The 72,089-nt window shown below is 36.6% G+C and overlaps 4 protein-coding genes across 5 annotated transcripts; 1 reads left to right on the top strand and 3 right to left on the bottom strand.

The window, feature by feature from the left end:
- Positions 1 to 11,575: 11,575 nt before the first annotated feature.
- LOC100371112 (stAR-related lipid transfer protein 5-like) lies at positions 11,576 to 17,450 on the bottom strand. Its single transcript, XM_002735932.4, has 6 exons — positions 17,263 to 17,450; positions 13,520 to 13,569; positions 13,122 to 13,251; positions 12,817 to 12,937; positions 12,572 to 12,668; positions 11,576 to 11,914 (listed from the first exon to the last, which is right to left on the bottom strand). Exons 1-6 carry the CDS (start codon positions 17,350 to 17,352, stop codon positions 11,785 to 11,787), a joined length of 618 nt encoding a protein of 205 aa, XP_002735978.1. The 5' UTR covers positions 17,353 to 17,450; the 3' UTR covers positions 11,576 to 11,784.
- Positions 17,451 to 20,153: 2,703 nt separating this feature from the next.
- On the bottom strand, positions 20,154 to 24,180 carry LOC100372024 (stAR-related lipid transfer protein 6-like). The gene is made up of 6 exons (XM_002735938.4): positions 24,029 to 24,180; positions 22,813 to 22,862; positions 22,350 to 22,476; positions 21,601 to 21,721; positions 21,234 to 21,330; positions 20,154 to 20,614 (listed from the first exon to the last, which is right to left on the bottom strand). The coding sequence occupies exons 1-6, from the start codon at positions 24,134 to 24,136 to the stop codon at positions 20,455 to 20,457; spliced, it is 663 nt and encodes a 220-aa protein (XP_002735984.1). The 5' UTR covers positions 24,137 to 24,180; the 3' UTR covers positions 20,154 to 20,454.
- LOC100377127 (uncharacterized) lies at positions 23,481 to 66,678 on the top strand. Of its 2 annotated transcripts, none has more exons than XM_085491169.1 (21): positions 23,481 to 23,539; positions 37,270 to 37,326; positions 37,917 to 38,068; positions 39,420 to 39,501; positions 39,928 to 40,748; positions 42,673 to 42,874; positions 43,476 to 43,565; positions 50,550 to 50,669; positions 51,568 to 51,702; positions 52,942 to 53,034; positions 53,293 to 53,509; positions 54,202 to 54,412; positions 54,999 to 55,152; positions 55,964 to 56,151; positions 57,511 to 57,682; positions 58,184 to 58,542; positions 58,840 to 59,074; positions 60,526 to 60,705; positions 61,066 to 61,140; positions 64,445 to 64,525; positions 66,345 to 66,678. In XM_085491169.1, the coding sequence occupies exons 2-21, from the start codon at positions 37,291 to 37,293 to the stop codon at positions 66,426 to 66,428; spliced, it is 3,687 nt and encodes a 1,228-aa protein (XP_085347295.1). In that variant the 5' UTR covers positions 23,481 to 23,539; positions 37,270 to 37,290; the 3' UTR covers positions 66,429 to 66,678. The 2 variants fall into 2 exon arrangements, with proteins under 2 accessions (XP_085347295.1, XP_085347294.1); XM_085491168.1 differs by lacking the exon at positions 23,481 to 23,539 and adding an exon at positions 35,049 to 35,151.
- Positions 28,472 to 30,162, bottom strand: LOC146733732 (uncharacterized). Its single transcript, XM_085491537.1, has 2 exons — positions 29,964 to 30,162; positions 28,472 to 28,887 (listed from the first exon to the last, which is right to left on the bottom strand). Exons 1-2 carry the CDS (start codon positions 30,156 to 30,158, stop codon positions 28,762 to 28,764), a joined length of 321 nt encoding a protein of 106 aa, XP_085347663.1. The 5' UTR covers positions 30,159 to 30,162; the 3' UTR covers positions 28,472 to 28,761.
- Positions 66,679 to 72,089: the final 5,411 nt, after the last annotated feature.

Genomic DNA, 72,089 nt, shown 5'->3' with positions numbered 1-72,089 from the left:
AATCTGCAGTCACACACATGAGTTACTTTAAAATATCATATAAGTGATATTACGTATAACAAACCATACCATGGTACTCGTGTATTATAATCAATGATCTAACAGTTTTATTAAACTAAGCACGGAACTTTGTTTTACAATCGATATCTGCTGGAAAGAACTTGGCTTGGTTCACTCTAACACCAAACGTTGCCGAAGGAAGCACAGTATCCAGTAAGTTACCCGCCGCGTTCGCCCACTCAAAACACAGCATTTGTTGGCATAATTAAATAAAAAGTAGAATTAATCAACTCAAACTGGCTTAGTTCCAGAACCTGGATAACAGAAATTCCCGAGAATTGCCATCCATAAAACACCATAAACCTCAGCCGTATGTATGTATCTACTACAAGAAACGACCTGGGTTATGGTACATGCAAATAACTTCACCATAAATATAAACTCTCCCGCGCATTTATTTTTATTACGTGCATGGTTCATAGTTTGTAAAGAAAACTACATAACTTTACTCTGTGGCATTATAAATGATGTGTGTCAACTCATAGTAATGTTCTTGTGGAGAATGACTACAAATTTTGACTAATGAGGTCGTGTGTTGATACAGCCTACCCTGAATGTGCGTCTCGTGCGGGTGAATCCAGTAAAAGCACTAGCGTCAACTACATAATAACTTTAGGCACACCCTCAAGCAAATTATACTGATTATTATACATGTATGACCTGCCTATCAAGTTCGAACAATATTGCTCAGCCCCCCAAAAAATCACAAAAAAGTTAAAAAGCCGTTTTGGGCGAAAAATTACTCCAACTTCGAGGTAAAATTTCTCAGCAATAAAAAGAATATAAAAACAGTTACCAATTTTGGGCTCACACTCAAGAAGAGTGGAACAAGATGTGTCCGAGGTTTTCTCAGGATTTGGTCGTTGCCATGGCCACTGTAATAATATGTGAAGACGACACACACAGACACACACACACACATGCACACATACGTGTCTTACCGTCGTTGTAACTACACACATTAGATTAATGTTTAATATAGGTGCGATATGAACTCGATTAAAATGTGTTCCTATTTAGGGTTGCTCAATTACAGTACATTTCAACGTAGAATTGCGTTTTAATTAAGTTTAATTGAAGCATACCTCCCCCTTTACTAAAACTAAGCTACGCAAACTTGACTTAAATTCGACTGAATATTATTATAAATTGTGAAAATTGTGAGGGTCGTCACAATTCGCTGTAAAGTTGAAAATTGAAGTCGTCACAACGTTGGTGCCACACACGCACAATTCATAAACTAATAAACCATCAGTCGTCTGTGTTTACCTACTTCACAAAAAACGATCTGGGCTTTGGTACATGTAAATACCTTCACCATAATCATAGACTCACAAATCGTTCCGTGCTCACACTCAATTAATAGCCGGTTTAGTTTATGGAAACGACCACAGAAAATTATTATGCACTATTGTACGTGTTTATCAACTACGAATAATCAACACTTAAAAATAACATCGCTGCACTGTATTGTGGGAAATATTTTATGAATACGGGTATTTATATATGCCTTTAACCATATCTAATTCTCACCAACACACGTTCTACCGTTACTATGTAAAGTATAACCTGCATCACATGTACAATAGTAACTACCAATTGTGTTGTGACATGTATGTAGGCATGAATTACCAGCAGTACATTCGTTTATATCTGAAAAGAAAGTAAGTCAAAGCACGCCCTGTGCAGATAATCAGAAAAAAATGTCAACGAATAACCCTACATTAAAGCGGGAAGGTCGTCATCTGCGCACGCGTGGGAATTGAGTCCCAGGCGACGATAACAACACACGCTAAAAACGCAGAGGCTCTTGGGTAGACGCATGTTTATAAACAATGACACGCTATGGCCATCTGACGCAGGTGACGACTCCCCCGCTTTAAATATCCCTGTTATAATTCGCTCATTCTTTTTTAGTTGTTATTATTATAATGGAAGTACGCAGTAGTAGTCTTCACGAAGCACGGATAGACCCCGCTGTGTTCACGCACGAGAAGAATCAGTGGTTAGCACGGGCTAAGGAACTTGTTAAGAATACACAAATAGTTCATACATGTTAGTTCTACGGTCATAAAACAATACCAAAGCAGAAAGTGCAGATTGCAAAAATAACGGTAAATCTAAGCACATCTCAGCGTCATTTTATTTTTTTCTCAAGAACAATATCTCTGTGCTTGAGTTGATTGTCATGTCGGAAATAAATAGTTATTACTATAATAGTAAATCTTCCAAAAGAAGATTGAATGCATCGGCGTTTTGGGTGCTTAACCCGGGTTAAGCGTTCACGCATACTTCATTACCCCGAGCTAAGAGTCTGGAACGGGTCTTAATAACGGGCCAGATATAATGCATACTTAGCCCGAGCTAAGCGTTCACGCATGTTCTAGGGTGTTTGGCCTCTTAACCCGTGCTTAGAAGATATGCATGAACGATACTAATAATAATTCGTGACTGTAGGTGTTAGGTAATCAATAGTGCTTGCCTTCACAAGTCCTTTTGTCACTGGTTAGACTATAACCTTGGTCGCATGCACAGTAGTAGCTTCCCATTGTGTTATGGCAGCTGTGGCTGCAGGCTTCTCCAATCCTACATTCGTTAATGTCTAGTTAAAGCAAATGAAACAACGATAATGTCATAACAATATTTCATATCACACTATTAATCGTCACAGTGTTTCTCAAAGACAAACAAAAATCACATTAGTGATACCAGTGATAGTGTTTTTAATTTCTTAACAACTAAGAGTAAATACCGTTACAGGTTGTGCCATCGCTGTCTAAAATATACCCTGGGTCGCATGTACAGTAATAACTTCCCATTGTGTTGAGGCAGTTATGACTGCATGCTCCTGGGTTATTGCATTCGTTTATGTCTGAAAAATATAAAATTAAAGTTACAATGTTGGTATTATGTTTGTATTATGTTGGAAGTCTTAAACTATTTGTAAAGATGGCAGGGAATGATTTTTTCAGATTGTTGTATTGATGGTGTACTAAGATACCGGAAATATGCTCATAATTAAATCTTATGAACAAACTTATGAACGACTTGTGATCGCGTCCATTCTGGGCGAGCCTATATTGCAGCCTGGTACATGTCTGGATTCCCTTGAGTAATTTGAGCCCCCGGTTTGAGCCTGGAAATAACGACAGTCAGCTGGCGTACAAGTGATAATATGCGATTATTTCACCGATATTATATGGGGGTAGCCATCTTGAACACTGCTTAAAACTACAAAATGTAAATAGTCAAGTTGAAAAACATTTTCCTACAAATCAGGGAGAAAATAACAAACTTTCCCATACAAAAGATCCGTTGGGGTAAAATTAAGCCGACCGCTAAAAAAGTCATTCGTCATTTTTACGTAGATACGAAAGAAATAGAACACTTTCTCTAGTATATTTGAAAGCGAAATCGCCACCCAACAGTAAAACCATCGCTTATTAGCTCCTCAAGTATGACGATCGTCCCCTACTGTTATATAGATTCGCCGTAAGTAGGCGTGATCAAAAGACGGCGCCAGCGAGATTCGAAAGCCAACCGTTCAGTCAAAACCCAAGCAGTTAACCAATTCGCAAGCAAGTTTGCAAATTACTCCAGACCATTCGTGCCGGTGTTATCGCTATCGCCACACGAGACTCCAGCTTGTATCCTATACAATTTTCCTTCCGCCCACTTAATTTTAATATTCATATGACCTTTGCACTGACATCGATAGCCAATCGCATTCGACCGCGGACGTCACTCTAAATAAACAACTGAATAAATTAATATACCATATTTGGAAGATAGCGGGTAAATTCAACGTTGTTGGTGTGTTCCTTCGGGTTCCAAAGTCGCACGAAACGAGTTCATGTTCCGTTATCTTTCGCAAGTAAAACAGGTCGATATGTATTAAACATGGCATTTGTTTTCTTGTTTTAACCCCCTTATTACGCAAGCTTCCGTCGAAGTGGTGTTTTTTTCAACGATTTGTGGCATGTTGCAAAACGAACGAAACATTGCGGCATTCTTAGCGGTGGATAAGGGATCGACTATGTCGTCACATTTATGTCTCGTTTGAAAGAGAATAAACAACCGCTCAGAAAAATATGTTGCTAATATTTAAGTGCGGTGCCTTGAAATCGCCTGCCCGACGTCCAAATTTCAAAAGGATGTTCGATTTGCAATGACGACCGTTCATAGATAGATAGAATTTTTTTTATTTGGAACGTACCAATGAAAACTTGAGTAAAGTCCAAAAATAACAATAACAAAACAAAACATTCAGAACAACACAAACTTTCAGTATTAATACATATCAAGAATATAGAAAATAAATTTTGCAAAAATGCTAAGAATGAAAAAATCATTACTTGAAACAATAATAGGAAATAATTCATCCATGCTAAAATCTTCCAGCTTTGGGGCATAGATGTATAAAGCTGCAAGGAATCTAGATCTTTGTTCTTTGATTTGACAATTATTACAATATAAAATGTAATGTTTCTCATCCCCTACTTCATTGCATTCATGGAGATTACATAGCCTGTTTTCCTTCAAAATGCCTTTATGTCTACCGGATTCAATGGGAAGAAAATGTGCAGAAGTTCTAAATTTAGTATAAGCTATTCTATGATTTTTATTTTTAATTTTTTCCAAATAATGTTCAAATTCAAAATTTTCTTTAGCACACCTGTAAAAGTCAAGCTTACAATTGTTCAACAAATTGTTTTTCCACTTCATACGGTACAAACATTTGAGCTTCTCTTTAAAAATATCACAAAAATTGTTCTGATGTGGGTCTGAATTAGTTAAATCTGTTATGACTAGTAATTTTTGTATAAAGTTAAGCCATGGGTCATGCACAAGAGTTTTGGATTCTTCATAGGCTGCATCAATGATAGAATTGTTTTTTTTTTTACATACTAGTCTTTGATAATATTTCATAACTGAAACACAGATATCCAATATAAGTGGATATTGACCTAATTCACCTCTACATGGGTCATTAGATGCCTTCCTGTGCACACCCAGAACTCTTTTACAGAATTTAATATGAAGTTTTTCTGGAATTAATTTATCTGAGAAAAGTTTTGTTTCAAAATTGCAATTGTCAACTGTACATTTATTTTTACCAGACCCCTTGTAGATGTTCAGCATAACCCCTCCCCACACATCAGCCCCATATAAAGCTGTGGGTTTGATAATAGAGTTAAATAGTTTTTTAGCCAGACTAACAGAATAACATTCCTCACTGATCCAAAGCATTTTGTACATCTTGAACAGTGCTTTCTGTGCTTTGTCTTGTAGCCTAGACATAGCATTATGAAACTTACCATTTGTTTGAAAAACAATGCCAAGGTAATTATAATAATTAACACACTGTAATTTAGTGGCGTCCAAATAAAACTGAAATTTGTTTTCTAAGTTTTTACCTAGTCTATTAAAAATAATGATTTTGCTTTTGTTAATATTTACTTTTAAATGCCAATTGTCACAGTAATTTTGGACTGCATCAATGCACTTTTGTAACCCCTCTTGGGTTGTAGAAAACAATAGCAAGTCATCAGCATATAACAAACAATTGAGCTTCAAGCCATTTAAATCAACAGGGTCAAAATTTTTAACATCATCACAGATTCCATTAACAAAAATATTAAATAGTTGAGGACTAAGGTTACACCCTTGTTTTACCCCTCTGCATGAATTGAAATATGGAGTAATCCCTGCACTCAATTTAATGCTATATTTAGTGTTTTTATAGATAGCTTTAATAGCCTTATAAAAATTTCCTCCCACACCTAACCGAAGAAGTTTATATAACAGCCCTTCTCGCCAGACTGAATCAAATGCTTTGGAGAAATCAATAAAACATGAAAACAAATAATTCCCTGATTTTTTCAGTTTGCAATTGACATATTTATTAATTAAGGATTTAAGAATATAAAAATTATCTGTTGTACGATGGTTTTTCTTGAAGCCAAACTGATTATCCACTATTTGATTAGTTTCTTGTAAGTACTTAGTTAATCTAGTATTTAGTATCATAGTATATAATTTAGATACACAACTAGAAATGGCAATGCCTCTATAGTTATTAGTGTCCTTTGGGTTACCTGACTTAAAAATAGGAATAATGAGACTACTGTTCCAATGTAATGGCATAATGCCTGAATTTAAAACTTGTGTGAACATTTTAGTAAGAGAATTAATAATAATTCATATGTACTAGGCGACGTTACTAATTACTACTAGGGTCGGTGTTTGCATTAAGAATTATAGAACAAAAGATCAGCAAAGCGGTGCTTTTGTCGGCGATTTTGTCAAAGGGAATATTGATAAAATGTTGCAAAACAGAATCGCGAGTTGGGTGAAAAATTGCGACGGCGGCATTCTCAGCGATGGCGACACCCGAGAAACACCGTGTCACGGTGCATTCGTGCATCAGTACACCGAAGAAATACATACATATTGTTGCGGACGACTATTGTAGACTGTGTTCGTGTAGTCTTCGAGTTTGTGGACAGTTAAAGTCGTGTGTGAATTTATTCAAGCCAGGAAAAGCAGGAGGGATAACTTATGGAAATCGTCTTTCCAATTTGATCCAGTGCGACGTTGTGAAAGGAGCGACTCTGTCGTCTCATCTATGTCTAGTTTGTAAGAGAAAGATTGATAGCGCAGAAAAATCCGCCAATAATGTAAAACAGTGGCGTGAAATTGTCAGTCATTCTAATATCTCCCAACCTGTGAACGAAAGGGTTAAGCGTGCTGCCTTGAAATCGCCTGCCAAAACTAAAATGGCGCGTGTCACGTGACTTTATTTACTAAAGATAGCGTGGGCGTTTGATTGACACTCAACTCATTAGTATTCCACCAATCACAGCTACATCTACTTTCTGGATGTGCTCAGTCAAATTGTATAGGAGACAAGCTGGAGTCTCGTGTGGCGATAGCGATAACACCGGGACGAATGGTCTGGGGTAGTTTGCAAATTGGCTGCCTCAATACTTCTGAGACTTGCTGTAAAAACTAACAGTGTCTGTGGACCCGCACTTAAGCTGGGTAGAATGAGAAGTGTCGGAGGTTTTTACTTCAACATTTGTAAAGGACTATACGCAAGGCGGATCATATTACTATTGATAAGGGTTATGACAGACCAATCAAATCATTTTCAATGAAAATGAAAGCTATTTCGAGTAACTTAATAAACGAAAAACATGATAAGTAAATAAGCTCAAACAATTCTGATTTAAATACCGCTGATGTTAAATATAAACTTCAAAATAAAATAATACAATAGTATCAGTGGAAATTCAATTATAAATTGCTTACCATAGTTACAGCAGGTCCCCGTCCATCCATGATAGCAATTGCAGCTCGTTGCGAGGGGGTAGCCATGGCTATGACAACCTGGAGTATTACACGAACGAGTCATCGATCGTGTACTTGAACAAGAAGAACCGCCACACGAAGCACTGGTAATTACATATCGTGTCTTGGATTGTCTTCCACTCGTCCCGCATGCATGGGAGCAAGAGCTCCATGTCGACCAGTTACTGAGTTCACAGTTCCGTCTGGTACATTGTCGGCGTCTGCGTGCCCAAAAAGCAGAACTTTCATGACACAGTGTTAACACTAGCAACACCTGAATCAGGCGAACGGTAAGCATGGTGTCCGCTGCCCGCCAAAACCACATCTGTGAGATTGCTGGACTTGTTTCCCTGTTTGTGGTTCAAGCAGTCAAAAATATACGCATTGATTGGTCGTTTAGTTGATAATTTGCATTTGGCGGTGTGCATGTAGCATTTCCACGGCAATATACATGCAGAAATTGTGTACAATACATCATTTATGGGATCATAAACGAATCATAAACAAAAGTAGTCCAGACAGAGTGTAACAATCAGGTCCATTCGACACCGAACATCCGGGCTTAGTGTTTGGATTGGAACTAGTGATCGTACATACTTCTTTAGCTTGTCTTATTTCTTGCATTCTGTTCAATCCATGATGTTTGTTTTTTTCTTTTCTTGCGAAATACTCTTGTATAAATTTCTTAGTCTCCGTTTTAGTGGAGTATGAGTACAACCATCTGATCACCTCTTTGTTCTCAGTGATTATTAAAATGATTATTAAAGTTTAGCGGGCGCTTTCTTTCTTTTTCATCGTGTACAAAATAGACAGCCATATATAACTGTACATTACATTTTCCTGCACGTCACGCCGACTAGTAACGGAGCGCTTCTTTGTCGTTAAAATGACGTGAAATCGCCAACTGTGTTTGCAAGTACAGTCGTTCATTATCTAGAATACAGTAAAATCTCTCTAACACACAGCCTCTATTGGACGGCTACACATGAAAACGATATCAACGCTGATCTGCACATAATAAATAATCACCCGTATATTGCCGCAATTCTGTAATAACTCATTGAGATTCCCGGTTTACCTATCGTCGTCACAGCGATACAAAGTCCGTTTTTATAATGCCCAAACATGATTCGAACCACGTAAGTGACCATGTTGAATATTTATTGGAAATTTGTATGGAGATTTGGTTGTACTAAGAAAATATTTCCTGTACTAAAGAAGAATATCATTATATTGAATTGTCAGTTAAATAACGCATCCTTTGTTGGCATAGAGAAAAGAGTTTCGTGTTTTAAGCTCATAACTGAGATGATCTATTGCCCCAATGTCTGTGATGATCGGTGCTAGTGGTGTTCAAAGCACGTATTATCATTGAAGCACCGCTGTCCAACGCGACGTATGGAGCTAGCGTAAAATGAGGAAATGGACCATCGCCGAAGCTGGGTAATACCACGAGATTTTGTGCAATCCACGTGACGGGATATACACACGAGCATCAGCGATTATTATATGAAGTGGATTCCATTGTTGAAGTATACGAGTGTACGTCGATGTTTCGACTCCCATTTTTAAAAGTCGGGTCGATATTTTTGACACCCAGTTTTTGGATTTTCAGCCACTTTAGCGAAATTTAGGACATTTGCGGCGAAGAACGCATATGTTTTAGCTAAAAAAGCGCCCTCGGCGTCGATCTTTTTGCACCCCACCCAGAATCGAGTTGATACCCGGGGTTGGATTGTGCAATATATTGCTATTATATTATACCAGCAACATTTTAAATCTAGGTGTGTTGTGCGTTGGTGTTCTTAACTGAATTCGAGTGCAAACTTTATAGCATCAAAAACTAAGTAAAAACGTGTTACAGATATCAATCAACATAACTTTTTTTAAATACAGACGCAGACTAGAGACGCACGTCTGATTACGTTTAGGGTCGACAAATCATCGTGGTTTACGAGCGAACCACTGCAGTCATTTTGTTTTCGGCGTTTGCGTAATTCTGAAAAAAATCTATTATTGCATCTCTGTTGATCCCAAATGTTATTTATTGCAAAATATTGTGTTTTTTCGATTTCAGTTGACTGTGTTTTATTGTGTTTCTAAACACCAAAAAACGTTGCATATCGTCTATTTCACTACAGTCTGTAAAGCATGCTCTCGCCAAATCAGAACATCGTATTCAGGCAACTGAAAAATTCGTATGCAATGCAATTGACGGCGAATTCGAATGCGCTATAAGATCAACCGAATGTAAGGAAGCTGTCAACTCGAACACCAATATTAGTTATCAAGTATGTTCGATAAACAATTTGAGTATGCAGCATGTATTTCATATATTCTATATATATATATATATGAATATATTGAATATAAATTAGAGAGTTCTCATCTAAGAATTTTATTCATGTTACTAAGTATTTGCCGATCAAATTTCATGACTCTTTCAGCAGTGAACTGTCGCTTGCAAATGGTATGCTTTTCTAAGACCTTTCCTATAAGTTGCACTCGCTAAGTGGCAAAGTGTTGCTGTGACGTCAAAATGAGGAAGTGACTCCCAAAAAGCAATAATTGTGACTGGTTGTGTGGTCGTTCGTGATTTGGAATACTTTACGTCATAGAAATTTTTCATCGCTATAGGGCGTTAAATGTGGTGACAGTTTATTTACCCCAGTTCCTAATTTAGAACGATACGTCGTGATTTAGAAATTAGAACTAGTCATTCTTTTCATTTTTTCTTAACTATTGTGTGTGTGTGTTGGGGGGGGGGGTCATTATTCGCGCTGAATTTTGGCAAAATAATACAAACGTTTGAGCCAGTAGGATAATATGCACTTCGTTTGAAACTACGAGAGTGTTTTCAATTGTGTGTATGTCCAGACAACTTCGAAGCGTTTTTTGTAAGCGTAGGGTGCAGGTTGTAAATGTTGAAGAATGTGATAGGAAACAGTATTAGCATAAAACAAATAAAATATGATGATAAAATAAATGCGATTACGTAATTTATCGATCCGATATTTGCTATATGCGATCGCTGTCATGGATACGGCTAGATTTCACTGTATTATGGATTTGAGCCATATTCGATTGTAAGATGGCGCCCCCATATAGTAATTAACTGTAAATAAATAGCATTTATATTACTATCACTTGTATGTCAATTTACTCTAGACGGGGTGTGGTATTTTGTATAAAAATACCATCGCTATCTATGTTACACAATTGCTCCACCAACACTACAGTGCTGCTTATTGTCGAGAGAACCAACCAGCAACTATTATATCCGATCAAAATGACGGCTTCCTGAACTAGCATAATCATACATTTACCATGTTGCTGAGTATCCCAAATTCTTTTTAAATGTCTTGTCGGTTTTATCTTTTATTTCCTTGCTTATGCGCGATTTCTAATGTGGCGGGTTTAGAGGATGCACTCGTCAGCTCTAAACCCGGCGTTATTTGCAACGACTGGCCCTCAAACTGATAAATAAATAAGATTTTCACCAAATAGACCCATTTTCAATTCACTACAGGATCCACGTCATACGTGAAATCGAACGTAAAAACAGGACAAACAAAGGTCATTGCGTCGTAGTGGCATCAACACATCGCGTGGGATTATTGATGATTGATGCTGATCGATTTGAAAAGTAAAGATGTCTCAACGCTATAGTCCTCTCCGAAAGTTGGGGACATTGAACAATAAAAAACCAAGTCATTATTTTTACGGCAGACGTTCAAACCGCGTTTTTTCACGCATTACGCGGGATCTCACAGTAACGGAAAATCACTTATTCAAAATGCACATTACCCAGCATCAAATAGCACGTGGTATTAGTTATGTTATTATTTTGTTAAATTTTGTTAAATTTTCCTCATGTACACACTAGAGGGTTAGAAAGTTAGAAATAGGCATATTCATATATGTATTCCAACACAAAGATACTGTACCTGGTGGAGAGCGAAATTCACTTATATAGAACAAACTTAAGACCTGATAATCATTTTCGCCCTCATACTTGTATGTAGAACTAAACAAATCACACTGTATTACCTACTCTATGTGGTGATTTAGTTATACGGTAGTATCGTCGCTTAGGCCGGGATATGGTTGGAACTCCATTCCCACGCATGCGCAGGTGACGCTTGGTTATATTATGAGCAAGTTAAAGTTTTCAACGCTGGCGAATTTTATTGCAGATTTTTTTTTTTTAGTCAATTACAGCGTTTCAGATACGGAAAACAAATGGGCTGTGACCATTAAAACGTCACGTACTGTCGCGTGTAATTTACATTGTCACATGTTATCGGTATGTTGGACTGCTCTGACGCCTTTACTATGAACTACGGTGCGTGTATGTACTAGCAGTCGCCTCTATAACACTTTCTTGATATCATGATACCAGTCAAATTGCAAATCAGGTATAAACCGTTCGGTTAAGGTTTTCGGTACTAGATGACCTTCTAGTTGAAAGATGTTCACACCACGAGTCTTTTTACCATCTCTGTAATAGAAATCATAGAAATGTCTTTTTTACAAGGCACAAGTGAATAAATATACATGTACATATTGTTATTTTTGTTTATTGCTATTTTGTAATAGGGCAGTTGTATTAGAAGTTTATTCCTTATCACAACTTGTATTAATCGCAAACATATTTTGAAAGCGTAATTCGTACAACCAATGTTCCAACAACTATAATAGTGTATAGTACGTAGAGGGGGGGGGCAAGGGTTATTTTCGTTCAACGTAATTGCAATATTTTTTTGTTCGTACAACGTAAATTGAAAAAATAAATTCCGTAATTCTGTAATCACAGGCTAGACGTACAACGTAATCAATCAAATATTTTGTTCGTACACTGTAAAAATGTGTCATTTTTTTCGGTACGTACAATAATTTTCTAGGTTTTCTTTTTTAATTTTCCGTAAAATGTAAAATAATCTTTATTTTCTCTGTAAACTGTAAAAATTAAATTTTCAATATAAAGTGTAAAAACGTCTTTTTTTCCTTGTCAATTGTAAAAAGCCCTTTTTATTTCCCGTAAAACTGTACCAGCTACCCCCTTGCCCCCCCTTTCCCCCCTCTACGTAGGTACCATATACACAGATATTATAATAATAATAATTAAGTTGACCTTTTTGTTGCGTGCATGACTTACCCCTCGGCAGGATAGAGATATATTGCCGATGGGTACGTGTTGGCACGTACACAACCCTTCACAGTATCTTTGTATTTTGGGTGCTCCACTCCTGTCCCTACACAAAATAAAATAGATTAAAACGAACAAGACTGAGTTTGGTTGCGTGGGTTCATTTTACATTATAACTGTGTTGACTAAACAACAAGGCGATTTAAATATTAATCAATCGATTGTTGAAATGAACAGACTAAAATGTAACTCACAGTAAATCAGAATGAGGTTCTTCTCTGGGTAATACTTGTAACCAAGGAGATCGATGAAGTCACGTGCTGACACCAGTCCTTTGAGCAAAGGGGCGGAGACGGAACGTATCACCATCAGATTCTAAAAAAACACGAAAAAATGCACTAAGATCGGAATATTTGAGAATTCTAACATTTCTATTACAGTCGCCGTTCTTGAAAACTTTACCCTCTTATTGAATATGTACACCGTGCTTTTTGTTGTGTTTTAAGAACATGCTGGTAACATGTCTATTTCCTTCAGAGAATCCGGCTACATGTCTTACTTCTCTAATTTGCTCAACACACTCCATTCCACCTTTCAGAGCAGTTTCCCATTTCTCGTGCTGTTTCAGATCCCAGATCAGCTCCAATATCTTCTCTCTAGGAGCGTCCAACTCGTACATTGTCTTGTATCTACAAGGTGGTTAAGAATGCATGGACTTTATGGTCGAGTGCAATAATTGAATGCAGAGGTCCACACGTGGTCATTTTACCACAATTCAAAAAAAAACAATGTATAAACAAATATTAATATCATACACAAATCTCACTTTAATACATCAAATGTACCATTTTGCTAGTGAATAGATATGACTCATTGAAAAATACAACGTCTATCAGAGGTGTTGGCACCCAGTTATGTGAATTACAATTATAGTATGACTCTGGTACTGAAACTTACACGTTTCCTTTGAAGTCTGACGATGGTTTGTAGACAATTTCCATACCTTTCTGTAAAAGGAAAGGAAAGTATGTCAAGTAACTGAAACAATAGTATTGACGGCTACAGGACAAAACCCAACGATGTCTTGAATTGTTATAATGGTGGGTAGATTTCTATTGGTTGTGGTATCAACAGTTCAGTACGACGTTCGTCAAATTTCCCTCGTAATGTTGTAGCATATGTTTGTCTATGGACGCATTTTATTGGCCATTGCTTTCCGGGTCATCATAATTCTTAAATGTTGTTTAAATATTTTTTTCTCACATTTTAAGGGGGATAACGTACGGAGTAAATCTTTTCAAAACAAATCGGTAAAATGTTTTTAAAAAGTACGGTGTAGTTAATTTTGATTTGCAAAAAACTCCGGATGGCTTTATATGACGTTACTTCCATCGCCTTAATGAGGGTCGCACTGCGCACAGAGATTTGAGTCCAATTCCACCAGAGTTGAACCAAGATTCATCATATTTTAACATAAGTGTCAAGTGAAAACCACGCGCGGCTTTAGGGGGAGGCGCGCCAGCCCCTTCAGCCCGGAAAAAAAATGACAAATCAATTTATTTATTTATTTATTTATTTATTTATTTATTTATTTATTTATTTATTTATTTATTTATTTATATAAATATTTATTTATTATAAATATTTATTTATTATAAATATTTATTTATTTATTTATTTATTTATTTATTTATTTATTTATTTATTTATTTATTTATTTATTTATGCACTGTCGATTTATTGTGCGAATAGTAGCAGCAGTTACTTGGTACTGATCATGTGGTACGGTTCGGGTCACAGGTCCGTTCATGAATACAAGTGCAAGTACATGTACAAGACTAGCAAGTTAATGCCCACAGCGTCACCAAGCGATAAGAGACTCGCACCGACTGTTTTTTATTGGCTGGTTCCCGTCTCAAGTGTCACCTTGCGGCGTACCAACCACTGGCACAAGTGGCCGGTAACTAGTAACGAATCCGGCATTCTGATTAGTCATCACTTTCCCGTTGCTTGTTCTATTTCCCTTGGTTACCTGACGTCAGCGCTCACGGTCGTGGCCGTTCAGGGGTTTCCTTTTACTTTCGAAGGTTTGGCGAATAAAAAAAAATGTTTTTTTTTTTTGTTTGTTATAAATTTGCACAGAAATGGCGAGAAATGCCAGAAACTTCTCAGATATGTAAGTCTAAGCAGGCAGAATGTATAAGCATGGCTTTATTGTAGTATTACAGACACGTTAAATCAGGGCCGTAGCTAGCTTTTGTTCACAAGCTAATGCAAATGTTTGTTTATTTAGTTGCGTATAAATGTATAAAGGCGTAGAGCTGTGCAGTTGCGCCATAAGTTAATGGCTATGGGGGGGGGTATATAATGTGGGTTCTTTCCGTCCGTCCGTACGTCCGGAGCTATATTTCGGACACCCATTGACGGATTTTATTCAAACTTTACATGAAGACAATACATAATGTCTTACATATACGCGTCAAGTTACTTTATGATCAGAAAAAAAATGGCCGACTGGCAGTCATTTTGGATGTAAAATTTGCTATTTCTGATATACCTAAACGTGACCGCAGCAGTTTCTCGGCGATGACTGGGCCGATCTGGATCAAAATTAGTATGATGATCATACATATCGGGTTGTAGGTGAAATTTTTTTTTCGTGATTCGAACAAATATGGCCTACTGGCGGCCATCTTGTTTTTCATGGTACCCATGCTACTTTATCGTGAATGCAATGAATGTTTCTGTTTAAATTTTGTACAAAGATAGTATACCAAGAGATACATCTGCTCCAACATGATTTTTGTGATTCAATTCAATATGGCTAGCTGACGCCCAATTTTCATGTAAAAGCGCTAAATCGTCATTTTTACATGTCCGGAGCTGTTTCTCAGAGATGACTGGGCCGATTCGTATCAAAGTTGGTATGATGATCATACATATTGGGTTATAGTTGCATGTCATATTTTTTCTGTGATTCAAACTAATATGGCTGACTGGTGGCCATTTTGTTTTTCATAATACTCATGCCTAATTTCCCATGAATGCAATGAACATTTCTGTTTAAATTTTGTACAAAGACAGTATACCAATAAATACATCAACATAAACATTATTTTTGTAATTTGATTCAATATGACTGCCCAATGTCCAATTCTCGTGTAAAAGCACTAAATCATATTTTTTTTACAAATCCATCTTCTATTAATGGTTTCAATCTAATCTCAATGACTTCATCGGCATCAAATTGATATGTCAGATCACACAATTTTGGACGGAGACTGTCATTAACAATGACTTGTTAACAATAAAGTCATCTTGATATATTTTATGAATATATACAAAACACGGGATATTACAGTATAAACTTTAATACCTGAAACACTTTTGTTCTATCTTCATATATAAGCAACATTAATGTGCAGGACTGATTAATACAATTGTACAATACACAGTTTATGTTTACAACTTTGGCTATAGCATATTAATTTATCTCCAGTTAGCTTTCCTTGAATAAATCACTTCTGGGGTAGGAATGATGTAAAAAAAAATCAACATTGACAGTTGTGTGCAACGTTTCTTCGGAGCTGACATGGCTTACTTGTCAATCTGAAGTACTTGTAGGTAACGTTTGACCCGATGTGCTGGATGCATGCGTCTTACCTGTACGCGTAAAAAGTGTCAACAAAGTACACGCAACTAGCTTACCATGTTTTATTTCAAATCGTTTACAAACTAAATACGTGGTTGCTCGAAACTAGCCCGCTAGCTACGGCCTTGCGTTTTCAAATTACATAACTCAGTCACGTGCCTTTGGCCCGGAATTCCGGCCCAGTGGAACAATGTGGCGATTACTAGTTACCTGCGTCCCACTTGCCATCATTTCGCAAGGGACGCCGGGAACTGTTTTTTTGTGGCTGACATTCACTATTAAATGTACATAAGACACATGTAGGGACCTATTTTTCACAAATTAATAAATGCATATTGTATCATATGGTCCACATAATACAATAAAACATCATGGTTGTGGAAGAACTGACAGCATTCTAGGATTTTACACACTACTCACAATCATCGTTGACCTATATAATGAGTGGCGATCTTTACATTATATCTCTTTGCTATCATGGATTATATTTGTTGTCGGCCCACTAAATAATTTACATTACATGTGCTTGCCTCAGACACAAGATTGTGCGTTATAATAGGTCACTCGTTATTTTGGGGATGCTAACTCGACTCTATCGACTGGGGTTGTACTTTTGACCTCCCATGACCTTTGACACTCCTTCTTTTACCCCTAAATGCCCTAAGTCAGCATTTTCTAACCAGGGGGCGCATTTACACGTGCCAGAACGTTACTCAAGCGACAATCTGTCGGTTAAATTATGAAATTCTGACAATTCAACACTTAAAAATCGTCATATAAATGCTAAAGTGAGCCTCATTTAAGACTTCTTTATATTTTCCTAAATTGGGGAAAAAAATAAGTTGCAAAAATCAGCCCAGCTCGTACCCAAACATACAATTATGAGTGCCCTCTATTTGTACAATCATTCAGACTATAATAGCCTCAAACAGTATCCAAGGCTTTACATTGGATAGTTGATAACCACACACGTACACACTGAACGTGGTTGTTAATGTGTCATATTTGAACCTGGATCATGTAAAGTAGTTACCCGGATGATACCTACCGATGTTTTCCATGGTTTCCAGTCTGTAGACTCGACGTACGCATTCACCTTGGTGAGAGTCTCCTCCGCTATAGCACTGTAGTCTGCCATGTTACAGCCGAGATTGGAAATGAATTACCAGTGCACACAATCAGATACCACGTTGGACTGACGTGTCACAGGTTAATGTATTCCCCCAAAAGAGATTATTTATTCCAATGCAGCATCGTATCATTAGCGATTAGAAGAGCACGTCTGGATTATGAATGGGGCGAGTTAACTCTGTAATTAGTGTGTGGCACAGACGATACACAATCAGCTTTGGACTTTATAACCATACCACCCGTGCACACGAACACGCTGACACGGTCGTACACGTGGCGTATGTAGGGTGTGCGGACGACAAGTCACGATTCTAGACTACATGTTTTCAATATTTGGTGGGGATTCGGTCAACTTGCCCAATCGCGGCCGTCGCAAAGAATATCACACAACGCATATTTCGCCCATTTTGGAGCGTTTTTGAACACATAAAAAATATAAACACTCGCACGTTTAGTCTTGTTGTGGATGTCTCTCCTAATAATTGAGATATTGCAAACTACCACCCTTTATCTGTTTTACAAACATGAAGTTTATCGTCTATAGACGATGTCCACTACGGTAGGCATATAGGTGACCAATCATGGCAATGTTTCAGATGTCAGAATAATCGATATTAAATATATCACTGTGTATGGGTGCTAGGGTGTACGCTTCACCCCTTTGAGTCATCTCAGTATGGTTCCCTCGATGACGGACTCAGGGTCGACCCGGGAAAGCAACACCATATTCTGCTTGTTTTTTACAAATAAAATAGTCCTTAAGCACAGCGTATTGCATTTCCTGGATTGTATTTTGACCGAGCCCGGGGTTGCCTGTCTTGCCTGTGCATCCAAGTCGAGGTGCGGAAGCGAACAGTAACTTGTGAGGGAGCAACTAGTAGATTTTGCCGGTGAGGTAAAATTTGAAACAACAAACTTAGGTTGATTGTTTTATAAATTAATTTGCTTGTTCAAAAAAACGTAAAAAAATATAAAAAAATCGCTATAATGCAGCTTAGAACCTTAGTTTAATCACAGTTCCTCTCTCCCTCTCTCTATATATATAGGGACTATGGTTTAATAAGACATTGAAGTCAGTGGTTTTGATAGAAACGATGAAAATTTGATTTGAAAGACCGATCGAAGTAAAGAATGATTGATAAGTCGTGGAGGGGAAATACGAACCAAAAAATGTTAAAATTTACCATTGAAACAATCGCATAATGTGTTTTCATTCACGCGTGTTTTGTACAGACCGACCGGACTCACTGGGTCACTATGAAAGACGATGACCTTATAAAAAATACGGGTTTGACCAATAGAAAGTAAAGAAAGGAAAAAAATGCTTTGTTTTGAGATTGATTTTTTTCAGGATGATGTGGCTATAATGGTGTCTTTTCCTCTGTTATACATGTGTGCAATTGTTTTTTTGTTTTTTTGAATATATGCTCAACACAATTTTCTCAGTCACGGTATGATTTCTGAAAAAATCTACCCCGAGTTTTTAATGGACAATCCCTGATAGAATAAATATCGCCGCGTGTATCATACACATCCAAACGTTCAAAATGGTAAAGGGTGTCACGTGATCATAAGTTATGTCAATAATTCGTGGTTCATATTGGTGGCCGCTATTCGTCACGCCTTCTACTGGTTGGCTCAATGCATTCATGTAACAACATGATTTTAACATTATTGGTTGAATGTAAAATGGTCAAATAGAGCGTACTCGCGTACACATTGATAAAACCCAGAACACGAAAAGGGAGTAAAGGTTGTTATGTAAAATCGATTATTTTTTTATCATTATGCGATGGTCGCGATTGGTCACGGATTGTAGTCGGTACGTTAGTCAATGTTAAAATAATCAAGCAGTTAATTATTCAAACTAATTAAACGTAACTAATTATTACTTGAATCTGGGTAGTTGTATCTGCACAAGTAGCTATTTACATAGATTCAGAATGCCACTTTAATGTGTGCAGTGCACTTTAGTTCAAACATCGAGACCTTTCTACTGTAATTGTATAAAACGTGCACAGTCGCAAAAAGTATATAATTTCGTTTGTGCACCGCACCAATTGTCGTTGACCGAGTGTCGCAGTGAAGAAATCGAATCAGGGAACGTCTTTCACAGGTTCCCAGCTGAATTTCACTCACAACAGCGCCCTAAGCGTGCACCCGGAAATTTCGAAAAAAAGCTCATTTTTTATTGTCGACTAACAAGAAATTACTATGCAAGTCTGATAGCTACTAATACCATATATAAAGATGATATTTCAATTGGGCTGAATAAAGTAGGAATGTCTTGTAAATTTTCTATTTCGAACGCCTCTGTTTACACAGCTTGCAATTCGTCGATAAAAGTTTGACGTAGATGGCGCAATGACGCAAGCGACTTAACACGTGAATTGTTTGCATGAAAATATATACTCTCGTATTATTGATTGCGTGCAGAGTTCCTGTTTCTGGAAAATAAAAATACACAACCATCGCAATCAGCAAAATCAGAAAAGTTTGTCCGTTACTAAGCTTCATATGTATGCGAGGCTTATTAATATGCATTTATGACAAATGTAGCCATCTAACTAGGCATATGGACATAATCAAGATATATTCAAGTTTATCACTAACGTAATTGATGCACGGCGCGGTATAAAATAGAATGTATATAGCCTATTCAGTGGTATCCCATCAAAACTCTTCAATGTTACCCACGCACACGCGTGCAATGGTAAAAATGTTTTGAGTAATTATAGAGCAATTCAGTTGTTAGTTTTTTGGGGAAATGACACATACAATCGTCAGTGAAAGCACGTCAGAGAGAGGTTTGACAAAACTGGATTTTAATCGAAGGCGCCCACTAGAGACCTGGATGCAATCCGGCGTCCTTATTTTTTCACTTGCAAGTGCTTTATTAAAGTGCTTAATTTTTCCATAAAGATGGATAAGTAGGTTTATCGGAAACACAATTATATTTTCCCTGGCGGCAGGGACTCATTCGGTATATAGCGGACATTGCGATCAGATCATGCTTCATTTGCACGGTTGTGTGGGCAAATCACTGTTTAACAACACACACATTTCGCGCTTGCGTGGTGGGACGACCATCGCCTTTCAATTATCATAATCATAGACTCGCATCATCGTCGGGTTGTGAGTCGATAGCCTTCACTAAATCGTCGTAACCATTGGTTTGGAATATTGTTAAGGCACGGTCGGTAATCGCCCTAGGCCAGGTATGCCCGTCCAGTTGTAGTATTTGAACACAACGTGACCTTTGTGGCTGCCTGTGAATAATAAGTAATAAAATAAAATTTATAATCACTGTAGAACCAGAAAATAAATAGTCGTCGTTCAAATCAATTACTAGTAGTTTCCCACGCGGTGTGGGTGCGTCGTATAAGGTCCGTGGTTGCGAGAAAGTTGGATGTGTGGCAAACAAACTTTGGAGTGCGAAATCAGGGTGAACAAACTTTGATGCGCCAAATCAGTAAAGGAATCGGTGTCGTAAATGGCAGCAAAATGTCCGCTTGAAACATATAAAGTGTAGTCATTTCAAATCACTGAAAATATTTTCACGTGTATCCAAAACTTTTTTGTTTACATTCAGGTTTTGTTTTGTTTTTTCTATATAGTATATTTGTATCAATACCATGACTGACTCTTAAAATATAGAGATTAAATAATAGCCGACTTCTATTTTAAGTGTGGGCTTTTATCTGTTTCACTAGAGAATTTGCTCATCGTTTACGACTGCAATGGTTCCTTTTCTGATTTGTGGTGAGCACAATTCTGCTGACATGCAAAATATCGAATTTTACTCATCATTTACCGCGATGTGACCTTTGCGTTTTGACCAAGACGTAACAAATGTATGTCAAGCGTGCGTTCTCCTGATATACTTACCCATCTACTGCGTATAAAAACATGGCGGATGGATACGTCACGCCTCGGACACAACCGCGTGTTGGCTTTCGGTAGTCATCGTGTTCCACACCTTTCCCTGTCAGTAATAGTAATAATTGTCATGTGATTAACATAATTAATAATTTTATTCAGGTTAGGCCTCTCTAATTGGTTAATAAATTATGATAATTTTTAAAAATGGTTGTGGCCCGATAACCTATATCGGTATGATAATATATGAACGCCGAAGTAAATTTAGTTTCTCTTGAAGTACTTGTATGTTTGATCTTGTGACAGCGTCATGTTCTTTTCTGTTTTGTCTGGCCAACTGTCAATACTAAATTCAGTATGTGCTGGTTATACTTACAGTATAGTATGAGTAGATTCCGTTCTTGGTAACGTTTGTAACCTATCACGTCGATAAACTCGCGAGGCGATATCAACCCCTTTAAGTAAGGCACGGACACTGTGCGGATTACTTTAAGGTCCTGTAAACAATTGACAAAATATAATATGGGGGTATCTATGTTCGTTTCTGCTACAAATGAAACCCCGAGTCACATACATTGTCCGCTGTACATGTTTTATGCAAATCGGTTCCTGCTTCAGTTTATGTTATAAAATCTATTAATAATTTATCGCACTATATATTAAAATATACTCCTACTGTTTTGAGGTTCATTTCAACAAAATTTCCACCCCTCGGGGCACCAGTAAAAAAATAACAATGGGTATACAAGGCATCCTTTTTGACAAATTCGGGAATCAAATGGAACGTATTTTTGCTGTGTTGTGAAATGTGGTAATGATAGATCCATTTCACCTTGATTTGGATTTGGATTCGTAAATTTATTTTAAAGCGGCGGGGGGGGGGGGGGGGTCGTGACCTGCGCATGCGTTAGATCGCCATAGCGTGTCGTTGTTCACAAAAAAGCGTCTACTCATGAGCCTTTGCGTTTTAGCGTGTGTTGTTATCGTCGCTTGGGACTCAAATCCCGCGCGTGCGCAGGTGGCGACCCTCTCACTTTAAGGGGTAGGTTTTGAAAAATTTGGTCGAAAGGGTGGTGATTTTTCACATTTTTACGAACAACATTGTCGTGAAAAGTCGTGCCTAACCTCGTCAATTGTTTCAATACATCCCATTCTATCCACCGACTCGTGCCATTTCATATGTTTTTCCAGGTCCCATATCAAATCAAGTGCTCTCTCCGGTGAGGCTGCTAACTCATATGTCGATCTGTACCTACAGATTAAGGAAAAACACATAATAATTCGTCCCACCACTGACGTCTTCATTTATATTTGAACAATACGGCGCAGATGCATGGGATTTCGAAACAGTAAACATTTGCACAAATGGACTATTTTATTTTATTTTATTACGATTCATTTTCGCATCTTTTTGCTCTATTAATTAATTATAAATAAAAATAAATATATAAACGCTCGTCAACGAAGCAGCAACAACAGATCGTGTACTCATTACAAGCCATAACTTTAACTAAGTTTAGCTTCCGGTGTAATTTCTTCAATTGCTGACAAATTTAGCAGAGCTAGAAGCTAGATGTGCGACACTTACACTTTTCCGTGGAAATCTAAGGAGTCCTTGCATGTGATGGTCAACCCTCTCTACATACAAAAGAAAACAAAGAAAATAATTGTCGTACGACCACGTACGGGTGAGTGTATAAAAGAACTTGATTCATGTTTATAGGGATTTTTTTTTCAAAATAATTTTTTAAAATAAAAAAAAGAAGTCTAACTACCCTGTGTTTCTGATTAGTCTGTTCATGACCCCCGGGTAATGAAAACAAAATCACGAAATTTAGAAATGCCCGACAGTTTCGCTTAAAAAGCTATTGTTTTGTTTTTCTAATTGGAAAATACACTCCAACTTCGAGACCTTCTAACTTAGAATACTAGATTATTATAATGGATATCGTATAAATGTACAATATCTCGCTCCTTTTTGACCCCAGTTCTGACCTATAGTAGGGGTGAATGGCCTGCTTAAACTGTCAGCAAACTAAAATTTAGCTGTATACCCCAATATGAAAGTGAATAAAGCGACATTAGTGGGGTAACCCCTTCTATGGAAATATTCTACTAATTCTAAAATAATAACAATGACGTATACAATCTACCAGCATAATAATAACCTGACTGTCAACACATATACATTCAGCTTTCATTGGATGCATTGCGAGCGTCTACTTCAGGGTCGTCAAATATACTAATAGTTTAAGTGTTTTGTGTTGCGGGACGACCTCGGTTAAGCACGCAGTGCTCTTCGTCCAGTCGTTCAGGTTTGTTTCATTTAGACTTTATTTTGCACACAATTATATTTCAATGACATTTGCAGAGAGGCTTTCCACGAGCAATGCTTGTCCGCTCACAAATGCGGACCGAAAGAAACATATGACGCATCGTCACATGTCTGGTCTGCTCGCTGTGGCATAAACACCTCCGCGTTCTATATATATATATACACACCTTTAAATTATAGTGTCAACACGGCCCAGCATTGTCTACTAATATAGCGCATGTCACGCTGGTGTCAGAAATCATGACATTATGTGAGTGGAGTCAAGCTAAACATGTCCGTCAACAGTCGTGCCGTGTGGTTGCGGAAATGCAAATCCACATACCCCGGGTCTGGTAGGTTACTAATTAGAGTGGTTCTGCCGAATGGGTTCAGTTTGAATTGACTATATAAACGCCGGCTGTAACAGATCAACACTACTTTGCCAGATGAGACCGAATCCTTTGCTGAGTAGACGCATAGAGAGACTCACCGATGTTTTACATGGTTTCCAGCCATCCGATCTCGCATACTCTTCCACTCTGAGCAGCGTATCTTCGGCAATAGACCGGTACTGCGACATTCTAAATGTATAAGTCATCACACCATACTACTTGTTTCACTTTTCCTACCTATACTCATGAATACATTTTGTCACGTGACGTCTGTAGTATACGTATTGATATTATTAAGCGTACATGCGCTGTAAAACACGCACGGGTACCAGATTTAGGTTTCGATTAGGTTTTCGCTGTTAGTCTAGTTGGCCTAAAACTCTAATCTAATAAGAGCCCGAATCTAAATCGAATTAAAAACAAAAGACAGATTAAACGCGTGAACAATATGATTATGTCACGTGATTCCTCGGTACAATCCCGGAACCCCTTTCAAATCTTACGGTTTCTACAGATCTCTGAAGAAAACTGATTTCCACCATGCATGCCTCGACAACGGTGACGATGTTCCCACGCCACCCATACCATATAAATATATATATTGTCATCGTAAACATACTAAGTTTCGTGTTCGATCGAGTATTATATATAAAAAATGTAATTCTCGGATTGTCACTAATAAATTCGATTTCCATTTGTCAACAGGAAATAGAAAATTTAAATTCAAGTGTTCTTGATTTTTGTACACTACGTGTGATATGTCCAATGTGTATCATGCAATACATACGAGTTAAATATTTAATAACATCACGAATTGTATTATGAATCCTGAATATTTATACATGAGTTGATGAAATTACGAGAAAACTGTTAGTATAGTGAGACTATCGGTATAGAATGACCAATTCCTGTTAAAAAATATAAATGATTATCTAACCAGGGTCGGATACAGGATTTTTTTTGGGGAGGGGGTCCAAACTTTAAAGTCGCCAGACTAAGTTAATATAAAATAATCCAACTTTTAACTAAACGTTTGTTTTATAGTTGTTTTTATATGGTGAATATGGATGTATCATCAATTCACGCGGTTTAGCTTCGTTTATAAATTTATTTAACATTATCAAAATACTCAATCTGAGCTACTGTGAAGTGTTTTTTTCAAGTTGATTATGTATAACTCGAGATATACACATAAGACCAAATTGGGGAATTGGATGACATCACTGGATGGCCAATACACAGAAGAGAACATGGTATCTAAGTGTGAAACTATTACACCGTTATAATCCGAGGTCAAAAGAAGAAAGTCCATACTACTTAACGATTGCAAATGGTAACAGTCCACCCAATAATAAATTTGAATCAATGGAAAGTATTTCAGTTAGCTTACAAACTGTATCAACTCGTAAGAAAAATTACTTCATTGAAGAAATAGAAATGTTAAGAGAATAATTATCTCAACCAGACAAGAATAAATAACATTGCGAAAATCAAAGATGATGACATCGTTAACTTAGTAAAAGGGATGTTGCAAATGAATGTTCCCTGAGACTTGCGTAATGATGAAGACAAATTTCAATTTGTAGATTATTACAAATATTTAAAATCAGCAACACAGGGAACACCATGCAAGTGCGAACCTACACTTGACCTGTATTATTGGCCAAACAATTCATAGATGCCCCCTCAAAGTAGACCCGTTTGATATCATCCAATAAAAGAACGCTGCTGTTTTTTCAGCTAATGATCATATCTCACACAATATGATGGTAATAACAATTTCAAAGATACAACAACAGATTTGGCGATACCAGCTACAAATCCAGCAAAACCACAACATAAGCTCATTTACAGTCGAACCATTTTATTTTTAACCACGTTATGGATAATATCCATTGGAACACGAATAATTTGAGACTTGATGCATATACCAATTGGACCTAACTACTATGCAAAGATAACAAAATAACCGAACTCTGAAATTAACAATAGAGGAGAAATTAAATATACCTTTGCCAAATTTCACAAATGTGTATTGTAAATGGTAGAATTTGGGAGGATACACTTGCGCAGGTGGCAACCTTCCCACTGTAAGGGTTAGGTTTTGAAAAAAATTGTCGCGGGGGTGGTGATTTTTGAATTTGGGAGGATACACTTGTTAAAAAAATAGAGTGGTAAATTCATAAATTAATTTGAGGTGATAATTCTAAAAGACTATTCAAAAAGGTTTTGGATAGTGAAAAAAAATTAATGACACGTATCGGTTTAATATGGGAGATGCTCATTACATGGACGTGGATAATTTAATGCCACCACTGTTGACATCATAGGTAACATGTCCCATTTAATGAGTGCTGGTGATTCGTCACCGGATCTCATAAAATCGTCAAAACATAAGACGTTAACATTAACGAAATTAATGTTAAAAACAAGTTAATAAATTAGGTGGAATTATGAAAGCAAATATAAATGTGCGTATATTACAAAGTTAAAAAGACAACAAGGAAAACAATTAAAAAGAAAACACAATGTGAAGAAATGGAACGTTATAAAAACACTATCAGAAAGAGGAAAGGTAATTAAACAAGGTAAAGAATTGTGGAAATAAGCTAAATCACTCAATAAAAAAACACAACAAAAGAAAACACAGGGAAGTGAATAACTACATGAGTACTATAGGAATATCAATTCACTAGATGATCAATTCTGTGATAACATATTTGACGATTAATTCCATATTTGATGTAAAACTTCCATAATTATTGTACACGCTCTGGAAAGCTAAATTGCCAAGTACTTGTTTAAGGAATGGAAGAAATAATTGAACAAATACAATGATCAATATGTCAGCAAAAAACTGAAAACTTTATAGATTTTAGTATTATCTAAAATTAATTACAATCTATAAAATTAAGAGAGCAATTTCTAAATTGTGAATTTTATCAATTTACCAATCGCATAAGGCCTTACAAGCTTATCCCTCCTAACAAAGGGATCTGCAAAGTGTGTGAAAAAAAGTTTGTCGATAAAACGAATGTAAATTTTGCTATGTATCAGTTTAGTGACCGACCATACTGATGTATAACTTTGATATGGCGTCAATAACGAATTATTGTATGTCTTGAACTGATTTCTCAATTGCTTGAGAGTTTTCTGCAGATGGAAAACTGAGTCAAATATCTATAGCATGACGTAATGTTTGGCAGCTGACTTGGATTTGGGACAATTCGAAAAGTTCTGTGTTTCCCGAACTTCTCCTAGTGCAACATTGGCTTATGTGAACCCAGCGTAAAAACACTTTAGTAGTCACGTGCCACCTCATTATTTTACCCTTAAAAGCACAAATAATCATAAGTTGTGGCTGCCTTGTTTTATATGAATAAACTCATTGATCAATTATCCTGGTATTGGGCATGTTGTCACTTTAGATATCTTTAACAGACTATGTAATTTGTAAGCCATCTTGGTTTTAACTAAACTCGTAATTTGTCATACTTCTTGCAGCCAGAGCGATCACAATGTTGTTATAAAATCACTTGACATGGCACTTAATTCACAAAAAAACACGAATTTACTGACAATTTGTATTCACTAAAAACAGCATAAATAATGAAACGTATTTTGTACTCATAGACCAGTCAACTGTTTCACATGTGATTTGTGTGAATCGTCTATGCAATATGTTATACACTACTAAAATCAGTCAATTGACCGACATGTTGAATTTTATGAAAACGGTGTTAATTTAAAACATTCTCTCATTAATCACTTTGCAATATATGATTGACAGTACGTTTATAGAGTATGGTGAGATAATTTTGCCACCCAGCGACCATGATCACATCCATATCATTCAGCTCATGTACTTCATAAAGCGATGGACTAATACATGAACAACAATTCATGTTCATGTCTTCCTTCATGGTGATGTGATCCTAGCAACCATCTTATGCATATAGAACATCATGTTACGTGACACAGTTTGATTCTCAGTTTAATGTGTATGAAAATATATGTTTGCCACATTATTTCATATTTATTGTCACTATTACATTTCACAACTGTAAATGCCCCCACTGTTGACATCACAGGTCATATGTCACATTTCACATCTATAAATGCCACCAATGTTGACATCACAGGTCATATGTCACATTTCACATCTATAAATGCCACCACTGTTGACATTATAGGTAATATGTCACATTTCACATCTATAAATTCCATCACTGTTGACATCATAGGTCGTATGTCACATTTCACATCTATAAATGTCATCACTGTTGACATCACAGGTCATACGTCACATTTCACATCTATAAATGCCACCACTGTTGACATCACAGGTCATATGTCACATTTCACATCTATAAATTCCACCACTGTTGACATCATAGGTCATATGTCACATTTCACATCTATAAATGCCACCACTGTTGACATTATAGGTAATATGTGACATTTCACATCTATAAATTCCACCACTGTTGACATCATAGGTGGTATGTCACATTTCACATCTATAAATGCCGCCACTGTTGACATCATAGGTAATATGTCACATTTCACATCTATAAATGCCGTCACTGTTGACATCACAGGTTATATGTCACATTTCACATCTATAAATGCCACCACTGTTGACATCATAGGTCATATGTCACATTTCACATCTATAAATGCCGCCACTGTTTACATCACAGGTCATATGTCACATTTCACATCTATAAATGCCACCACTGTTGACATCATAGGTAATATGTCACATTTCACATCTATAAATGCCACCACTGTTGACAGCATTTGATTATCATATCAGTTTTGATTTCAATTACAGTTCCTGGTCTTGACTTCTTTCTGTGACTTTGAAAAATGTTTCTCCAGAAACTAAATTCAGTGGATCTTTCACCCTGCTGTGACTTTCTGGTAACAGAAGCTCACTTGCTGGAAATGAAAGCTGCAATAGAATTATAAGTATATAGTTATTTCATAATTTGGTTGGAATAGTAAATTAGTTAATGTTAGAGAAATGAAACTTAAACATGAATGAGATATTCGGTCGCTTCACTCTGATTTCGGGGACCATGGCAACAGATAACAATTACAATTAATTGCCCAAAGAATGTGTGTCCTTTTATACTTCTACATGAAATGTTTTGTTTCAGAAATAAATTGGTCATTTGAATTCTCAATTGTTTAATGCATCTTTGGCAGTTTTGTAATATCGTTATAAACACTGTAAAATTACACCAGCCAGCACATTGGCGTGGTTAAACGCCAGTCAGTGTGCCCGTCCCCAACCTCAACAGTGATTGAAAGTATGAGGCTTAGAATGCCCCCACTACCTGCCATTGAATTTGAAAACTACTCCCCGCCCTCTGTGTGCACTTTTGCGCAAACTGACAATTTTATTGTCAAGAATCAACACATAATGAAAGAGGGGCAATGCGGGATAGCTGGTACAGGTTACAGGAAATAAAAAAAGGCATTTTACGATTTTACATAAAATAAAATGAACGTTCCATTTACAGTAAAAAATAGTTTTTTTACACTTTACAGATAAAGCAAATTCCTAATTACATTTTACATTTTTATAATATATTTGATAAAAAATAAGATCTTTGTACAAATTACGGACAAATAAAATAGCTGATTACATTTTACACCTTGCTCGTGTCTACGAATTTACAATTATTATTTATTTAAATTACGTTATTACGAAAATAAACACAATTAATTACAGCTTACGAAAATACCCCTTGCCGACCCTCATGAAACATATTATTACTTTATATTTGCACGAGATACTTCTCTCCCGTGCTGACCCGTGATTTGGCCAAGTGTTTTCAATCCTCATTGATTCAATGGGGGTCACAGACTGAAAAAAAATATCCCAGTCTCTCGGTCGAGTTCACACGTTGACCCGGCATTGCACTCATACTAGCGCCACCCGGGCCGCGGTTGGGACTGGGGTAGGAGTTACAGTGATTGGCGTATTAAAAGTACGTTAATAACTTCCTGGTTTGTACATACCCTCTCAGTTGCTAACAGCAAAAGTGTCTTGACCTTTGGTGGATCATTACATTCGTAGTCTTCCATCATACTGCAAGGTCCTGTAGGATGTATGCGTTTAGGTTCCATACGCTCTATAATTATCCGACACCTATCGCATGATACCGGACAATACAGCAAAGAGAGTACGATGAACACCTTAACAACAAACTCCATTTTATTGCTTTGTCTTCCAAACATCTACTAATTTGGTCGTTGGGGGCGTGCTTACCAAATCCCGGGACACTTAATTAATGGGAGAAACCTCAACAATGATAACCCTCGCCGTTCCCGTTTTTTTAAGGGGAGCAGTCCAAAACATAAACATAAGCGTTTCAACAAACAGCACGGAATACCAAGAAAGGTTGGTGTTAAATGTCAAATCTGGCCCGAGATGCACGTTTTTTTCGTTCTGATATGGAAAATAATAATACATAAATTAGAATAAATGAATGAGTAGAAATCGGATACACTTAACTATCTGTACGGATTCAACAGTTAGACAGCTTGCAGCCAAAATAAAAAAAAAATCTAAAAAACAATCTTCCAGCAATATAATCATAATTTGAAAATAACAAAAACAACAAAACTTGCTTGAAAACAGAAAAGGTAAAAAGCTAATTTTAACAGAGGGCTCTATGAAAAAAATGTGAGTCCCCCTCTAAAAACGCCCTCTACAGTTCAATATTCTACCCCACAATCCTGTGCAAATCCAATATGGAGTTAACATAATTCTTCCTTATACTGTATGCCTTATACTACTTTCCCAATGTATATGTAGAATGTGTGCATCGATTTCCAACCATATATGCTAATTGACGTCATCCCATCTGCTAGACAAAAGGTGCCCCAACACCTCGAAATTTTTACCTCTATATAATACAGAGAGCCAAAATGCAAAACTGGATAAAATGATGATAAGATGTATAATACTATGGCATGATATATAGTGTAAATACGTACGAGGACCCATCTGGAAGTTACAGCCGAACAAAGATAAATGCCAAGGCGCAGCCCGAATAATGTTATCGTAGGAAAGACTTTATTTTCAGGAGAGCCCGATTACAAGGACTATATAAAATTACTATATATATATTACGGGTAAAATTTTGTACTTTTGAAGCCATTTAGAAAGTTCGGCAATAAATTAATTTTCAAGTGTATTATGCTGTACACGTGTATATAGACGATGATGTTTCGGAATTTGTAGCCATTGTTTTCATAACATTTGCATACTTAAACTGTGACACGTGGACCCCATACGTAAGATCTGCATAATTATCACCTTATGAAAATTAATTATCAAATTCGAAAAATCTACATATAGGTCGAAAGCCAGTAACCGATACGGTGTTCCGGTCACGGTGCTCAAGTTTTTTTTTTTGTCTGAAACAACTCCGGCATATTTTAAGTCAAACACAATGTAGTAATTTTATTTATTCTTAGAACATGTTATTACCAGTAACGCATTGACATCGCAGACAAGGGCAAACTTAGACTATGGAAGGCCAAGTGTTGCAATATTCATTAAAAATATTTATGTGCGAGAATTTAAATTTATATTTATGAATTACATATTTGTATTCATAAAACCTTTATTTATATTCTTAAAACCGTCATTTGTATTTGTATAACTTCCATTTGTATTCGTAAAAACTAAATTTGTATTCATAAAACCTCCATTTGTATTCGTAATGCAAATTTGCATTTGGTTTTGTGAAATTTGCATTTATATTCGTAAAATCTATATTTGTATTTGTAAAAAAAAAATGTGATAAGTGAGCATAGAGGGCGCTATGTATACAATACAAATGTTTATTTGTATTGGTGAAACTTCCATTTATATTAGTCAACCTCTATTTGCGTTCGTTGCATCATGTTTATATGCGCCGAGTGAACGCAGAGGGCACTCTTTGTCATTGACTTCGATTCAACACATTGTAACAACAGCATGGCGGCAAGTGTTAACTCGCATTGGGTGCTTTGCCAAGCAAACGGAAGTGATCCAGTGAATGTGCCTTTGCGGGACGGTGTTTTACACCGTTCCATCCTGGTCTCTCAGTTCCCAGGCGCAACAGGTTTGCGCTATATGATCGAAAATGCTCAAATGGCAATTGCTTATGACGCAATAAATGACAGTTTTTTGGCGCCGGAAGGAGGTTGGGCGAGCAGAACATACACATTTGGATGTCCCTACACATGTTAAAACAGACCTTGATGGGAAAACATATTGATTGTGCCGTTAAACAAGCTTGAAAATCTTTGCTGTTACTTCATGGACGTTTTCTAGGAGTTTATGTTTTTCAGAATACAAGGTCTTTAACAAAAAATAACGTATACTTATTGTCGTCGAATTAACACCAAATTTTCACAGCTTTAAGGTGACAGTGAGAGGAACTTGAATGTGTCCAGACAAACTATTTCATCGATTATTTACCAACGAGTTTTGGTTTGAGTTGGGGGCAATGCGACTAAAACAGTAATTGAAATTCAGCACACTATTTTTTAAAACGCGTTGCTTGAATAAAACTAACCAGACACATTCAATTTACCAGACTATTGAACAACTAGGAAAAGTGAAAAAAATACTTCTTATCGCTAGCATAAATGCGTAATTATTTTTTTTACAGAAAAAGTAATTTTTCACTTTTGATTAAGTAACGCGTCATAGAATGCAGATACGGGTATAGCAAACACACCTTTGTAAAACTTGAAGTCTGGCGATTCTAAAAATATATACTTTTCTGGGTCTATTTGTAGTCATTTGGTCACAATTAGAAGATGAAAACAAGTATGCAAATAATAGTCCCGCTACCTTAGCCAGATTTGTAGTGCGGACCAACCTCCTTCCGTTCGCAGACCATGCCTATTGAAGACAGCAGTAAATTCCTCCAGAGCACTGTTGATTTTAGGGACAAAAACAAAGTGCAAACAAAACAGATCCACTTCACTATCCACATCTAGATTATTTTGTGTCTCCATGTGATAAAACAATGCATAGAATGTTTGTATGACAGCATAGTACACATCTCTCCATAGGCGTTCAATTCGAGAATTATGAACAGAGCGTCCAGCAATAAAACTTCCTCTGTTTGTTCCTCTTTGTGTTTCCATAAAGTCAGATACACGAACATTCTCTGTACCGTGGTCAGCACGAACTCTTGATGGAAGACCATATTGGTCTACAGCGCCCACAAACAAATCCGCTACAGTTATTGCTCTTTTATTTGTAGAACAATGCAAATATACAATTAATCTGCTATATCCATCAATGGCCCCATGAGTCACTATTCTCCATCGTATTAAAGCATGATGGCCATCAATGTGCCATAAATTATTTGGACCAGGTACAGAATAAATCCTACGTTGTGCCACTAAACCCCATCGAAGAGCAGAATTGGCAGGATCAATTCTGTGCAAAGCTGATCTTACTCTATGACGCTGCACTGCTAAGCCCCCTTGATTTTAAATGTCCCAGCATCATAACAACACCAGTATGTGGAGATTGTGATAAATTTCAGCGACAATTTCATCAAGACGACCATCACTCAAAGTAGTATACCGTGTAAACTCTACACCTGCTCGGCGGATATTCCGCCACAGTGTTGTTCTGTTTACAAGTAACATCGCTGAAATAATTGTATATGTAAAACCAGCTGATAAAAGAAACTCTACCTGTTCCAAATCTATATAAACCCTGGGACGTCCAGGCGAGTTTGATTTAATTAACTGCCGTTCCCCAATCAGTGCTGGTATTGTACATCGTTGGGTTGATAAAGACGTTCATTCCAGATGTCTTTTAAGTATCGTAAACAGTAGACGAGAGTGTCAATGCGTGAATGCAAATCAGTGTTATCGATACCACTGTCATATATAAACAAAACTATTCTCAAACATCGAATTAGACGTTCAATAACATACCGCACAAACACAACGCCCTCAATCTCAAAATGATGGTCGCATAAATTCAGTAAATCGGCAATATGATTAAAGAAAGCGATCCATGCATCTGCGGTCAGTGTCTCGTGATCTTCTCCTATCTTTATTACAAGCAGTAGTAGCGCCTCCACGCTTGCAAGACACGAGTAAGTGAATGGCGATTTTACAAGTACAAATGAAAGTTTAACGAATAGAAATGGGCATTTTACAAACACAAATGGAGATTTTGTTAGAAATGAAAAAAAGTAGTTTCACAAATACAAATAGAGATTTCACTTACACAAACAGATTTTACGAATACAAATGTAGGTTTTATGAACACAAATAAAAAACATCAGTAGAAATAGAAAATGTAATTTCACGAATACAAATAGAGATTTCACGAATACAAATATAGATTTCACGAATACAAATATAGATTTCACGAATACAAATAGAGATTTCAAGAATACAAATAGAGATTTCAAGAATATAAATAAAGGTTTTATGAATACAAATATGTAATTCATAAATATAAATTAAAATTCTCGCACATAAATATTTTTAATGAATATTGCAACACTTGGCCTTCCATATTAGACCGCGATGTTTGTGTTTTTAAGATCGCCACTGCAGTGATACCCCCCCCCCCGGCGTGTGCGTGGCCCGATCCTTTTATCTCAATTTGCTACTGTATAGCGCCCTCTGTCAGTGAATTGTTGAAACCTGCAACATTTTTGCCCACTCAAAATTTTAGCGAAGCAAAACAAACAAATAAGTCGCCTCGTCGCCCACTTTTGGAGAAAAAACAACACAATTTGACCAGAAAACATGTTTTGTTATTTCGAGGTAAATATTAAATGACAACATATGCGATGCATGCGTAACTCGAGAGGCAATAATGTGCGACCCGGATGCGACAAATGGGCGAACCCTAACCGGTAAATAAACGACCCCAATATTGATTACATGACCATGAGGCGATAAATGTACGGTGCGATTGCGAAAGAATTGACAGGTTGGTTGTGAGAACGCATTTTATTTGTGACGTGAACCTAAATACTCTTCGTTGGCGGGAAGCACCAGTATGCACAAACAAACATACACGACGCTGATTGGTTAATCTCATCTATAACACAAGATTTGATTTTTCTACATCTATTTCTCTGTTTCTGCATCCGCTGCCGGAACAACTTGTTTTCCTGTCACCAAATACGACTCGCTACTGGCTATAATATGCATTAACTTTAAGGCAAGTATGTTCTGATTGCATACCCGTTTAACCTGTCTGTAGTGTTTTCAGATAGGGTCACCGGAAACGGTGCTATTCGAAGGAGTCATTTATGTTCGGACACCCTTGAAAGTTTTGATTTTTGCCAGCAGGTTACGTGCGCCACGAAATGCCTAGGTGTATAGCTCTGCTTGTACTTGACTACGTATCGGAGTGGGGTTCTGGCGTTTTGGTTCGTAGAGGTACACTATAATATATACAAGAGAAATCCACATTATGTACTCTAGTGCTTGTGAGGTCCGCGATGTAAATTGTAAAAGTATTAGACACACATGCAGGAGGACCTTCCCAAACCCAAAACCCCGCGGAACCACGGCTGATGGTCCAGACATTATTGCATAAATCGGGGCTGTATTTATTTGTAATAATGCTCACTTCATCTTTGTCCATTTGTATAGAGCTGTGCCATGCTATTCAATTTGGTTTTAAGTATCATCCAGTGATGAATTTTGGAGGTTCTCTTGTGTTTGTCCCGGATTTATATTCTTTCAAAAATTGCCTTGTTCCCAAACTTAGTTGAATTAAAATTGAACTACTAGTATTTTTTATAGTTGGCTGTTTAACCACAAGTGACCAACAAGTTTAGAAATCTTGGTGACTGTGTAGGCTTATCTCTCTTGACAACCCTGCTGCAGGGCTTCTTGTATTTACTACTCACAGCCGAATTTTCAAAGGTTGGCTGATTATATTATAATGATAATTTATTGCAATTCAATATTTGCTTAGTAAATACTTGTAAACAGCTTTCAAACTACTTGCTATATATATTTTTAAAAATATTTTTGTGCCAGGTGACATTTCCGGACATTTAAGTCTCTGCTGTTTCTTCTTTGGTAATAATTGCAAGTGCGTGTGTGCAAACCAGTCTTTAAAACATAATACCCTATGTTGGGATGACATAGCAAAGATTTAAACTGCTGAGTGAACTGTTTGCTCAGGAACCAATTCTGGAACCTCTCTGATGCAAGGCAAACATGCTAACTACTGCTATTTTATATTCTATTCACCATTTATAATACAACTGTACATTTGTATTTATATTTATATTTATATTGACCTATGGTTTTATTATTGAATAGTAGTCAAATTAGGCACAAAATGAAATTCTGCAGAGAGATGAGAGAATTGTTATCTCAAAATTGATGTTTGTCATGTATCAGAGAACTAAATGAATACTAGTACTTGTCCAAATGTATATTATATGTAGGAATGGGGCGATTAAATCACAGCACAGACTGAATACTGTAAACAGATTTATTTGCACCACTATAAATTTTCCTGTTTGATACTGTAAAATGACTAATTTTCACTGGGTTTAAATTTCACTGATTTACCATTTCAGGCATATTCAGTGGGTTTTAAATTCACGGTTTTATCATTTAGATAATGTGTTCTATGCTAAATTTTACATATTCACTGTGTTTTAATTTAGCGCATTTTTCCAGTCAGCGAAATAAGCTAAATTAAAACCCAGTGAATAATTACCCCCTTTACAGTAATTGAGAAAATTTTTCGTACAGGCTCAGTTTCGTGAAAGTCAATAAAATAAAACACTGCTACAAGTTTTCCAGAACTTGTGAATGTTTGTCGTGAGCTCAAATTTAAATTTGTTCACAATATCATAATTAGGCCCAATAGAACTTCATCTGTACATATTTAACCTTGTAGTCAGTGCCATGATTTTTACTGCAGCAGTTGGTGCAACATTTTGCAATAATTTCTTAATAATTTTGACCAAATAGATATGATAACAAATTTGTGTGGGTGAAAGATAACAATAATTTGACTCTGGCGTTGAAAGGTTAAAGAATAAAATTTCATTTTCCATGATGAAGTGTCATTGTTATTACCATAGTTGCTATTTTGAATATTAGGCAAACAATTTTCTGGTCATTCTGTTTTCTAAAGGTGGCCTTTTATTCTAATTTTATGAAATATTCATTAAATTTGTCAGTTTTCATAAAAACTAAATTTTTGGCCAAACAAATACACTTATCGATGGTGACCAGATAAAAACATAATTTTTTTTTGATGATTCAGCATAAATGATATGTAATAATATTATTCATTTTGTTGCAGTGTGTACATTTATAGTACAAGATGTTTCCAAGTACAAATAAAGTGCCGTTTTTGACGGTAAGGCATGTATATACATTCAAACTGGGAATTTTCAGTTATTTTTGCAGTAGAGCCAACAGTGTCAATTTTTCATTGTTTTTGTGGAACAGCCTTTCCAAGTCATTTGCATGTCCTATGCATGCTAATATAAGAAATAAGACAGCTTTATAAATAATGAGAGTAGATAATTTTTTTTTACATTGTTGGAACAATGTTTTGTATACAATACTAGCGTATGTTCAGTTGCTTTTGCATAAAACCTGGAACCCTTCCGGCATAAGTATCGTAGTGTTCAATCATGGTGTCGTTTTTGGAGTGCAATATTTCAAAAGATCAAATATAGGAAGTTTGTGTGTATCAAATCTTGTGCAACTAATATCTCAAGAACCACATGGTACTTAAGATACCCCTCCAGAGTTGATTCGATTTTAGTACAAATCCATGCATACTAATTGGGTAAATTGCATAATAATTATATAAATTCTGCTTGTTCCTAGTGTATCTTCACAACATGTATACTGTTTGTGTGGTTGCATAATCAATTGATAATTGCATGTCACAAATCTGTGCATCTTAATTAGCAAAATTTATTTGTTTCTTAACTTCAGACAAGAACACCAAAGCGTTGTCCATTTGGTTTTATTGATGGAAATCAAATACGTTCAGTGGAGAGACCTACGAAACAGCCTACTGAAGTGCCTAAATCACAAACTCCTCTACCAGATACATTGTCATTGGTAATTAGTACTCCAAAAGTAGAGTAAGTACAGTGTTTTATTCTTTTAGAGGTCAGGTCAGGTCAGAAACCAGGATTACAACTATCTTAGTAGCAATTTGCACAGTTTTTCTTGTGATTACCATGTGTTGCTGTACAAGATTTCTTAGGGCAGGTATTTGGCAATCAACAAATTGACTGCTTCACTGAAATTGTATCTTTTGATTGCCATCAATTTTATCATGCTTTATCATCAACAATGCTTACACCAACACTGAAAAGAGACACCGACCAAGGCTGTAGTCTGATGAAACCAGATATGATAGACGTGGCTCTGCAAGCACCTCCAAGTTCTTTGCCATGTACACCAGCCTGGGACCAACACTTGTTGATGCAAGCACTGACACATCACCAGTTGCATCAAGAGAGATAGAAACTATGGTGACGCCCAAATCCATAGTTTCTGTGGCGGCTTCCCCGATACCGATTGATAAAAAAGATGTGTGTTTAGGGCTGACACAACTGAAAGGTGTGGATGAGGAGACCTCTATCTCGCCTGCTTGTACTGCCATCAATTGTGAAACAAGTTGACTGCTTCATTGAAATTATATTTATTGAGCGCTATCCCAGCCAATAATTTTGAGCTTTGTAATATCTTTCCACATTTACACTTAATTTTATACAGAATAAGTATATACAAGTTCATGCGCTCCCAATTAAATACAAGACAGTAATGTTTAATGCTGTCACTTATCAACACCTTTTTTGGTGAATCAAACCAAAGTGTCAGATGTACATGTATTATTATTGTATAATTGTTCTCACCTCTGTATTTATAAGTTTCTAAAGTCTTGATATTGCATATTACTATAGAATACTTTATTTTAGCTGGAATTAAATTTTGCTGAAAAGACATTTTGGGTATGGAATTTTTTTTCACTGATTTTTGACAAGTTGAATGTAAAATATAGGAAAACAGGTATATTCGCTGGATTTTATTTTCACTGACCCATTCCTTCAGTGAAAATAGCGAAAATAAATTCCAAGCGAAAATAAAGTATTTTACAGTATTATGGAAGACACCAAATAATTTGGAGGACAACACATGTACTGCTGGAAACGCTACTTTCATGTTTTATACAAGGAATAACCCTCCACTTTCAATGTAAACACGATACAACCAAATCTAGCTCTTAACAACTCATTCACTTGTAGCTATTAGAACAATTACAAATAAATGTGAATTATAACATACATGTAATCCTTTGTCTTTTGCACTCTCCTTTTGTGATTGGGCATCTTTCATGATACAGGGTGCATTAAACAGAGAGGTTGTTAGTTCAAATAATATAATTCGATGGACCGATAATAAATTCGTAGAAATTTGTCATTTCAGGTTGCCTAAACCGATTGTGTCTGTATGTGAAGAGTCTGCAGTTGAGGCTGGTGCTCTGACAGATAGTCAGTATTTGACAAATGTAATTAGTCACCAATTTGTATTTATTCTCCTGTACTTGTAAATACTAATTTACGTGTACACTTGCAGTATGCCTAACCTGCCGCATGCATTTATCATACCAGTGTTGGCAATTTACCATGTACTGCGTCATAAATTTTGAATGGAATCGACTAACTTGGCTCAGCTTTGGTAATTTTATTCATGAGGCAATTACATTTTTGTGCTTTTCCACAGTAAGTTCATATTGTCACTGCAGTGGTTAAAATGTGTGATGCATGATCGAAAGGAAATAAATGCGAGACCCGATATGTATATTCTTTGATTAATAGAATATTTACAAATAGATGAATATTATTTTTTTAGTGGATTATTTTAAAATATTCGTATTAGTTTAAGGATTTAAAGGTGTTAAAAGTGGATTAATAATAATTTTTATACATTTCAGAAATGTGATTGGCCTGATAAAATGCCTTCAGATGTGGAAATATCATTGTATGTCAAAAATATAATTGAGAATGCTCTCAAAACTCTCCAAGATGAGCAAATAGGTCGCTTGGCTGATGTTGTATTGTCCTGTGACAGCGCTACTAACAAATGTAGTGAGCTCACCAATGGAAACCATCAAGTGTTACAAAATACATCATACTGTACATCCTCGCTGCGAGTTACCAGTGAAGATAGTGGTGCTTGCACAACATCTGTTGGACCTACATCCTCGCTGCGAGTTGACAAAGTTACACGCAAAGATTGTGGTACATGCACAACACCTCTTGCTGCTCCAATTCTTTGTGATGCCGAGAGCAATACACAGACACAAGCCGAATTTTATGAAGCTTCATCATCAACAATGACTACACCAACACTGAGAAGAGACATCGATCAAGGCTGTAGTCCAATAAAACCAGATATGATAGATTCGGCTTCATCTCCACAAGCACCTCCAAGTTCTTCTATATCAACAATGACTACACCTAAAAAGCATTTCAATATTGAGACTATGGACTTTGCCATGTACACCAGCCTAGGACCAACACTTGTTGATGCAAGCACCGACACATCACCAGTTGCATCAAGAGAGATAGAAACTATGGTGACGCCCAAATCCGTGGTTTCTGTGGCGGCTTCCCCGATACCGATTGATAAAAAAGATGTGTGTTTAGGGATGACACCGATGAGAGGTGTGGACGAGGAGACCTCTATCACGCCTGCTTGTACTCCCATCAATTCTGAAACCATGACAACGCCACTTGTTGTGCCACCAGTATTGTAAGTAGGCATTTTTTTGTATAGCGACTTTTGCTGCATTTACGCAAGTAATTATTTTGTCCGGCAAAGTAAAATGTCCAGAGGACATAATATTATGTTCTGAATTGCATGAACTTGATGTATTTGGGCTCTCTAATGTATGTGCCCAATCAGAGTTGGCGTAGCCTATGGTAATAGAAAAGTAAAGTAACAAAACAAATATGGTAACAAAACAAAAAAGTGATTTGTCAGAGAGAGCATACTTAAAAACACATTGTCTAAATGCTGATGCAGTGCCCAAATATATACTGGCTTCTGCTAGTGAAAATGCATGTGGCCCAGCATATATGTATATTACATAGTAGTTCAGTACAATAGAACAATACAATAACTTTTTAAAATCACAATCAAGGTATTCATTGTTGTGCTAATATAGCTCTATTGTTCACTCGGGCAACATAATCTATAATGTTTAGGGGTTTTTCTAGAAAAAAACAAGAGGGACCATTGCAATTCAGCGAAGCGACCAAATGGGGGGGGGGGGGGATAGGGTTCTCTCTACCAGGTTGTGGAATTTTTGATAATTCCAAGTTAAAATTGAGGCTTCCATGGGGCCAAAATTACTATCAGACAGGTCACAGTCAAAGACTGTGGCAACATGTGATCCCTGGTCAATCAGAATTTTATGGTTGCCAGGGCATCTGCTCCCCAGGGTAGGAGGCCATGGCATGAGGGCGCTGCGTCCCTGTTCCCTTGTTTAAGAAAATCCCTGATGTTTCAGGGAGAACCATGGATAGTACTATTAATTAAACAAATTTATGTGGAAAACCGAGATAATTTTTGGGAAACTTTGGTAACATTTAGCTGCTTATCATCCTGTTCTTTCTAGGAATTTAAAATTTTACTGGCTCAAATTTTCAAGGAAACAATGGAAGAATAGAGTCATGATGCTGTCCCAAAGTTCTGGGGAGAATGTCATTCTTACAGCCGTTCTGAGAATTATTCGAACAGTCAGTTAGCAAAATGACTTGCAACTTCGCCACTTGAGTGACGGGCGCGTGGTTTGGGATTACTATTTCATAGGGGTTGTCCGTTTTTTTTTTTTGTCGGCTTGGTGAATTGTAAGTATTATCTAGCGTGCGTTCACAGCAACCATTCTTTGTTTTTTATAATTATATTGTAATTATTTTCAGTAATTTTGAAAATCACAAGTTGGATGTTGCTTAAATCTGTCGAAAAATGTCAACCCCTCGCTCATTTTAGTCAGTTGTACCTGTTACAAAAATGGACTAGACATAATAACGGTCGTTATACCCAGTCATTTTCAAACTGCAGTTGAAAAAGTGATTCGATCAAGGAAGGCACTTTTGATTTGACAAAATCCATCAAACTATTATAATCGAGTTTTCCGTCTGTGTATCCCTGACGTACTCACAGCACCAGTAATGTAAAAACAACTTTTAGTTTGGCCCAAAACTGTCGCGAAACTGCAGCGCGTCCCGCTAAGAAACTTTACTTTGAGCCTTCCCGCCAACGACGAGTTCATTAATACCTGGGGTTACTCAACACTCGGGAGTTGTTTTGTAAATTACGCTATGTCAGGTGGACTCAGATAGTTATAACAATTTAAAATAACACTTTGAATGCATATACAACATATAACCTGTTAATATATGGTAACCAACGCGTGTCGTTTTGAAAACGGCGTTTTACCCGCATCTTGCAAGATGATGGAATGATTCCAATTGTGGGCGTGCCAATACAATGGCGCCATCAAGTCTAGATTGGAAAAGGCCCAAGTGTTTTGCAAAGTTCCAACATATATTGCTAACTGACTGTCTGAATAATTCTCAGAACGGCTGTAACAAAAATACTGCACCTGTTATGGATGTGATAATTATTACTGATACTGACTTGCTAGATTTTGTTACTTATTCTTATTTAGTTCCATGGATGACTATACTGCTGGTAAATCCAATAAGTTATTAGATAATTTAGAGAGTACTACAATCAGAAATGAACTTTTGAGGAAAGAAAACAACGAGCTGAAAAAAGCCAAGTCTTCTCTCAGTGTGGATTTGACTTGTATTAAAGTAGAACTATCTGAACAAATGGATAAGATTAGAAAGGTGAAAGAAGAAACCAGAGTAAGTGAGAGTTTCATATTTTACCACTGTATTTTTGCCAGAATTGTTTGCTCTGAGATCTAGGGAGACTTCAATGGTTTTAGCACAACCTGAAGATTTCTGTGCACTCCTGACCTTACTAAAAAAAATGTTGCGCATCTGATCAACCTAACACAAACTCAGAATTACTGTAGTAGAGTCACCGGTGGTAATAAGAACATGTCACGCTGCCTAAGACAAAACTCTTACTCATTTCATTGGACGAGTGCATTGGATTCTGGGAAAATCGATGTTTATCAACACAAATGTCACACACGCGTGGCGAGACGACCACTGCCAGTTAAATAACATGTATATCATTATCCCAAATTAGCATCATGTTAACTAACACAATCAATGACTACTGAATTTCTAGTTTTAGTATGAATTATTAACCCAATGAGACTTTTCATTTGAAATCACCGTAATTTTTAAAAAACTGATTACCTTGTGCCAAAGTGAAAACATTTTTCGTTCACATTAACAAGATATGTTGTATACATACACACAAATTTAAATCTGTTAAAATTTTACTGGTATGTTTTCAGTTTGCTAAATTGTGAATAATTAATTTTGTTTGTAGAATGAGATGCAAAAAGAAATAGATACTATCTTGGCACAAAACGGAGATCAGATGAATGAAATTGGAAAGCTGTCTTCTGTAATAACACAGGTAAGTTGACATGCATGTACTACATAGTCTGTTCTGAGAACATTTTAAATTTGATTTCACTTCGTACTTGAGGAGTGTGTGATGAGATTTAAATATGTTGGTGAATGTGAACTTGTTGTAAAAGTGAATGTCGTGTCATCCCAAAAATCATTTTCTCCATATTTTCCTGTGGTCCTGTTTACTTCAGACATAACTATGCCTGTGGCCCTGTTTACTTCAGACATAACTATGCCTGTGGCCCTGTTTACTTCAGACATAACTATGCCTGTGGTCCTGTTTACTTCAGACATAACTATGCCTGTGGTCCTGTTTACTTCAGACATAACTATGCCTGTGGTCCTGTTTACTTCATACATAACTATACCTGTGGTCCTGTTTACTTCAGACATAGTTATTCCTGTGGCCCTGTTTACTTCAGACATAGCTAGGCCTGTGGTCCTGTTTACTTCAGACTTAGCTAGGCCTGTGGTCCTGTTTACTTCAGACATAGCTAGGCCTGTGGTTCTGTTTACTTCAGACATAGCTAGGCCTGTGGTTCTGTTTACTTCAGACATAACTATGCCTGTGGTCCTGTTTACTTCAGACATAACTATGCCTGTGGTTCTGTTTACTTCAGACATAACTATGCCTGTGGTCCTGTTTACTTCAGACATAACTATACCTGTGGTCCTGTTTACTTCAGACATAGTTATTCCTGTGGCCCTGTTTACTTCAGACATAGCTAGGCCTGTGGTCCTGTTTACTTCAGACATGGCTATGCCTGTGGTCCTGTTTACTTCAGACATAACTATGCCTGTGGTCCTGTTTACTTCAGACATAACTATGCCTGTGGTCCTGTTTACTTCAGACATAACTATGCCTGTGGTCCTGTTTACTTCAGACATAACTATGCCTGTGGTCCTGTTTACTTCAGACATAACTATGCCTGTGGTCCTGTTTACTTCAGACATAGCTAGGCCTGTGGTCCTGTTTACTTCAGACATAACTATGCCTGTGGTCCTGTTTACTTCAGACATAACTATGCCTGTGGTCCTGTTTACTTCAGACATAGCTAGGCCTGTGGTCCTGTTTACTTCAGACATAACTATGCCTGTGGTCCTGTTTACTTCAGACATAACTATGCCTGTGGTCCTGTTTACTTCAGACATAACTATGCCTGTGGTCCTGTTTACTTCAGACATAACTATGCCTGTGGTCCTGTTTACTTCAGACATAACTATGCCTGTGGTCCTGTTTACTTCAGACATAGCTAGGCCTGTGGTCCTGTTTACTTCAGACATAACTATGCCTGTGGTCCTGTTTACTTCAGACATAACTATGCCTGTGGTCCTGTTTACTTCAGACATAACTATGCCTGTGGTCCTGTTTACTTCAGACATAACTATGCCTGTGGTCCTGTTTACTTCAGACATAGCTAGGCCTGTGGTTCTGTTTACTTCAGACATAACTATGCCTGTGGTCCTGTTTACTTCAGACATAACTATGCCTGTGGTCCTGTTTACTTCAGACATAACTATACCTGTGGTCCTGTTTACTTCAGACATAGCTATGCCTGTGGTCCTGTTTACTTCATACATAGCTATACCTGTGGTCCTGTTTACTTCAGACATAGCTATGCCTGTGGTCCTGTTTACTTCAGACATAACTATGCCTGTGGTCCTGTTTACTTCAGACATAGCTAGGCCTGTGGTTCTGTTTACTTCAGACATAACTATGCCTGTGGTCCTGTTTACTTCAGACATAGCTATTCCTGTGGTTCTGTTTACTTCAGACATAACTATGCCTGTGGTCCTGTTTACTTCAGACATAACTATGCCTGTGGTCCTGTTTACTTCAGACATAGCTAGGCCTGTGGTCCTGTTTACTTCAGACATAGCTATGCCTGTGGTCCTGTTTACTTCAGACATAGCTATGCCTGTGGTCCTGTTTACTTCAGACATAGCTATGCCTGTGGTCCTGTTTACTTCAGACATAACTATGCCTGTGGTTCTGTTTACTTCAGACATAACTATGCCTGTGGTTCTGTTTACTTCAGACATAGCTAGGCCTGTGGTCCTGTTTACTTCAGACATAGCTATGCCTGTGGTCCTGTTTACTTCAGACATAGCTATGCCTGTGGTCCTGTTTACTTCAGACATAGCTATGCCTGTGGTCCTGTTTACTTCAGACATAACTATGCCTGTGGTTCTGTTTACTTCAGACATAACTATGCCTGTGGTCCTGTTTACTTCAGACATAACTATGCCTGTGGTTCTGTTTACTTCAGACATAACTATGCCTGTGGTCCTGTTTACTTCAGACATAGCTATTCCTGTGGTTCTGTTTACTTCAGACATAGCTATGCCTGTGGTCCTGTTTACTTCAGACATAACTATGCCTGTGGTACTGTTTACTTCAGACATAACTATGCCTGTGGTCCTGTTTACTTCAGACATAGCTATGCCTGTGGTCCTGTTTACTTCAGACATAGCTATGCCTGTGGTCCTGTTTACTTCAGACATAACTATGCCTGTGGTTCTGTTTACTTCAGACATAACTATGCCTGTGGTCCTGTTTACTTCAGACATAACTATGCCTGTGGTTCTGTTTACTTCAGACATAACTATGCCTGTGGTCCTGTTTACTTCAGACATAGCTATTCCTGTGGTTCTGTTTACTTCAGACATAGCTAGGCCTGTGGTCCTGTTTACTTCAGACATAACTATGCCTGTGGTCCTGTTTACTTCAGACATAACTATGCCTGTGGTCCTGTTTACTTCAGACATAACTATGCCTGTGGTCCTGTTTACTTCAGACATAGCTATTCCTGTGGTCCTGTTTACTTCAGACATAGCTATGCCTGTGGTTCTGTTTACTTCAGACATAGCTATGCCTGTGGTCCTGTTTACTTCAGACATAGCTATACCTGTGGTTCTGTTTACTTCAGACATAACTATGCCTGTGGTCCTGTTTACTTCAGACATAGCTATGCCTGTGGTTCTGTTTACTTCAGACATAGCTAGGCCTGTGGTCCTGTTTACTTCAGACATAGCTATGCCTGTGGTCCTGTTTACTTCAGACATAACTATGCCTGTGGTCCTGTTTACTTCAGACATAGCTAGGCCTGTGGTTCTGTTTACTTCAGACATAACTATGCCTGTGGTCCTGTTTACTTCAGACATAGCTATTCCTGTGGTTCTGTTTACTTCAGACATAACTATGCCTGTGGTCCTGTTTACTTCAGACATAACTATGCCTGTTGTCCTGTTTACTTCAGACATAGCTAGGCCTGTGGTCCTGTTTACTTCAGACATAGCTATGCCTGTGGTCCTGTTTACTTCAGACATAGCTATGCCTGTGGTCCTGTTTACTTCAGACATAGCTATGCCTGTGGTCCTGTTTACTTCAGACATAACTATGCCTGTGGTTCTGTTTACTTCAGACATAACTATGCCTGTGGTTCTGTTTACTTCAGACATAGCTAGGCCTGTGGTCCTGTTTACTTCAGACATAGCTATGCCTGTGGTCCTGTTTACTTCAGACATAGCTATGCCTGTGGTCCTGTTTACTTCAGACATAGCTATGCCTGTGGTCCTGTTTACTTCAGACATAACTATGCCTGTGGTTCTGTTTACTTCAGACATAACTATGCCTGTGGTCCTGTTTACTTCAGACATAACTATGCCTGTGGTTCTGTTTACTTCAGACATAACTATGCCTGTGGTCCTGTTTACTTCAGACATAGCTATTCCTGTGGTTCTGTTTACTTCAGACATAGCTATGCCTGTGGTCCTGTTTACTTCAGACATAACTATGCCTGTGGTACTGTTTACTTCAGACATAACTATGCCTGTGGTCCTGTTTACTTCAGACATAGCTATGCCTGTGGTCCTGTTTACTTCAGACATAGCTATGCCTGTGGTCCTGTTTACTTCAGACATAACTATGCCTGTGGTTCTGTTTACTTCAGACATAACTATGCCTGTGGTCCTGTTTACTTCAGACATAACTATGCCTGTGGTTCTGTTTACTTCAGACATAACTATGCCTGTGGTCCTGTTTACTTCAGACATAGCTATTCCTGTGGTTCTGTTTACTTCAGACATAGCTAGGCCTGTGGTCCTGTTTACTTCAGACATAACTATGCCTGTGGTCCTGTTTACTTCAGACATAACTATGCCTGTGGTCCTGTTTACTTCAGACATAACTATGCCTGTGGTCCTGTTTACTTCAGACATAGCTATTCCTGTGGTCCTGTTTACTTCAGACATAGCTATGCCTGTGGTTCTGTTTACTTCAGACATAGCTATGCCTGTGGTCCTGTTTACTTCAGACATAGCTATACCTGTGGTTCTGTTTACTTCAGACATAACTATGCCTGTGGTCCTGTTTACTTCAGACATAGCTATGCCTGTGGTTCTGTTTACTTCAGACATAGCTAGGCCTGTGGTCCTGTTTACTTCAGACATAGCTAGGCCTGTGGTCCTGTTTACTTCAGACATAGCTATGCCTGTGGTCCTGTTTACTTCAGACATAGCTATGCCTGTGGTCCTGTTTACTTCAGACATAGCTATGCCTGTGGTCCTGTTTACTTCAGACATAGCTATGCCTGTGGTCCTGTTTACTTCAGACATAACTATGCCTGTGGTTCTGTTTACTTCAGACATAACTATGCCTGTGGTCCTGTTTACTTCAGACATAGCTATGCCTGTGGTCCTGTTTACTTCAGACATAGCTATGCCTGTGGTCCTGTTTACTTCAGACATAGCTATGCCTGTGGCCCTGTTTACTTCAGACATAACTATGCCTGTGGTCCTGTTTACTTCAGACATAGCTAGGCCTGTGGTTCTGTTTACTTCAGACATAACTATGCCTGTGGTCCTGTTTACTTCAGACATAACTATACCTGTGGTCCTGTTTACTTCAGACATAGCTAGGCCTGTGGTCCTGTTTACTTCAGACTTAGCTAGGCCTGTGGTCCTGTTTACTTCAGACATAGCTAGGCCTGTGGTTCTGTTTACTTCAGACATAACTATGCCTGTGGTCCTGTTTACTTCAGACATAACTATACCTGTGGTCCTGTTTACTTCAGACATAGCTATGCCTGTGGTCCTGTTTACTTCAGACATAGCTAGGCCTGTGGTCCTGTTTACTTCAGACTTAGCTAGGCCTGTGGTTCTGTTTACTTCAGACATAGCTAGGCCTGTGGTCCTGTTTACTTCAGACATAGCTAGGCCTGTGGTTCTGTTTACTTCAGACATAACTATGCCTGTGGTCCTGTTTACTTCAGACATAACTATACCTGTGGTCCTGTTTACTTCAGACATAGTTATTCCTGTGGCCCTGTTTACTTCAGACATAGCTAGGCCTGTGGTCCTGTTTACTTCAGACATGGCTATGCCTGTGGTCCTGTTTACTTCAGACATAACTATGCCTGTGGTCCTGTTTACTTCAGACATAACTATGCCTGTGGTCCTGTTTACTTCAGACATAACTATGCCTGTGGTCCTGTTTACTTCAGACATGGCTATACCTGTGGTCCTGTTTACTTCAGACATAGCTAGGCCTGTGGTCCTGTTTACTTCAGACATACACAATACCTGTGGTCCTGTTTACTTCAGACATAGCTAGGCCTGTGGTTCTGTTTACTTCAGACATAACTATGCCTGTGGTCCTGTTTACTTCAGACATAACTATGCCTGTGGTTCTGTTTACTTCAGACATAACTATGCCTGTGGTCCTGTTTACTTCAGACATAACTATACCTGTGGTCCTGTTTACTTCAGACATAGTTATTCCTGTGGTCCTGTTTACTTCAGACATAGTTATTCCTGTGGCCCTGTTTACTTCAGACATAGCTAGGCCTGTGGTCCTGTTTACTTCAGACATGGCTATGCCTGTGGTCCTGTTTACTTCAGACATAACTATGCCTGTGGTCCTGTTTACTTCAGACATAACTATGCCTGTGGTCCTGTTTACTTCAGACATAACTATGCCTGTGGTCCTGTTTACTTCAGACATAACTATGCCTGTGGTCCTGTTTACTTCAGATATAACTATGCCTGTGGTCCTGTTTACTTCAGACATAGCTAGGCCTGTGGTCCTGTTTACTTCAGACATAACTATGCCTGTGGTCCTGTTTACTTCAGACATAACTATGCCTGTGGTCCTGTTTACTTCAGACATAGCTAGGCCTGTGGTCCTGTTTACTTCAGACATAGTTATTCCTGTGGCCCTGTTTACTTCAGACATAGCTAGGCCTGTGGTCCTGTTTACTTCAGACATGGCTATGCCTGTGGTCCTGTTTACTTCAGACATAACTATGCCTGTGGTCCTGTTTACTTCAGACATAACTATGCCTGTGGTCCTGTTTACTTCAGACATAACTATGCCTGTGGTCCTGTTTACTTCAGACATGGCTATACCTGTGGTCCTGTTTACTTCAGACATAGCTAGGCCTGTGGTCCTGTTTACTTCAGACATACACAATACCTGTGGTCCTGTTTACTTCAGACATAGCTAGGCCTGTGGTCCTGTTTACTTCAGACATACACAATACCTGTGGTCCTGTTTACTTCAGACAGATAAACATTTAAATAATTTAATATTTTATTTGTTCTTCAAATTTACATGATAGTAAGATTAATTTTTTTTCTTGAATCCATGTAAACTGCCAGCTTCCTATTGTTATTCAGAAATTGTCATTAACATGGTGATTTATTAGGAAAACATTTTAAATTCTGAAAAAAGTTCACAATGTTTATAATGCTTTACTTAATGCTACATGTACTACAGCTTTTCACTTGATTTTAAGTAATGTATATTTCCTTAAAATGCTTGTGCAGTGTGTTTTGTGTGTCCATTTTCATTGTATTGGCAAATAAATTAAAGTCCAGCAAATAAAACCCTTCTCTTCCAAAATGTAAAAAAAGAAATATATTCTCTAAACACCTGTGAAACTCGCTACTGTATGCTTGACAACTCGTTTATCTTTATCTGTTCCAGAAAAATGAAGAAATAGCTGCTTTGGAAGAGCAGCAAAAGACTGACAAACGACTTTATCAGGAAGAAATACATAATTTCCAAATTGATTTGAAAACTATCTATAAACAACACAAGGATGAGGTATTATTCTGCGTTTTTATATTATTGTATTTGAATACAAAAAAACGAGGCAGTGTTGAAAAAACATGTTGTCTCTAGGAGTATAATAAAAAAAGATTTAATTGTCGATACAAATCATCATCAGTTAATCATAAATCGCAAGGGACAACGTTAATTGGTCTATTATGTAAAATCAAGGAGCTTTAGTTACATAGCACCATGAAATAGCATTAATATCTCTGACATAGGAAACTATTGTAAAAGCATTGTAATTCTGACAAGATGTTAATATCCACTGAAATATACTCATAACCATCGATTTCTCGAAAATTAGACTGGTGACCCCCCCTAATATCTGGTGACCCCCCCCCCAATATCCTTGTATTTCTTTGGAGTACAATTTATTACAAAATTAATAAATTCTGGGTATGTGCATTTATGAGTAGGCTTCTTCCGTATAGCAATTTGAGCCAAAGTAAAATTATACACTACTGAGCGTGTTACGGTAGTGCATACACATGTATGCAATGCATTATAGGATTGTTTTAATAAAAACCTATACTAACAAACCTGAAACTGGTTAAATTAAAGCTAAACAAAATTAAGATTCGATCAATAATATGACTTTTTCATCTCATATGAAAAGATAATTTCACCACAAAAACAAAACAATTTTTTGAAAAACCATATTAATGAAAGAATGCAGAAGACTACTAATAATCTTCTATTCAACAATCTGTTGCCTAATTAAAAATAACATGTGATATCATGAATAAGTGATAGCTAGAATTTTGATTTATCTCGATAGCAGCTCTCAACCGACAACTTTTGTTGGGACAGCCATTACTGAAGATTGTGAGTTACCAGATGATAACTTTTGAGGTATCTAATTTTGTCTATGCAAATTGTTTGCCTGTAGATATCTGCACTGAAGTTGGATAATGCTTTATTACATCATTACAAAGAGGCTTGCAAAAAAATTGATCTCCTTGAAGAAGAGGTCGACAAGCATGTAAGACATGCACAAGTGCTTGAAAGAAAAAAAGCACTAATGGTAAGTATCCCAGTGTCTGCACATTTATCCATTAATAGACCATCCATTTTCCGTTCCCTGCGAAATCGAGTTATGCGTGAAATTGAACGTAAAAACAGGGCAAGCAAAGGTCATAGTGGCGTTAAAATATCGACTGGGATTCAAGAAATGCGAAACAATTTTTGGGGTATTTTTACTCTATACATGTTTGATAATCGTTAGTTTTGATGAAATTAGGGAATTCAAAATTAAATTTGATTTCGAGGCCAAACGTTCCAAGTCTTTCACACATTACGCAAGTTTTATAGTGATTGTCAGTTTTTGTAAAAACAAAATTTGAAAGGGGAGCACACTTTAACTACCATTGGTAGCACTATTTTTGTTATAACTGATCATAATCTACTGACTGTTCCAGGTTTAGTAAAAGGGCGCAAGCCCTGGGTATGAGGGTGCTGTTCCCTTGTCTGGAAGACCCCCTGAACATTAAATCTACTATTGGGACTTCATTTTCTTGGTCATACCTGGACTTATTACTTTGAAATTACAATTAGATCATTCCTTTTTAACTATTTGACTGCATGCAAGGTCAACAATTTATGATGAATTATGTCAACTTTGGTCAAGATTAACTAAAAAATACATAAAAATGTGCAAACTGGTGTGCTTAATTGTGGCATTTAAGGGGTTATGCTTCATTGCGGTCTTCATTGAACTATTTAATCATTTGAATATGCATTAATTGCGGAAATATTTGTTTACCTGTATTTGTGCAGTGGCACACATCAATTCAGAACAGAATTGAATGCAACTTTAGTATACGACCATCTTGATTGCTATCTAGACAATAAAACACAAGTTATGAAACTAAAAATCCAGATTTCTACCAAATGGTGAAAACAACAATTCTGAACAAACTGCCAGTGTAGCTGCATGCTATCTTACTCATTACTTAATATCTAAATTTTATAGAGGAAGTTTGTAGCAGTTATGTTATGTTTCTTCAGACTTCATAGCCAGTGATAGATATGGAATAACTTAGCGTAATTCAAGAAAATGCCCAGGTCTAAAGAGCCCTAGTCGATTTCATCCTTGTATAGGAAACTAGGTACAGGTAGATCAACACACTATCGTGTGATTATACATCACATGTTTACGTTGATGTATACAAGTCACAACATGTGATGTGTTTTGATGTGAAATGCTCAACATTCACTTAGTCAGGAGTCTAATGTATCATAACATTTTTTATTTCTTTTCTAGACTACTAAAAAATCAGAGCTTGCGACATTGACTGAACATTTGAAAAAACAGGCTACTATCATCGAACAAAACAATGTTTATCTCTGTGAAAAGGTACCTCATCACCATTGTTATTGGACTCTCTTGCTGCAGCTTGCTTGATATCAAAGTCGTATCAACTTTTTTTTTTTAAGGCAACCTGAATAACTAAAAATTCAATGCCATTTTATTGGCATGTAATCTGGTTTGTACCTTATAGAGGGCTGTAGTATTTACTGACTGTCCATAGACATGTATATTTGTATTTTTGAGATTGGTGTATACCAATGTAAATTCTTTTTAAAGGGGACTCATTCATAACTTGCTTTTCAGGATGCATCTTTACGAATGAGGGAGGAAAATGTGAGTGAACGTGAGAAGAAAGTCTTTGTTGCTGAATCTGAAACTCGTGAGTTACAAAAAGAGGCATTGGAAGCTATTAAAGCAAAGAAAAGCCTGCAACTTCAGTATGAAGATTTAATGCTACAGTTGCATGAATCAACTGCTCAGATCGCAGATATTGTGTCTGATGTCAACAACTATAAGGAAGGTATAGACATTATTGCTGATTTCATTAAAGCTGGACAAGATTATTTTTCAACATTTCAACAGTCCGAGTGCTACTATCACCACGTTATATCTCTCCGATTCATTCTCCATTGCATCATCATAATCTATCCTGCTTTGTCATGCACTGCTGACTTTGGAAGTGTCTGGGTGGCTTTTGTGTGAAGCTAAATTACACATATTCTCTACATGTATCCCTGGCCTGTGTTGTTTGTTTGCAATATCATACATTCTTCTTAAATATATTATTGATATGATGGTATAATTTATGAACAACGTTTATTGTGCCCAGGTGGTCCATTTATGCAGTCTGTGTGTCTTTTATTGTGAAACCAATGCTTCCTCAATTGTTTGTCGCTTTTCAAATTAAAACAAAGATTTAAAGTAAGCTCAGGACCAAGTTCTACAGTTGGAACATTGATTAGATCAGAATTGTTATTGCTTGATATCTGTAAAGTTATCTTTGGAGATATTGACTGAATTTTATTCTTCTTGATATTATGATATTCCTTACAAAAATTTCTTATAAGATTTAAAAAATCAACTTTTCATGAAATCCCCATAGTACAAGTACATGTATAATCCTATATGATTTCATGCAAAATATGAGCTAAAACTTTGATCATGTTGGTTTATTCCTGTCCAATGCTGTTAGAGTTGTGTTGACAATTTCAGAGATTCTGACTTTGACGTTAGAGCTGGAGAAGAGTCATAAAGAGAATTCTGAATTGAAAGAAGAAAACCAGAAAGTGTTATTAGAGGGTGAGGTAATAGAAGGAGCTTTGAAACTCCAAGAAGAAGAGATTATTAAACAGAAAAAAAGAGCAGAAGATGCTGAAAACAAGATTGTGGTTTTAAACGGCGAGATTGAGAAAGAATGTCGGCAGTGAGTTTCCTCCATTATTTAGTCACTCTTTCAGTTAAAGATGCCAGCAACGTTTACTCGTGACTGAATCTGATAGTCATCCAATGTCAACTTTTGTAACCTTTTTCAAAACAGACCAAATTTGACTGCACTTTTTTTTCTTGTATTCTTCGATCTTTTTGTAAATGAACCCTAATTTTGGAGCCAACAGACAAAATTTGAGTCAATTTTTGTTTTTTACTCAAAAACTGGTTATTTTTGTTCCAATCTTCTGAAGGAAGGTGCAGACTATTTTGTGAATTTGTGATGAAAAGAGGGAACTAGTGGTATTTTCAAATATTTTGACCTAAAGCCAATGGGAAATTATGTTTATTTGGTTCAAAAAATAAGAAATTGTGAAAAAATACCTAAATCTTAGTAATGTGGCATCAAAATTTTGGCAAAAAATCAAGACAATCAAAACTCTCAATTCACAGTTCATACTATTTTTTGTAAACTATTTTTCATACCAGTGATGATTTTTTTTGCTCAATACATTTGTAACCTGTGGATTTTAAATAATATAATGAAACACATTAAAAAATGTTAATTCTTCTTCTGAACACAGAGCTTTTGATGATTTAAATTCTATGATGGATAGAATAAATGTCCTGAAGAAGGAGAATGAGCAAAAGGATGCTGTGATCAGAAAACAGGCAGACGAAATTCAACAAAACTCTCACTTCAAAGTTCTGTGTTCTACACTTGAAGAGCAACTGCAGGTTTTAAACATTTTCTTATTTCAAATATTGTCTGGATTGCTGAAAATGTTAGCATCTAATCCACTCTAATTGCATTTGATTAATATATCGCCTGCTGAAAACCCCCATGGGAAAAATTCCATCAGCAGGTTAACTACATGATACGAGGTTATTACGAGAATACAAAAAAGTATGCACGAAGACGATACAGCGGGAGTATCAACCAATGTGCGATTAAGGTCGATGCGACTGTACTGTCTGAGTGCATGCTTTTCGGTATCCTCTGAATAACTTTATTATTATCTGTCAACTTTTCCTCCCAAGGATACACCATGGGAATGCCGAAATACATACAGTTTAAAACAGATTGAGTGAACGTTATTGTATGGGGTCTGGTCAAACTGTTGCTGGGGGCTGCCATGTTTGTTTTTATTATTAGAGGACGCTTACAGGCATTATCGTTCCATATTTGGAGTTTGCATTTCCAAATATAGTAGGATGAAAATACCCAGTGCAATATTGCAAAGTTACGGCATGCTGTAACTTGTGGTGTTATGGTCACAGGTGTATAATAATATTATTGAATTCCAAAGTAGCCCACAGGACATGTACAGTACAGTCCAGTCCAAGTGCAACTTAAGATTTAGCAAGCCCTTTAGCTATTAAATTGATTAATTTGCCTAAGTGTCTCATACATGTATCAGTAACATACAATGTAGATGTATACTAAGTTGAAATTAGGAAGACAATGAGTGCCTAGTTTAAAAAAAATACCACTTGGACACTATGAAGATAATTAGGCTTACGCTTTCTACCTGGAATGTCTATTCAGAATATCCAATCCCAGTTTGCTGAGAATAAAGACTTCATGGAGCAGGAACACCGAACAATAGCAGAATCTCTTCAAGAAACTGAAGACAATCTAAAGGTAGAACATCTGGAGCTGTCGCAGAAAAATGTCTTGTTAGAGGAAAAGTTGGAAGAGTGTCGACAGTTGAAGGATACAGTCGAAAAGATTGGGTAAGTATTTTATTTGTCAGAAGCTTATGCATCAAATGCTAATTACATACATTGTCTGTACTTAAAAATGCTTTATTTTTGTTGAATTGTGAATCAGTGAAAATAAACATAATATAGAACAGCCAAAATTAATTATTTTACAGTACGTACATGTAATAGAGTTCCATCTTTCTGTACAATTTTTTGACTGAAAATATAGACCTAATCAAATGAAATGTATTTTACAATTTTTAGTTCATATTTGATATATGAATCAAACATTTTACATGTAATGTTACCACATCATATGTGTGCTTTTACAAAGTACATAATCTTTTTTTTGTTTTGCAATTCGATCAAACAAGGCAGACGGTTTCAGACTGTTTCTGTTGTTTAATGTTCATAGAAATTTGTTGATGCACTAGTTTGGATGATTAAGAAATCATGCTAAGTTTGTGTGTCAAGTACTCTTAAACAAAAGTTCTGGCTTTTACTACATATGATCATCTTGTGTTCTTGCCATTGTTGTGATTTTGTTAACAGTGGAAACTTTCATTGAATCATTTCAAAAACCTGCCTTCCAGTATTGTCAGTTAGTCCAGTATATGTGCGGCGATACATTTTTCAAAATTAGTTATTATTGGACTACAAGTTTACAAGACTTATTTGAATGCAATTTGATAATAAGGGTAGTCATGACGACAAATTTACACTAAGTTACTCTTGCACAAATTATTTTTTTCATACAAAGTGCAGTATTTCATTTTTGTAAACCTTCACACCTCAAAGAACAAAGTAGCCATGTATGTACCAAGATTTGATAAGCTTCACACTTGCAGTGACAAAAATATCCACTACGCACCTAAATTTGATAACCTTCCCAAGCCTTGTGCAAGTTACTCGTGTTTTAAATATGTTTTGATCCTGCCATATGATGTATTTAAAATGTAAGATCATTGCAGGGAAAAAAAGTAATACAAATCAATTATGTAACACTGTATCAACGTATAAAACAGCATGTATACTAATAATAGTATTACATAGCAATTGTAATGTTTTTACTCTGGGGTTATTTTGCAATTGAAACACACTATTTGAAAGTATTGAGGTAGTGTACTGTCAAACTATTCATTTTCACTGGCATTTAATTTCATCATTTTGTTATTTTGTTCGATTTCACTTTGTTTCAAGTTCACAAACTTAGTAAGGAAACAATGAGTTCTATTGTTATTCTACATGTTCATGTGTATTTAATTTAGTGAATTTTATTGAAAATAGTGCAAACCAGCGAATAATTAATACATTTGCAGTACCAGTACTTACTACTACATCCTTCAATTCTCCCCTACCCTCAACATCAACCCTTCAATTCTTTATTAGTTCCGAACTTGATGAATGTCAAACTGAACTTGACAACACGAAAGCACAGGCTCAGTGGATGATATATAAACGAAGCTATGAGATCAGTGCAGCTAGCCAAGTGGTTGTTGCTCTCAGGGAGGACATCTACAGCATGTTAGAGTTTCTAAGAGGCAAGCTTGGCACATCTCAGGTGAGACACAAACTTTGCACTTAATATAATACATGTACCTGTTTTCTTTGATCAATGATGCGTCGATTGATGCATCAAAAAGAGATTGATTTCTTGTTTTATTGTACCAATTGGACGCATTGAGGTCACTAAAAATGGGTTTTTAAGTCATTTGCCTACTCAGGTTTTTTAATAACAACATAAACAATGAAATTTTTAATCTGGGATTGTCTACTTTAAAACAGAAGCTTAAGTCTATTATTTTCTAATTGTAATTTGTTTACTGTTGTATTGTATTTAACAAATGTGTCTACTAACACACCACTGTTATTGGCCTTGTATGGCTGTTGTGGTTGTATTAAATAATTAAAATAAAATAAATAAAATATTCTGATAAATTAGGTTACCTTTGTTTTTTGTTTAAACAACCACTTTTTATCACACATGTTATTTTAAAAGTATGCGTATGAACAGTCTTACATTTTTTAATTATTACTAGTAATGTATATTCTTCTAATGCAGGATGAGGTTAGCAAGAATTCAAAACATCAAGATCAGCCACAAGGCTCTGTATCCAGTCTGGTTTCATCAGTACTGAATGCTGTCCGATCAAACAATGATATTTCAACTGGTGATCCCGATAAACGTCCTACCCTCAGTGGTTCTGACAGCAGTGCTTTCCATACTATACAGTCTACACCTGATCAGCCTGCTGATTGTTCCACAGATCCTGAGAATACTGCAGAGTCTGCGAAAAAACAAGATGCTACGCTAGGTGATCAGTTAGTGGGGATTAGGGATATGCTGACTGATGTCTGTCGATTGGTGCAAGTGTTAGAATCAGCAGGGTGTAATACCATCAAGGAGCTCAAAGAAACTACGTGAGTCGAGTCGACACATACATTGTACAAATGTTCAAATTTTGCAAGTCAGGGAATGAATTTTTGAATCATTTTATTTGAGTTATTGGTCAACTTTTATGAAAATTTGTCTTGTAAATGCTGTTAATTTGTCAAATCATGAACAAAAACTGGTTTACAACATGTAAAATAAGTTGTGGGCTTGCATGAAGTTTGTTCAGACTGATGCTTTTAGCTCTACTATTTACGAGGCACATTATTTAAAACAGTTTGAAGCATTTTTCATGTTGTACAATGGACATTTTTCTTACCTTGTAGAGCATTACTGACAAGCAACATGGAGAGATTAAAAGAACGATACAACTTTGATATTGAACTTGTCAAAGATCAGCTGAGAGAGAGCGAGAGTAGAGAAAAAAAAATGCAGCATGACTTAAAGAATAAAAGAAGTGAATTATTTGAGAAAGAGCAGGCTTTGGATTACGCAAATAAAAAAATAGCAGAGCTAGCTGCTAATTTGTCACGATTCCCTGACCAGCAGTCGCACATACAGGCAAGTGATAAACTAATGTACTTTAGCTGCTATATGTGCCAACATCCGTATACAAATTTTAGATGAACTATCTTGTCCAGGAAGGATAGGCAGCTACTGAACTTTCATACATGTACATGTAGTAAAATGTTATTTTGCATAAGTAAATTAAGTAAATAAACAACCACTTTCTAAACAATTTTTTATTTCGAATCTTCTGTTTATCGCATATTTCTTAGACCCAAGAGAAGGATAAGAAACTGGTGTAAACAACAGAAATCAGAATGTTTTATTGTACAAGCTTGTTTTATGGCATGGAGCTTAAAAAAAGGAGCAGTGATGTGATTGTTATTGTGTACTTTGATAGTTGGTGATTACATTGTGTTATCTGTTTTCCTGTCATCTGTTTAACCCCTTAATGGGGATTACGTGATTCAGAGTATGCACAACCAGAGTAACAAACATGTTGTCAGGCGTAACACAAGCTCCCATAGAAATTTGCGATTAGTTGAAGATTTTTCTGCGCAAGACGGAATTCTGTGGATCATATAAATAAAGTGTTTCGAAAGCTAACCTGTCGGAGAGCATGAAATATAGTCAATCTTCAACAACTGGATTAAATGTCCAACTGTCTAGTTTCCGGTGTGTAGTGTGACTGGTGACCTTCTGTTTTCAACAAAGGTCACTGCGCATGAGTAACGACCTATGATCTGTGCAATTGATTTATATTAATATTTCATCTGAAAATTATTAGTGTAATCTGAATATTATGGTCAGTACACTTGTTTAAACAAACTATCATTGAGTTCAAACACCAGGAGTACAAAGGGATTAGGCAATAAACAATTGACAGAAGTTAATTGGCTTATTTTCCTTTTTTTTGTCACTGCTCCTTTTTTTTAGCTCTCTGCTTAAGCTATCTGTAATTTATAATTGGATTTTCTAAGGCTATCAAAAGAATCATCATGCGCAGTGCTATGTTGTTTTGGGCCCCAAATGTTTCTTCAAAGGAAAATGTTTCGCACTGGATGTCATGAGTGAATATTGAAGGTAACGTCAATTAAACTGGTATTTTTTATGTTAAATCTGGCTCTACTTCTCTCATGTCACATTTTTGTAAACACTCAAGAGTACATTATTTAAAATCATTTTAAAAACATAAAAACCATGGCCGAAACATCTTCTTTTGAAAAAAGCTGGAGAGGGAGCAGTTTTTGAAACAATGGCAATTTGTGTGCAAATAGTTTGGAAAATTATCTATCATTTCATTATCGGTATTAGTCATAACACTTGTTGACAACATTTTTGTGGCATAGCAAATTTACAAACTATTTTTTGTAAAATTTAACCCAACTTGATAAATACAGCAGACAATATGTGATTCGGTGTATCCTTAAACTTTAGGGGATTTAAACACTACTGCAGTGACTTGAAAATAAATGTAATACTTCATATTGTGCATTTCATTCTAGAAACTCAGCAAACAGGTAGAGAAGCTGACCTCCGAATGCCAGACACTTGGCAGAGACAAGGCAGTAGTTCACGAGGAATTGGAAATGGCATTGAAACGAATTGAAGAACTTGCTGCAAGCACAGGAATGGAATCAAAAGAAGCGTTTTATATGAGAGAGAAAATTGCTTTGAAACAAGAGGTAAGACATTATACCACAGTTTGCTCTAATAGAAGCACACCAAAAATAATTAGTTATTGTATAGTGGATCATTAATTTAGAAATAAGATTTATTTGAATATAGACATACCTTTATGTAATCCTCAGTGTATGCACTTAAGTAAGACAGAACATACTGTATGTGTACAAGTTCAAGCCATGTCACATAATAAAACTATGTACTTGCTTCAGTAGAAGCTCATCTCCAAAATAAGTGCACATAATCCTAAAATTGCATTTATTCTAAACTTGGTCATTAAAATGTGACTTGTCTAGATTAATTTTATGCAGTTTTTAATTGTGAAATCAAAAAATTTGTAACCAAGCAATTTTCTTGAGCAGGTTCAACGATTGAAGTTGAGTATCTTAGAAAAAGATGAATACTATCAAGCACAGAGCACTACAGCTACTAGACATGTGAGTCATTTCATTTTGTGTATATATTCAGTTGTAGTACCGACTCATACAGTCAAACCTGTTTATGATGGGCCATCCAGGCAACTTTGGCTTTATTAGCTCCGCTGTCGACTTTGTCGAGCGGAGCTTATCATATGAGTGATTGTCTGTCGTCGTCCGTGTCAATGTTTTACTTGTTCGACTTCTTCTTGAAAACTATAAGCCTGAATGCTTTGATACTTGGTGTATATGTACCATGGGTAGACCTCTCTCAGATTTGTTCATTTGATGATATCTTCAATTCTCTAATTTTGATAAATATATTTGTCATTTTTGGTAAAAAGTGATATTTTCGACTTCTTGTTAAAAACCACAAGTCCGATTGCTTTTATCTTACATATATAGGTACTACATGTGGACCTCTTTCAGATTGTTAATTTCGTGGTGATATCTTCAATTATCTAATTTTGATGATTATTTTTGTAATTTTTGGTGAAAAGTGATATTTTTGAATTCTTGTTAAAAACAGCAAGTCTACATATTGTTCATTTTCTAATAACAGCGGAGCTATCTCAGCCGAGAGGCTGCTTGTTATACAATATTGTCAATTTAGGCTGTGAATTTCAGATTTCCCAACCCACACACACAAATACACAAAATGATTTTAGTTCATAAAAACTGTGTTTGATTTTAAATTACATTATGTACATTTAAATCATTACCTAATATTGTGAGTAACATTTTAGAAAATCATAGATTTGTCAATTGAAGTACACGTACTGCAGTTATTCATACTGCAGTCTTTATTGCTGCTAAAGAAACAACTCAACCTGCTTTGCTCAACGCTAATACATCAGAATGTCCTTGGATGATACTTTCAGTTGCTCAAATCTGTGATTGTTGTCTTTTGTTCTTCTGCTATATTCTATTTGTCATGGTCAGTTGCTGCATTCACACGGAATATTATATCGGAGCCCTACAACTCGAGCCAGCAAAAATGACAGTGTATACGCGTTTGGTTCGAGCCAAGTTCGGCTTCAGTAAACCCTCAGGGTTGAACCCTGATAGGGTTGAGCCTAGACTGGCCCAGCTGTGGTGATTTTTTTTCAGTTAAAATAATTGGAAAAAATAGTTTTGTGAAAGGTGGGGTGAACGTGAAACCACCATAGACTGGTCTAATTTGCAGAAAATCTGTTTATTCATGATATGTAGTGACATCACTGAATGGATACAGAGAATGATTGGGGGCGTGCACGCTGCATAACGAGGTAAAAATTGTGGGTCTTCTGTGGCGATCACGAGGTAAACATTGTGGGTGTTCTGTGGCGATCACGCTTCACTGTAACCCAGGCGCAATAAAGCTACATACTGGCTACTTCTCTCCATTAGAATAATTTGTACAGAACGTTATAAATAGTAATTCATTCGTTATAATTGACGATCGAGAAACTTGAAGAAAAGTCTTCAGGTACAAAGGTTAACTAGATATAGTTTAAAGGTCATATTACTCTGATTGGATAACGTTCTTGTCTGTCATTGTGCTCATTAACATAAAAACTAGTATGAAAACTCACTAGTTCCTACTTTCACCACAGAGGGCGCGACAAAAACGTCCAGTCTGGGTGATTTCGCGGTTACAGGAGATTTCCTGTTAACACCTCCATTTTTTTATTTTTTTTTATTTTTTTTAAATTTAAAAAAAAAAAAAATCGCCCAGACTGTGCCAGTCTAGGTTGAGCCCCGACATGGCTCCGACTGTGTACATGTATATGCATCGAGGGCCCAACTATCAGATCCGAAATCACGCCCTCAATCGTCTGCTTCAAGTAAGCTCTTATTTCAATTATTGCGGAAACAACATTGTTTGTAATTTCACACAATTTCTGGCTTGACGAAGATGTACCCGCCCTAATCTCTATTTGGCAGAGTGAAGAAATACATCTTTGCTAGCCAAGGATTAAGTTTATTCGGCCATGCCTCTAAACAGACCTTGACAGAACGACCATCAAATATGTGTATTCTAACAGCGCCCCTAGTAGTCAGTTGCGGCTAATCATTGTCCAATCAGTTTGCGTGTTACAAATTCCCCTTTGGCGTTTCATTTTAAACAAAATGGCGGCACCATGATATTTGTGATGATAAAATTGCGAAAGTTTACACTATTGGTGCTCTCAAGCCTCATCTGGTACAGGCAATCAACACAGTTTTGTGTGGGAAGGATGTCTTCATAGCGACAAAAACAGGAAGTGGAATTTTGTTTTATAATTTGGTATGTCCATGCTGATTGGCGCCTTGTTTTGAGGCGCGCCCAATCAGATCTCACTGCTTAAGATACACAATTTGCCTATGCGATCCTACACGGTATCGTGTAGAGGCCAATAGGTCAAAGACACGGAACCATGCGATTTGGACGATGGAAGAAATACTGTGATAGATTGATAGCTGATCTGGAAATAGAAAAATGGCGTACAAAATTATGCAACAAAAACTTGAACAGACTACTGAACAGATCTAATGGGAAATTAATGAAGTTATAAAAGACACCTAATATAAAAATCGTAGAAGCGGTCATGGTGCGGCGACATGTTTTAACTCGGTCTAGGTTGACAACTGTTAGACGTATCACAACAGTTGAACAATTACAAGACTGTAATTTTACATGACAATAACTTAAGTGAATCGGCTGTAACACATTCAGCTTATTTTAGCTGTCGTGTATCCTTTTTTTTGAGATGCCTAAATCATAACACCAGTGCATTGTCTCAGACTCGTGACTATTTCACTTTTTCTCCCAGCTCAACAGCATCGTGCCATGTAAAGAAACAACACAAGCACAACACCAAAACCTTTTTCAGCCATGTTGTTTTCATACTAAGGGCACTGTTCCTTTCAGCTCTGATCGAACTGAATTGAACTTTGGCAGATCTCGGCTCCTGATCGGCCCAACGCATTGGAGATAATCTCCTGTTAATCGTGGGAGGAGCAGTAGTTTGGCTCCGATAGAATGCTGCCGTGTGAACGTAGCAAGGGTCACCCTCATCATCATTCAGATTTGTCAATGTCACTGTTGATCGTCCTTAAATTGATTATGATGTCTACAAGATCTTGTAGTGAGCAACTGGTCAAGATTAACTGCAGTGCACACAGTTAATCATCACCAATGTCTTCATCCTCCTGCGCCACAGTTTTGTCTCTGTCACTGAAGCAACAAAGATCATTTATCTCATTTATATACTTGTACCTACAAAAAACAAATAAGCATTGAATTTATGAACACATGTTATTTCTTAACATTTCATGTTAATTCATTTGTTGACACCTCTAGGCAACAACATTAAGAGAGAACTGGAAACGCGCAGAAGCAGAAATCTTTAAACTGGATGAAATGATAGAGGTTGTTCGCAAAGTAAGATATTACTATTTTTTTCCTCTCTCTTCCTGTTGTTCCTACACAATTAAATACTATTATCTGTGATGCAATGTAAAGTACTGTAGGGGAAATTTTAACTCTGTTTCAATTTAGCGTATTTGTTTAGCCAGTACCGTTAGAGTCCCAATATAAACCGCAGCTTATATTACAATGTATCAATTTAAAAATTGGGGTCAAAAGCTCAAGTTTGGGGTGCGGTTTATATTACATATATATTGCAATCACTAAATGGGCGTGGTCATTTTTTCCCCCCACAACACATGCACAAAACAATACTCTGAATATAGACATCGTGGAAGAGTGAAAGGCCTTACTTTGGCGTCACGAAATGCTGAAAAAATAGTCGATCAAAAAAACTGTCACATGATAAAAAATATTACTTGGTATATTCAATGTAATATGCATTTATTTAACAGAAAGTATATTCTAACAGAAGTTTCAAATAAAAACAGACACAAATGTATTGCTTAGTAGCTACTGATCACGGTATGGTAGTGCTTTCCCGCCATGTTGTGGTTCACATGTGAATAACTTGTATTCGAAGTGTTGAAATTGTTGATTATTATTACTATATTAACGCACGAAAAATAAATTTGTTGAATTGTTATGAAATGCAAGTAAAATTCAACTTTGGTCAAATGTAAACGCTCGATGCAATACGATATCCGCCATGTTTTTTGAATGTAAACGAGACTGTTTATTGACCGGAGAGGTCAAGTCGCTGACTAACCAATCAAAATGCTGGATGGTGCCAACGTGTTTGAAATACCATAGCTCATTTAAATATGTTAATGACAGTTCAGCGACTTCATGGTGAACGCAACATGGAAGAGATTTACCGATAATGTAGTGCGATCTTTTGGCTTTGATTTTTTGGTTTAATCAAGAAATTATTTTTTTTCGAAAGATAAACTGAGCATTGATGAAGAATTCAACACTTTTACAGTGATAATAGCTAATTGTCGAAAACTTGCGAAACACGAACATATTCATAAGGAGTATTGACAAATGTTGCCGCCAAAACAAAAGCATTTTCATCACGTGTCCAGCATCCTATTATTGCTGAACAATAAATAAGTGGGAATACTTTTAGGCACGTCATCGAAACAAATAAATATGATTAGGAACAATGTCGTTTTGAACCAGCTGGTTGAAACAATGAAGTCAGTCACGGTCTTGTTGAATTGGGGGTGCGGTTAGTAATACGCACTTCTCCTATTTTCAATATTTGTTAAGAACTCTTTAACCCCGAAGCCAGAATTTGTAGTGTGGTTACTATTACATATGCTGATTATATTAGGACTTTAATGGTAGGTTAAATTCGTTTGGTTTTAACAAAATAAACTAAGCATGAAACTGTATTCAGTACATGTACATGTAGTGTTCCATGTATGTAGAAGTACATGCAAATGTATGTAAGGGCTAAAATAATACCACAGCCTATTTGATGAAAATTAACATCCTTTTCAGTTTGATATTGTGAAAATATGGTAAAGTATGCATAAAGGCAGTGCAGTAATTGATTGTGTAGTGGAGGTTGATGCAAACCATACTGCCACAGTACATACTTGCGTTACTCTCATGATATTATAATTATACTGTGTCTTTGTGTCAGGGAAAAATGTGAATGTTCAAATGAGTGCTGATACAGCTTTCACAAATTGGCTAATACTATTGTTTCGGGTGTTAGCTGTATAATAATACGACATCACAATCTTTATGGATGATGTTGTGAATATATGGCTGAATTAGTTTTGCTAAAGCAATAATTTATGGTTCATCACTTTATTTGTAGACATTGGAGCAAGAATCAGATGTTGTACAACGCTTTCCTAAACTGATAGAACTTGCACAGTATGTTGAAGGAAAAGACAGTTAAGACCATGATGTGGATGAAGCCGTCTTTATATACAGTGCATAGTTTTTGAATCACTGCCAGTGAAATATTTACCAGTATTTATATATAAGTCAGTCATTGAGTACAGCCAATGATTTCTGAAATCTACGGTGATTTTGAGAATAATAAAATGTTCTTCTTACATCATTACCTCACCAATCAAAATATGTCTATTCATCAGGTGCCCTGAAGAAATATTTTGTATATAAATAAATTTGCATATTAATTACTATTTTGTCAAACTAGTACAACTGTGTTTTTTTCATATGTGGGGGGGGGGTGTCAGTAATTGTTCGCTTCTCTCTTTTTGTGAAATGTCCTCAAAGAGATGCATTTGTTGTTCTCGGCCAATTGCTAGCATTAATTGTCTACACTAGACAAAAAAGGTTTTGTTATTGCAAAGGGAAAATTTAAAGTCAGTTTTATTACTGCATCCCAATTTATTGCTCACATAAGCTATATGTTGGTCTGGTTTGTTGAAAATTACATGCATTTTGGCCCAGAGGTAATCTTGCTATGTGGTGTTCTGTTATCTGTAAAAAAAAAAAACTTTACTGCCATACCCTGTAGATGGTTGGTTGCCAGTCTCAACAAAGGGCAGTTAGAATAATTAAGTTGAATGGCACAGTCTGAAATATCTGCATAATAATAATAATTTATCTAAAGATCTGCCAAACATATTTCAGTATCAACTTGCACTACCTAACATGTTACAAATGAAACTTGATGCATATATGGTCTGGCACAATGCATAGACTAGACTGGCAAAGTCGGGACTTCTTTTTTGTTTTACAAAAAGAAATATTTAATTGTTTTAAGTCCTTTTAGCATGATTGCAAAAACTAACCTGACTGCTAAAGAAATCCTGACTGGACGCATGGTATTGATTATTCATGATGGGTGTGTGGAAGTAAACATGACCTTTTAAAGGTTGGTTTGATTCGATCGCAGAGATGGATACTTAAACTTTTTTAAATGCAAAGGCGATACTTTCATCCATGTTCACTGAAAACAAGTCAATTTAATGTCCAATGTATATAAGTAGTCTTTCAAAATCGCCAGGACCTCAGAAGTGAAAGGTCACGTACATTAACATAGATAAAAGATGACGTATACACCTGCACTTCGATTGTCAATGCTAGTCGACATATTTTAATTAGCATAATGACCGGAGTGATTCCGCTCCGGTTTTCACTTTAATGCAGGGGGTTGCCTGCAGATGCGTCCAGTTGGGATTTCTTTCGCAGTCACGCTAGTTTTCGCAATCGCGTTAAAAGGCTAAATTGACAATTAAATATATATTTTTTTTTTAAAACCAAAAAGAAGTCCCGACTTTGCCAGTCTATGCATAGACCTGCACTCAGTTTTCACCAATATTTCAACCAATGAGATTTCAATGAAACTTTAGTACATAAAACCCTAAAAATATAATTGACGTAAACATGTTAATCAATAAACATAATTTGCATTTATAACAAGATATTTCAGAGCAATTACGCTACATTTTAACATCAACTATGGAATCATTGAAAATCCATACCATCTGCAGAAGGCATTAAGCTATCTTCTGGATCAACTCCAGGACACTGCGTTTCACTTTCACAGGTCACAAATTGTAAATGATGTTCTGACAAACATACTGCAAAATAATCCTGGTGTACTTGCATTAAAAGCTACAGCATAATTGTACACAGAGCCAATAAATCTGTAAAACAAGAGTCCATCCGTTTTACACAAGTCAACACCTGTGTTGCACAGACTACTAAACATATCTTCGCCAGTTATAAATTGAGCATTTGTGTAGAAAGTATCCCAAAATAGCTTTTTGCTAAAGCCACGGAAGTATGTAACAGTCACAGCCACCATATGTATACCATTTGTAAAGAACAGTGTAAAAGAGACACCCCCTGCAGGTTTATATCACCCACTAGTGACGAATGCAGGCGATTCATATCTAAATACAGATTATCACATGCCCTGGCTCTGAGCTGTACATAAGCTGGCTTATCAACATTGAACAACTGCATTCCAACGTCCAGTTCCTTCATAATGTAACCATACTCTACAATCACCCTCATGATTTCCATTATACTTTGGTGACCTTGACACCGTTAAATTATTTGGGCAGTTTTCTCGCCATCAAATCAACCTGCGTGAATAAAAGACTAACCTTACCCATAATCAAAAATGTTCCTGATACTAAATTATTCGCTCATCTCTTAAATAATTTTTTTTCAGCTGTGAGGCAAGCGACTCGCACAAGAAATAACATCTTCATCAGCTGCCTTGTGAGTGTCCCTTCTGAGTCTCAATTTTCTTAGAACTCGCACCATTTCGTTTGGCATAATCAGATACTACATCTACTTCTGTTGCACCAAATAAATTGAATTACCCAGCGTTTATACAAGGATTCAATGTAGTCATAGAATGTCTTGTGATCACCAATAGGACAGGTGTTGAACATGAACATTTCGTCAATAATACAACAGAGATCTGTACTAGCTTTTGCCGCATTGGACAATTCACAAAAAAACAATTAGTATACTTACTCTTGAGCACTTTGGTTATGTTGGATATACAAGGTATTTCAAGAGCAAATTTTAGCGCAATGATTTAACAAATCATATGGAAAATAAAATTTGTTTCAATACCCCTTCCTTCCTTTGAATCACATTATTGATTATCATACACGTTTGCATAGTGCAGTGTATCTTGTGTCTGCATGATACTTAATAAAATGCTTGAGTGATATATCTGAAGCATTCACACTCCCAACTCGGCTCTTGTCATAGCACGGCCAAAAAAATGATATATATACATCTACTGATGTATATCTATATCTTACCCTGTGCAAACCACAATTCACTGATATCAAATTGAGCGAACATGGCAGTTGATAACACAACTGTATTCAACTATGCGTATAAACATTTACAGCATCTGCCGCATTGAGAAGAAGTCTGGTATCTGCAAATCATATCTATGAGCCGCCTCGATTACACTTTACATCATTTTTTGGAGTAGTCGCAATTTACTTGATTGTAGTTAACTGATCTGAACCAGCTATCAGATATATGAAAAAACCATCTTCAGAATAGTCATCTAAAGTCCTAACACTACCAGGCTTCAGGATATTTATTAAATAGCAGCACCAATGCGCATAACGTTAACTACTGGTGCATCAGTCTCATATACAGTGGGAGGCCACTTTTCTTAGTAGGTGACAAAATCCGGACTTAGTTCAAATTTGCCAAGTTCTCATCTCTGAACTGGCAAATACAGATGAGTTCAGAGATCAGTTATTTTCCAATGAGACAAATTGAAGTTTGACATTAGAAACCTTTTTGGTTCAGGGCAGCTGAAAATTGGAAAATGATTTCCTTTCAAAGAAACATCAACATGCTTAGACCGTTTTTCCTCAACAAATAAGCATCTTTTACTAAGTTATATAGACTACATGCTGTAACCTGGTGTGTATTCCTAGTGATTCACTGATCATACAAGGATGTTTTGAAAAATTGTATATTTCTACATATTTTACCAGCAGCATTGTTTGAGAAGTTTGAAACTGAAACGTATAATTTAATCAGTTTTTGACATGAACATGAATTGGCAAACGTGAATTCTATTGCATTTTCAAGTTTATAGCACTCTCCATACTGATCAGCATTAATTTCAGCAAGAAAACCAGATAGTGACAAACCAGGACAACAGAAAAAATGACATTTTGAAAATGAATAGGAAGTATGCAAATCAGAGATCTGCAAAAATTTAGAAGAGTCGGAGTGGGTGTCGTGTCTTTTTGGATAAACTTCCCTATACAACTGTATCCCTAATTCAAAGACACTGTCAATCGCCGAACTGTTTCAGTAAGAAACCTCTAATATATTAGACAGTACCACAGGGCAATGACACTGTTTGTCATAAAAGTACTAGCACCAGATGAGGAACTGAGAAACTGCAATGATCCTTGGTGTACAGTACCTGTAAAAACAACTTTACTTTCTGGTTCATCACATATCTTCACTAAGAGTAGTTCTTATATAATAATGATACAAATAAAGTGCAAGAATCCAGAAACGTGAAATTGAACTGTTATGTGCAGAGACACACATATTTATGTTTGAATTGACAGGAATCCTCAAATAAAAAAAGAGGACCTGCAAAACTGTATATAACTGTCAGTCACGCTGCGAATAGTATCCTTTTATAATATATGTAGTTCCAGTGGTTTGATGAAAATACAAATCCTAGGCCTGCTATTACATTTTTGTAATAAATGGTAAAAATTCAATATTTAGCTGACTTAGTTTAGTATAGAGAACTTAACAACAATGCAAAACCAAGTGAAATTTTGCACACAACAATCAATAACAATATTATTTTTATTGCACATTTTCAGTCGACTGCGGGCCAAAGAGCGCACAAACTACAATTATACCAGTCAGCTCTGTTTTGGCGCCTACTTTTTAATATTCATATTGATTAACACGTCCTCGTTTGGAACACGACGTCATCATATTCTAGAACTGAAGCCACTAATTTGTGGCGTTGCTAATTGAAATGAAATCGAACAAATTTGACACGCTGAGTGTTCTTGTCAACAGGGGATTCTCACGGCAATGATCAACTGTCGGTTGGCCCATCAGTATCCGAGTCCTAGTGGAATTTCTGTAAGAAACGTGCGACGATTCTCTAATCATCAAGGTATACACCCTCAGCTCTAGTAACTTTGAAGTGAGTCTCAATGCTATAATTGTATACTTTCAGTAAGTTTAGGAGCTAATCATTACAACATACCATGATGATCATTGTTTCGCCTTGTATCAGATTTGTATTTGTCACTATAATGTTTATTCTAATAACTTGTAAAAAGATACTTTCCTTATCTTCTGTATGCCATACAGATTATAAAAGTCATGATCATATGCATATTTAATTTGTATGCGTATTTGCTAAATTAATGCGCCATTTACGTTCGAAGTTAACACGATATTCCCAAATAATCTGACTTACAATGACATGTAAGCAATATTACCTACACTTTATTTAATGCGTTGTGCAAGTGTCCTCGGCAAACATTGTTCTTAGTAGAACACCGGGGAGTATACCACACCAAAAATAATATCGCACGTTAACTTCGACATTTATTCTTGTCCTGGTTCGCACAAATGCGTCACACAAACCCAGAAGATTTATTACATCAAAATGCGTTGACAGGAGGATTATTCAATGTGTGGTATTGTTTAATTCTTGATTCAAAAATTATTAAACATATTAAAAAACTGTCAAATGTAATTTAAGAATTTGTTTTATTTGTAAAGTGTAAAAACCCATGTTTTACTGTAAATGGAACTTTTTTTGTTTTCAAATTGGACATCAATCATAATGTGATCGATAAGGTAGCGTACAGACTGAATTTTTGATGTTTTACCGATTGCTATGAAAACCAGTTACAATGGGAAACACGTTGAACATTTGTTTTCGATTTTCGATTTCATTTACGATTTATTTTCGACATTACAATAATCTTTTCTTTGAACGTTTAATTTTTGACATCGGCTATGTCGTGATCAGTGAATTGCCGATCCAAAAAAATGTTTGACTTCCGTTACATGTTTATCTCATAGAACAATAGCTGTG

Source organism: Saccoglossus kowalevskii, chromosome 16, assembly GCF_978046115.1.
Source record: "Saccoglossus kowalevskii chromosome 16, keSacKowa6.1, whole genome shotgun sequence".
NCBI lineage: Eukaryota > Metazoa > Hemichordata > Enteropneusta > Harrimaniidae > Saccoglossus > Saccoglossus kowalevskii.
The sequence above is the reverse complement of the archived record's forward strand: the minus strand, read 5'-3'. Positions and strand labels throughout refer to the sequence as shown.

Coding starts and splice junctions, on each gene's coding strand:
- LOC100377127 (XM_085491169.1), top strand. CDS start 37,291: ATGTTTCCAAGTACAAATAAAGTGCCGTTTTTGACG. Junction 53,510..54,201: donor TGTCAACAACTATAAGGAAG/GTATAGACATTA, acceptor TGACAATTTCAG/AGATTCTGACTTTGACGTTA. Junction 56,152..57,510: donor GATACAGTCGAAAAGATTGG/GTAAGTATTTTA, acceptor ATTCTTTATTAG/TTCCGAACTTGATGAATGTC.
- LOC100371112 (XM_002735932.4), bottom strand. CDS start 17,352: ATGGCAGACTACAGTGCTATAGCGGAGGAGACTCTCACCAAGGTGAAT. Junction 13,570..17,262: donor GGAAACCATGGAAAACATCG/GTAGGTATCATC, acceptor TTCCTTTTACAG/AAAGGTATGGAAATTGTCTA. Junction 12,938..13,121: donor GTGTTGAGCAAATTAGAGAA/GTAAGACATGTA, acceptor GTGTTTTTTTAG/AATCTGATGGTGATACGTTC.
- LOC100372024 (XM_002735938.4), bottom strand. CDS start 24,136: ATGACTTATACATTTAGAATGTCGCAGTACCGGTCTATTGCCGAAGAT. Junction 22,863..24,028: donor GGAAACCATGTAAAACATCG/GTGAGTCTCTCT, acceptor TTTTGTATGTAG/AGAGGGTTGACCATCACATG. Junction 21,331..21,600: donor GAATCTACTCATACTATACT/GTAAGTATAACC, acceptor TATTACTGACAG/GGAAAGGTGTGGAACACGAT.
- LOC146733732 (XM_085491537.1), bottom strand. CDS start 30,158: ATGGAGTTTGTTGTTAAGGTGTTCATCGTACTCTCTTTGCTGTATTGT. Junction 28,888..29,963: donor TGCTGTTAGCAACTGAGAGG/GTATGTACAAAC, acceptor ATTCTATTGCAG/CTTTCATTTCCAGCAAGTGA.